The following is a 72,089-nucleotide window of genomic DNA, read 5'->3' as shown; positions in this document are numbered from 1 at the left end:
TTAAGACTTTCTTATTCGTGCAGGCTTTTCCCTGATTTTCTGGGACACCTGTGTTATCTTGATCGTTTTAGTATATATTTTCTGAGTATTGAGTGACCCTGGTCTCAAAAAGCGCTCTAAAAATATAAACTTACTTACTATTTTCATGAGTAGTAACAGCATTTATTATAGCAATACAACATAAACTAAGAAAACAAAAATAAAATAAATTCTTAAAGAAATCAAACGTGAAAAACAATGAAAGAAAAATTATGGACAAAAGGTAAACTAAGAATACGTTGGTTTTTTTTTAAATACATCAATTTCCTTCTTGATTATGTTTTTTTGTCCTGGTAAATTATAAATGTAAATTAAATTTAAAGTAAACTAAAGTAAATTTAGATAACATGACTAGATGTTAACACACACATTGTCTTGACCTTCAAAGTATCTCTTTTAGTGAGTATTATCTTGACCTTAAAAGTATATATTTTATTGAGTATTGTTTTGATTGTTTAAGCGCTTTGTGACCCTGGTCTAGAAAAGCGCTCTATAAATACAAATTACTTACTTACTTACTTACATTGACACTAATTGACTCCATAAATGCAACAAAATTGTATTAACCTGCCACTTTTATTATTATAAGAAAAACCAAGGCTAACATTGCACCAAAACAGAAATAACAAAAAGAAACTATATCAATACTTAAAGTAATAGAAAATACATTAAATTCAATCCCTTAAAAACAGGTTTGGAAAAAATGAGTAGATTAGCAATTATTTTTCTTTTTATTTTACTAAATCATTTTGCCCCATTGATTGATATAAATAAAGTATAAATAAAGTATAAATATCTGTTTGTCTGGATGAATTTGAAAAATAAATTGAAAATAAAAATGATCAGATGTTGACTCCATTAATACAACATAAACATATCAAACCTAAACTATTTCAATCATAAGCAAAGGCATACAAAAATACTATCATTACAAAAAATCCATGAAATACAATCACTAAAAATTACTTATTGTTTTTTTAATAAAACATTTTTTCACTCAGATTCAAATGAAGTAAACATCCATTGATCCATCTAAATCAACATTATTTATTTATCTAATGTTTAAATTCCGATCCCCGTAAATGATTGATCGAATAAAAAGCAGCAGGTCCTTCCACTCAATGGTCCGTGACTGTCTGTCTCTATTGTTTATTCAAGTGCACTCACCATGGAAACATCTCAGTTCATATTATTGATCAATGATGTGGAGGGTTGGTCATTTGGGCCTCCGCCGTGTCAATACACATTCATTTACAGAGGCATCCAGCAAACAGGAAGGGAATTCAATTTACCGGCATTCATTCAAAACTAGTTTGTTCTACGGGCCGAAGCTGACATCTACCATCAGGCAAAGCCAATGTGGTGGAACACACAGGCGGCTGCAGGCTGATGTTCTTCTCTCACTCCTTTGAAACATTTCTATCACTCCATAGGTTTGGAGTGAAGACGAGGCGCCATGTGATGCAAATGTCTTTGTTTTTTCTATCTTACATTGTGCTATCTTATGATGAGAAGTGTTTGATGTATTCTTTTAAAGTTAGTTATGTTATTTTGTAGTGTATTTCAAAGTATATGTTATATATATATATATATATATATATATATATATATGATTTATTTATGTAGAACCTTTTAGAGGATTAATTAAAAATAGCCCAGTACGTATGGAAAAACACAATATCATTGACAATATGAAAAAAAAATACAAATTCTGATCATGTAATGAAATAGCTTATAAGAGTAAAACACGATAGAATAATTACAAGAAAGTGAAAAGCCAATGATGAATACAGTTATATAAAGCAACATCACATAAAAGTCAGTCAATAAAAATGTTTTTTTAATGAATTAAAAAGAATAAGAAACAATTAAATGAGTTATTTTCTTAATTTCAAGTGATATAATATATCACAATTCATTTGCAAATGACTTCATTTAAATCTCTATTTTTGCTTCGTTATTTTTCCTTTTGAATTTCAAAAATGACATACTGGATATGCTTTTATATATTTTCAATGTTTATACATTAACTTTGATCTTCTAAGTGTCAGTCCTTGTAACGGATAAATAAACTTGTTCTTCTCATACTCTGGATAAATAAAAAATAAAAAATAAACGTATGTATTAAATATATCTCAATACACATTCATACCTGGGTATTTGTTTTTCTACAAAATAATAAAAATGAATATAATACATCTTGTACATTTAATTACAATATCTTTATTTAATACCAAATATTATATTTATAGCTTAAATTTGCCTGTAATACATTATGCCGTCTATTGGTGGCACTACATCATAAATAAATCAGATATGTAAAGACCACTACTTTTCTCTGTTAAATAAATTAAAAAATACACAATTTCACACACATTCTTAAACACCATATGAGGTCAAAATACTTAGTTTTCACCTTAAAAATGCTGATATTCCTCACTTCTGCTTCATCACTTAATTTAGAACCTCTAACGTTGGTCTCTGGTGAGTTTAAAAAAAAATCCATTAAGGCAGAAAAAGTGTTTATTTTAATGAAGCAGTTTTTATTAAAAAGTCAAGCAAACAGTAAAAAAAAAAAACATATAGGGTTTAATATTTAAAGTAATACATAGATTTCTGTTCAGAAAGTTTTTATTTAAGTTTTGTTATAGTATATATACAGTGTAAGAAAACTTTAAATATTTGAAAAATATAAACACGGATGGTTTTGAAAAAGAAAGACAACGAATGTATTCAGGGTATAGTGTTTAGTTGTGCTAATCTGGTTAGCACTGAAGACTAGTTAGCAGCCAGATAAACAACCATAACTATCTTAAAACCTTTGGACTTCTGCATAAAAAGACTCGAGCAGAGACTCGGGCTGTTTCAAGCTTTGGCGTCCTAGCGATCGGGGAATTGATTTTCGGCGGGTGAACTCCTGCCGGGGTCTTTGAAATCAACTCAACTTCTACTCACAAGTGATCAATCCCTAAATACAAACCTCTTGGGAGATGGATGACGACTTAAACATCCGACAAACATGTTGCGATTAATGCCACAAAGAATTCATAGAACAGTTTCTATGTGTTTAAAGTTTTATTAGACAATTGTTTAAAGCGTTAGACAATAAAGCAGGGATCGGTTTGTTCCTGGAGGTGACATTAAATCTATAATAAAAACATGAATCCAATTTTTAAAAGTACTTCTTGACACTTTTGGTGAACTCTAATATTAACAGCGTAAAAACTGGGAAGAAGACAATTAAAATCCGTCAGACGTTTAATTTTTTTCGAGGTCTTTGTTCTTGGCAGAGGCTATTGTTTCCGCCCACGAGAAAATTAAAGATTAACGTCCGACACCATCACATTGTCATCAGAGAATAGAATGATGATAGAAGGGGTCAGACTCAATGAGTCAAGCTGCCAAAAGGCTGGGATTCAAAACTCAGGTGGGCGGATTAAGTTTGGTTATTGTTGCTCCCCAAAAGTATGGCTAATAAGTTCTTATGGAAAAAAGAAAAATCCACAGATGGCGTCGCTTGGCATTTGTAACAGATCCTCCTGTTCAGGTTTGATTCCAGCCAATCAAAAACACCTCTTGAATCAGCAGGTTTGACCTTCTGCGATTGAAGTGACCGTGTGAAGAACCGAAATAATGACATGATAATTGTGCTAGAATAGATACATTAATGGTTATTTTCAGGTGTTGCTTTGTTGAAATAAGTAATAGTAGTGTGGCAATTTCCCCACATATTCAATGACACATGCCATTTGTATCTTTAATTTTTAATTTTTCTATTTCTATTTTATTCACAATTATTTCTTACTTTAAATTCTCCCAAATGTGTTGTTTTCCTTTTTTACCCTTAAAACGTTATCGTAATAAACTGGATACAAAGTTTATAACGATAACTTGTTAGGCTTTTTATAGAGATCTGGAGATAAGGGAGGAATTCAGAGTTTCTCCACTAAGGGGCTCCCTTGACAAGCTGTTGTATCACGTGCAAAACCAGTCCAGTCCTTTTAGTGGTATCTGATTTGAACTGGTACCTACGAAACTAACCACAATCGATTGAAAAGAAAATGAAGGTTTTTTTTAAATCTGGAATACACATTTTTATACTTTGTTTTCTATAAATAACGGTATTTTCCAGCAGAATTGTAACTTGATTACGACTATTTGTTTATTATTATCTATTATACAATTAAGAAATAATATCACAGTCGACAAAAATGTACATTACGAATACATATGTGTAAAAATACATGAAAAAACTGGTTAATAAAGATGAGTAAATGATCCAACAATGACTACTAGTTACATGTAAACCATTGTGGAACAATATTTATCTAAACTTTTTGATTTTGAATTATTTACTGATTTTGATATCCTTACTGATATGGGTAATCAATAATCAGTCAATATAAATACATTTAATTATTGCAGGTTTTTCCTTTTTCATATAAAACTCCTAACCATGTGCAACTTGTACTTTTAAAGGGGACACAGTGTATAAGTTAATTTAGACGGTGCGGTCGGTAAAGTTCGACAGAAGATTGTTTTTGTTGGAAAGCTACAGAAGTTCTGTAGTATACGGTATTCAAATATTCTTAATTAAAATAAAACAAAGCCACATTGTGTTGCATCCATGAGAGGTAAAAAGTCCAATTATACTCTGGTTTCAGACCATGAACTTATGATTTAATTTAGGTTAAATTTGCCTTTTTCTTTAATAAAAACACTAATAAATCAAATAGGGGGAAACATCCGAAGAAGGTTTTTGGTTCCATCTAATAGGGACCCTGATTTTTTTCAGGGTAGTCCAAACGTTTGCAGTAAAGGGCCATATTTGATGAGTTGAAAACAAATGAAGGGCCAAAAGGTTGAAAGATAAAAGCACAATTAAATTAATACAATTAAAAGGTGCATATTTTACATTTCCTGCTTCCTGTTTTTTTTTTAAACAAAAAAAAGGAAACTTGTCTAGTCTAGGGCCACAAATGGATTTTATTGATATACAGTAGTTATTTTAAGAATTATATTTTATGTTAATTGTTCCATATTTATTCTGATACGACAAGGAAGCCCAAAAAAAGTCCAAAAATTGGAAGTTGAGAATAAATATCAATATCTTTATTAAAAATAAATTAAACCAACAATTACTGACAAATGTTAAATGTTTTATTCTTTGGTGACTTGAGATCAACAGTGACTTAGATTAACATTATATGACAGGATTGGAAAAAGAATTTACTTCTGAAAAACATAGTGCTGAGATAATGAAGCTTCATGAACCATCATCAGTTTTATAAGAGACCACTAGGTTGCACTGTCTGATCTTTAGTTTATTTCTATGAACCTCTATTAAAATCATTTCTAATGATCAGCCCAAACTTTAAAAAAGACCAAGTAAAACTAGGATTATTACCTGGGGAATAAGAAAGTCACGAAAACCAAAAGACCAACTTCGATGCGAAGTCACAAAGTCACTTACAACATTGGTTCTTAAGTCTCATCTTAAAGCAATAAAGCTACGAAAGAAATATCAACATTAACATGGAATTCACGTCCAACGCTGACCTTTCCTGATTGAGAGTAATAGCATACAGAGAAAATGCAAAAAAAAAGAGAAAAGATAGAGGAGTAGAGACAGCACTGATGTTGTAATTGACACTTCCCCATGGAGACAGACTGGTAACAAGGTTCTATGCACTCGCTTCATATTTCCATATTCAGGATTTTATGTTTGCAGACATGTCATGTTCATGTCACAGTTCCGTGTTTGAAATGTTTTGTGGAGGTGACTCGCTGAATTATGATCCTGCCATAAAGTCGTAGCAATTATTTTGGGATATTTTAAATTGAAAGGGACTCAGCTTTAGTTTGCACAGGAGCAAAAACGTTATTATAATTTGGGTTTGGATGATGTTTTAGATACACACATTTAATAACTTAAGGTTCATTATTTTTTTGTAGCTGGGTCATAAGAGACTCAGAGTTTGCTGAAGCGACAAATTGTAAACAGAACAGCATAATTGAAATAGAATACCACAGTATATACTTTTTTGAGTATTGTTTTGATTGTTCAAGCGCTTTGTGACCCTGGTCTAGAAAAGCGCTATATAAATAAATATTACTTACTTACTTACTTACTTACACATAAAGAAATATACATAGTAATTAGACAATAAGATCATAATTCGATTCATAACACAGAAGCTTCCGGTTGAAACTAATATTAAATTAAAATACACTGTAACATTAAAGTGACCACATGACACATACAAATATGACATGACAAGCAGAGAACAGACATTTGTTTAATTATGTTTAATGCAACATAAATGCATTTAAATATGGGTAAAATAATAACAATAACAGCATTAATAAGATTATTTTTGACTCCTTTTCACTCCATACAAAAATTGAGTTTGATCAGTTGAGGATTGAACAATTGTACGTTTCATAGCAATGATTGGATGAAGTTTAATGAAGCAGTGTTATATTTTTTAAATTTGACGTCGCCTACTGATCTTTTTAAAATATGACGTGAAGCTTCACCAGTCAACCGGAGTGTAAGAAATATGAAATGTTCCCTTTCAGTTCGATTGTTTTTTCTCAGGATAGTTCCAAACTCTTCTTCCTTGTTTCCACACCGGATAAACAGGGGACTGGCGTCAGCTCGTACCTTAGTGCTACCTTGTATGACGTCGATTCTGTTTTTGAACCACTGGACCTATGGGTTCTTGGATAATTTGATGTCCTCCTGGTTCTATTTGTCAACACTTTAAGTTACTCGGTTCTTGACTATTTACTGTTTTCATTTTTTGTTTCCTTATTTGGTGGTGTGTTCTTCTGGTCCCTACTCTGTTCTGGTTTACTGCCCGTTTGTTTTTGTTTGGACTTATTGACTATTGGACATGGACTGAGAGAAAGGACCTTGAAATGAGTTGCTGCCAGTATCGCGTTTATGTCTGGACTCCATTGTGCGTTGTTTGTTTTTCTGAATTGAAATTGTTATTGATACTATGACCTCCTCATTCTTATATTGACTTCTGCTCCGGGGTGTCCTTGTAAATGCAGAACAGAAATTGTTTATGTTTTGAATTGTATACAAATCATATATATATTGTAAACTAATGTTTTAGTGTATGATGGGATTGAAAAACTGAACAAAGATACACATAAATCATATTTAAATAGTTTCTACGATAAGCCAATATCAGCAATTTTGATTCAAAAGAAATCCTTAAAAATACAGATATTACTTGGAAAAAAACTGAAATAGAACTAATAAATGATAATTGAGTCAGTTAAACAACCTAAATAAAACACAAAAACAGTTGTGAATCAGTCGCCCTCAAGCTGATGCATCATCCCTTCCAGCTTTTATCGTACAATACAGACGTGTGATCACTCCACACTCGTGAAAATAAATACATCAGCGAATCATCCATCCTCACTATAACATTCATCACTGAGACCAGACGTCCACACATTAATATAATCACAGAGACAGTTCAGTGATATGTTGAGCAAACCAGCAGAGGAAAGTTCAGAACTTCACAGCACCTTTGAAGACATATATATTTAAAAAACACAAGATAAAGTGTTACTCTGTCTTGTTGACGGTTTGCCACGCTCAGTCTCTGGTCACACTCTTCGCTCAAACTCTCCAGGTATTTGACAGCGTAATTCAAATTATAGATCCAAATCATATTTCCACATGACAAGTCCTTTCAGAATATCTAACTACTCAGCTCTCCTGGCAGCCCATTGTTAATGGAAACGTCTCGGGCTAAGAGTTGAGAACTATTAAGGCTCTTGAGAGCGCCTTTGTTCCATCTTTGACGAAATGATTGACTGTTGACCGGGCCAGTGAAATACTATGATCAAGGGAAAAAAAGGCAAAACATCTACAGAGATATAAATTTTGTTCAAAACTAAGGTTTATTTATTAAATTGTTTGTGCATGCACGTGTGTGTCTTGATATACCATGTTCTGGTTTGTCAATAAAGTTGCCTTTGATCATAACAGCAACAATAATGATGATAAAGCTTCATGATGTATTACTTTTACTTTAAGAACTCTCTGCTCTATTTCTTTGAATATGTATCCTATTGAATCCTCACATATGTTTTCAAATGATGGCACCACCTACTGGTCTCTGAAAGAATGTTGCTTTATGAAGCTTCACCTTCCCATCACTACCTCCTATAGTGGTGTGGGTTTACTCTGGTTTCCTCCCACAGTCAAAAGAAACATACAAAGATGTATTGAGTAGTAATTCAAGTTTCTGCACTCATTCCACTATAATAGTTTTAGTAGTAGATTTGTTTGTGTTGGTAGGTGTACCTGTAGTTGTAGTTGTAGTAGTACTAGTTGTAGTAGCATTGTGTTTTTAGTAGCAGTTATAGTTGTAGCATTTGTTTTAGTTTGTAATAGTAGAAGTAGTTGTTGGCATTTTTATTCGTAGTTCATCTGTAGCAGTTTTTGGTAGTTGTAGTAGTATTAGTTGTAAAATTAGTAGTCGCATACTATTTGATAGTCTCGGTAGTAGTTGTTGGTAGTTTTAGTTGTATTCCTAGTAGTAGTTTTTGTTTTAGCCGCAGTGGTTGTCGTCGTAATTGTCGTGATATTTGTCATTTGTAGTAGCTGTTGTTGTTTTTTGTTGTAGTAGTAAAAGTAGAAGTTGAAGTAGTAGTTTTAGTTTCTGTAGTACTGGTTTTACTTAAGTAGTCATAGTAGTCCTCAGTTGTAGTTGTATTGGTTGTTGAAGTTGTAGTATTAGTTGGTTTATTTTGTTGTAGTAAAAGTAGAAGTTGAAGTAGTAGTTGTAGTTGCTGTAGTACTGGTTTTATTTTAAGTTGTTTTAGTAGTTGTCAGTTGTAGTTGTATTGGTTGTTGTAGTAGTAGTTGTTGTTTTGGTTATAGTAATAAAAGTAGAAGTTCTAATAGTAGTTGTAGTTGCTGTAGTAATGATTTTATTTTTAGTAGTTTTATTAGTTGACAGTTGTAGTTTTGTTGTTTTTTGTAGTAGTAGTTTTAGTAATATTTGGTATTTGTAGTAGTTGTTTTGGTTGTATTAGTAAAAGTAGTAGTTGTGGTAGTTATTGTAGCTGCTGTAGTACTGGTTTTATTTTAAGTCGTTTTATTAGTTGTCAGTTGTAGTTTTATAGGTTGTTGTAGTTGAAGTAGTAGTACTTGAAGAAGTTGTCTGTAGTTCTAGTTGTACTTAAAGAAGAAGTTGTGGTTTGAGTTGCTGCAGTACTGGTGGTATTTGTAGTAGTTTAAGTAGTTATTGTAATAGTATTTTTAGTGGTATTTGTACTAGAAGTTGCTTTAGAATTGTTTAAACTTATGAAGTGTATCAGTGGCGTAACTGTAACTGCACCGTCATCAAAACACTTTGGTCGTATCAGTTTACCACACTATGGTCTGTCGGCCTGACAGCAAGTGTAGTAATTATTTTCACAGAAGCTTAATAATAGATTACGCTGGATGGTTTATTGGTTGCAGGGCGTGTAAATAAAGCTCTTGCTAATTAACGTCGTTGGGTAAACAGGACTAGATAATTGAGTAACAACACGGAGCGCTTGTGGGAGTTGCTTGATGGAAACGTTGCAATTAGGAATCGTATAGTGAAATTTTCACAACATATTGGTAGACATTTGAGATGCTATTTGAAAAGGTGGAACTATAGATGGTCATGTATTAATACCAATAGCGTTTCTCAACTTTTTACTGCTACTCTGTTTTTTTTAATGCAACAACCCCTATTATGACCAGTGCTGGTACTTTTGAAATGTGACGAAATACAATCTGCAAAATATTTTGTATAATTAAATTTTAAAAAATCTTTTAAAAAAACAGCATTTTCTTCACATGTTCAACAAATGGACGGACATGATGATATGGACTAGATGAATAAAGAAAAAGAAAAATAAAGGCCGTATTTTTAGTTGGTCGCTGTAGCTGTTTTGGGGGCTGATGAAGCTTCATGAAGCATCATCCATATTTTTGGCCTTTTGGTCTGTTGTTTACTGCGTTGAACAACCTTAGATCATTTTGAAACTGAGGGCGCCACCTACTGAGCTCTAGAAAATATGACACAGCTTCATAAAATTTTATCAGCCCATTACTATTGGTAGATGTATTAGTAGTTGTTGATCATTTTAGTTGTTATTTTAGTTAAAGTGTTAGTTGTAGAAGTAGTTGTACATGAATAAATAATGTTAGCCGTCAGTGACATGATCTTGATAGTATTTCTAAGGTTATCAAGAACCAATAGCGACCTCAGCTAGTAACCCTAAAACAATACTGAATGGACACATTTTGTCACCACAGTAACATACCTGAGGGCACAGGAAGCATTGGTTAGAAGCCATACAAGTGAATGATAAAACATAATCTTGAAAATAAGAAGCAACCATTTGCGGTATAATATGAGTGGCAGAGGTGAGAATTAGCAATGGGCTAATAAAGCTTCATGAAGCCTTATCGCTATCTTTCTTTCTTTTTATCTCAATACTCTTTAGCAACATTTCAAATCCAGGTCATGATGAAAACAAATCCACAAAAGGATGTAGATAGACGTCCAGCATCATAATCCGTCTGCAGGGACACGATTAAATATTCAAGAACACTTCGGAAAAATCAGGGCTCAGATGCATGTTGAACCGACCAATTCTTTCATGATTAAATCTATTAACGGCGTGATCCTCCTGAACACGCCTTGATTCACCAAACCTTGAAAAGGAAAGGGAAAAAAAAAAAATCTCATTGAGGAGATGTATTGCAGAGGGCGCTCTCCAGCAGACGTATAAATCATTCTTTAATCAGGGAGCGCCGGGAGTTGAGGTTAAGCTCTCCGACCACACATTAGCGCCGATGACTCTTTCCTGTGCTTCCACTTGTTCACTCTTCGTGTTTCCTCTAAAAGTCTCGGAATGATGCCGCTTGGCGGATTCCAAAATCCAACAAAACCGAGTAGTGGTTAGTAGATAATGTGGTTTTAAAAAGAATATAATGGGAAGTGACATTATGCACCTCTTTTAAAACAAGATAAATGTATTATACTTACAGTTTGGGCAACCCCTCTAAGGTTTCAAGATAGTAGAAGAGCAGAATTACATTTATTATTTTTGATAAAATTAAACCTAAAAAAAATGGTATGTGAAAAAGTTTGGGAACTTTTTAAATGAGATTCATTTCGAGAGCTTTAGTGACAGGTTGTCGAACAAAAAGGCTTTGATTAGCTTGTGAGACCTTCAATTACAAAGACTGGTGGAACCAATCATGAATAAAGGCTGTTTAACAAAGATCATTTCTGGCTGTGCTTGTCCTAGGTTCTTAGCAACATGGGGGGCATCTAAACGATTCTCCACCGACCTGAAAAATTAAGATAATTCATTATCATGAAGTAGAAGAAGTTCTTGTAAAGGGAAAGATGCGGAAGGTTAGACGAAATACAGGAAAGCCACAGGCTAAGGATGGTTAGAATGGACACAGACCACGTCCTACAAGAACATCTGGCTACTGATGGTGTAGTTGTTCATCGTTCCACAATCCACCAGGGAAAGCTCATTGGAAGGGTGATGCAATAGCACATCTGGACAATCAAGAAGCGTTTTGGAAAAAAAATACTGTGGTCCGATGAGGACTAAAGCCCTATTCGCACAGGATAAGCATTACCTGGGGTAAGATGTAAAAATAATCGCAATTACTGACAGATGAAGTTAGTGTAAACAAGTATTCTTCGTTTAGAGAAGATCAGGTGGACAAACGTTTGTTTTCTTTCGTTTCTCAACTTGTGCAGACGCTCAACAGCGAGAGCGCTGCCCTGCATATAAATTTGCCCCAATATTATTCTTACAGAAGAGACACAGTCTGTTACAGTAGTATAACCGAGTGTATTCGTGCGGGAAACAACGAGGCTGGAACTTAGTTTATAGCTGTGCAGCGCGCACGTCTTCTTTACTTTCGTCATGTGGAACACACCCCCAACAAAAACCATCTGCTTCCTTTTCAACCCCTTCAAAATAAAGCAGTGGAAGTAAATATTGACAATGGTGAGTGCCTAGAAGTCTGTTACAGTGGCATATATGTAGCATTCAGAATTACAAACACAGAAATTCGGATTCACACGGGATTAGTATTATCACCCGACGTCTGTGTTTAGTGATTTACAGTAGGTAATTTGCGGCGGAATTATTACATTACAAATCACAGACATGGCGCATTCTCACCGGATTAAAACTCGGACATTTTCCGTAATTATTAGAAATGACAAGAGGTCCCCAGGTAATACTTATCCCGTGTGAATAGGACTTAAGATAGAGTTTTTTTGGGGTTGAGAAAAAGAGGAGGTAAGCATTGCTAAAAAAATGAAAAAACCTCTGAATTCCATGAGAAGAACTTATTTTCTACTTTGAAATTTGGTGGCGGTACATCATGTTATGGGGCTCTGTGGCTAGCACATTGACTGATTCAGGGTCACATAAATTCCTGTCGGTATCAGCAGATTCTTGACATGAATGTTTAAGAATCAGTCACACAGTTGAAAATACGGCGGGGTTGGATTTTTCAACAGGACAATGATGCTAAGAACTGTTCAAAATCCACCAAGGAATTCATGCCGACAGTACAATCTTCTGGATTGGCCATCCCAGTCCTCAGACCTTACCATCATTGAAAATGTATGGATTGATTTGAAGCAGGCTGTCTGCGCACAGAAGCCAAGAACCCTGATGGAACTGGAGGTATTTTGTTTTGTATGGACAAATGGGCCAAAATACCACCTGCCAGACTTCAGGGACTTGTCTGTGGCTATAGGAGGCTCTACTTCATAATAATGGAATTACTTCTTTGGTGTGCCCAGATTTAAGCACAAGCCTATTTTTGCTTAAATGCACATATCAATGTTTCTGTTTGACCAATAAAAATGATTTCACTACCGATATATGTCTGTTTCCATGAGGTATAACATATGCTAAAATTAAGTTGCTGCTTCAAAACTGATGCAGGGATTTTACTAACTTTTGCATAGCACTGTAAGTATATACTTTATAATACTGCCAAAATAAAAAATACTTTAAAGCTACAACTTAGAGACAAAAACAAGTATTGATTTAAAAAAGAGAAAGATCAATTTGTACTTAAAATTTTACTGTAGTTCCACCAAAATTAAAATTTCACTTCATTTTCTACGCTCATGTCGACTAAGTGCTGGGAGAATCTTCAGAGTAATCTGTTCCTTTTTAGAGTTATAGACAGATATTTGTGTTCGTATAACGTCACAAACGCTGCTAATTTTCTTCATCCTCCTTGACCAAAAATAGACACATTGTTCCGAAATATGTCAAATAAGTCCACGCAGAGATTTACGCTGATATCCTCGGTGCAAACAGGCTTAAAATGTAGACGTCTTAAGTTCTTTCTTGAACCATTTCTCAGGTCTGGGCGTCAATACAATGAGGATATGACAGAAAAGCAGTATGTAGGAATTGGGATGTTTTCAAGTGTCTTTTTGTAAGAAAAGAAGAAGAAAAGTGAGCCCCATAGGGAACACTATTGGACATATATCTCTGCCTGAAACTCCAAAAAGGACTAAGTAAGTAAGTAAGTAAGTAAGTAATATTTATTTATATAGCGCTTTTCGAGACCAGGGTCACAAAGCGCTTAAACAATCAAAACAATACTCAAAAAAGTACATACTTTAAAGATCAAGATAATACTGAGAACAACACAGGAGTTCGAGAAATTCAAGGAAAAGCCTGAACAAATAGAAACGTCTTAAGATGTTTCTTAAAGGAGTCAGTAGACTCCATCAAGCGCAAAGAGAGAGGAAGATCATTCCAAAGCTTAGGAGCAACAGCCTGAAAAGATTTCTCTCCTCTGGTCCTGAGCCGTGTTCAGGAACCATAAGTAGATTATGATCCACAGACCTCAGAGCCCGAGCTGGGGTGTAAGGCTGGATCAGATCAGTGATGTAAGGAGGAGCCTGACCATGAATAGATCTGAAAGTAAGAACCAGAATTTTAAAGTTGATCCTGAAAGAAACTGGAAGCCAGTGAAGAGTTTTAAGGATCGGAGAAATGTGAGTTCTTCTACTTGAGCGGGTCAGAATTCTCGCTGCAGAGTTCTGAATCAACTGCAGACGAGACAGCTATAGACTGCAATACTATATAATATAATATGGCGGGAGCGACATCTACTGGCCCTGGAAATAAGGATACTGCTTCATGAAGCTTCATCATTGTAAACCACTGTTTTAATGATAAAAATGTACGTTTACTGACACTGACCATCTTTAACGACCATTGTTTAAATGAAAAAGTCCAAACAAAGTATATTTTTAAAGGTTAAACTGAATGGCAATTGTTTAAAACATAATTAAAAAATACAAATTAGAGCATTTTTAATCACAACCTAATGAGGGAGGACGGGCTCTTGCAGAACACAAAAAGCTATAAGTCAACTGGATATGTTTCTAATTACTTTGTTCCCCTGCTAATAATTATGCACCAAAAATGAGAGTTTGGGGACATTATGTATTCTACAACTTCCTCCCAAAATCGACATGACTTTGGAAAACTATTTAAGGGTGTTCAGAAAAGGCAAAGGGTATAAGTGAAACCAGGACAGGAAATAAATGGTTTCTCCAGTAAGAAATATTGTATTTGCTTTAACAACATTTTGAAGCATTTTCCCAAACAATTTAAATGAATGAAGGTACTAGATGTATTGGAATTATTTAAATAAGAATATGCCTGTAGATTATAGAGCAGGGAAGTTTATTTAGTGGGCTCTTTAAATTGGTAAACTTAGCTTCACCTGTCTACTAATACAAGATATTACCAAAAAAAAGGAGAGCGTCAAGACCAAAACAAGACAGACCAAGTGTAATGATCTCTTCCTAAGTCATTATAAAAAAGTTTCACTTTCTGTATTACCCTCTACTTTGTCAGTTTTTTTCTGACAAATGACAGGCACAGTTACTGATTGGTTGGGAACAGACGCGCGGCTGTCACCGATCAAACAATCAGCCCAGACCTATTCAAACGCCAGACGTCCAGCAGACCAGCGTGAGCTCGTTATTCAGTCCCACCTCGGTCTTCCTGACACCTCCGTGATCTTCTTGTTTGCTGAACCACCTACGTTACTTTGACCTACTTGCTTCCTAAAAGTTATTTTGTCACAGTGTTTGTTTTTTAGTTTTATTCCCTTTTCTTTGTAAGTCGGTTGTGCAACCTCCATCTCAGTTTCCCAATTTTTAGTTCACTGAACTTCATGTTGACGAAATGTGTGCTCTTTGTTTATATTGTTGAGAAAAGATTATTAGGATTGGATTGGTGATTTCACATCACTGCATGATTATGGTATTTGGTTTATGGGTCTCCTTCTTAAGTGTTCGTTGACACAAAGACTGAGACCACTGCAAAAAAAATAATTATCATTTTAGAATACGTGTATACTAATTAACCTTCAAAGGACTTTGTGACAATAATAAGGTTTAATTTCTTTGAAGCATGCAATGTGCTCCGATCTGTTTCTGTTCCTGCTGGACAAATTCCCTGGGACTGACTATGGGGTGTCTACCCTCTGTTCCTCTGATCCCCTGCCACTGTCCTCATTGACCGTTCATGATGCAGTGATTGCTGTAAGCCTGTAGATTGTACCTGCATGTTACCAACACTCTACGACCATCTGTCTGACTTTTTTTAAGTGCCTACAACGGGGTTCAGGAACTTTTTTTTTTTAAATTTATATTAAATATGTAGTGTATCACCATTTTAAAGTGTATTTAACACATCATTAACTATTCTCAAATTGCGTTGGGCATTAATTACTTTATGTTGAGTTAGAACATAAAGGAGTAGTTTTGGCTCTTTCTTTGGCGAGTTGGCGAGAAACGCTGCATTTATTAAAGTGATGAACATCCCTATTTTCTCGATCCAATCAGAATAATGAATGTGAAGTGGATGAAGATGTTTTGCATAAAATTGAGTTTGGATTTTCTCGGATAAATGCGGCACAGCCTTCATTGGGCGATCAATCCTGTTGATTTGGTGACAAATGATGTACTGCATCCAGTCTTCACTAGATTTAGGTTTCTTTCAAGTCACTTCAAAAGCAGATTCATACAAATATGAGACTCAGTTGTGAGACATCACAGACTGCACACGCATCCAAGTGCAGGCGGCGTCATTGCCATCAGCTCTAAATGCGGAGCAGTTGGGCTGAATGAGATGTGGAAATGGGCGAATTGCTGGTTTATTACTGCTTCACACACTATGAGGGTCGGACATTCACTTATATACACTTAAATTGATTGTCATTCATGAATGAAGGAGAGAAGAGCAGAAAGTGTACCTGGAAAATAAATAACAAAGGATGTCTAGGAGGAGCATTACTCCAAAAAAAAGCAAAGATTATAAATATTTTAATGGATTAATTCAATAGAAAGCAAATACTTCCTGATCAATTATGGTCAGCACATTGTTTTGGAATTAACGATGGATCATTGATTTCCTCATGGACTTACAAATGAGTTTCAGTACATTATTGTTTAATCCTAATTAAAGCCATTTCAACTGCTTTTCTTACAGTATTTCTATGAGCACATCACTTAGTCAGCGCCTCACGTTCTTTCGTTTTTTTTTTTTCTTCCTTCCCTGTTTTGTTTGGAGGTACACTGCCGAGCTAGAAGGCTTCCTGTCATGTCAATTTTGACCTTTTCCACAGTCAATGTGAAGCCCTTTTCCTATCGAAGCCCTTTTTGTTCAAGACATTTTGTTGGACCTAAAGGCTCAAAATGTGGAACTTGGAAAAAAAAAATAGGGGTGCAGGATGGGTCACATAACAAACCCTAGAAATGAAAAGTATGTCAGTAGAATCAACTATATCTGTCGAAACAAAAATATTAATTTCTTTAATGATTGTTTTTGTCTGTTTTGAGGGGTCAAAAACCCAACATCAGCCACTACCCACCTATGAAAACGAAAATCCAAATTAAAATAACCTTTCTCCCTCGGACATAAGGAGGTCGGCCCACAGAACAGGTTCATGGTACTACAGAACAACTGTCGCACCTATTCAGGAGAAGACAGTCGAGTTGAATTTAGTGTCTTGTCAAGATTACTAAGGACAAGCAGGAGGGATTATATAAACCCCCTAGCATAGATGAATCAGAATCAGAATACCTTTATTAGTCCCGCGAGGGGAAATTCGGTTTAACAACAGCAAGAGAAATAAAAACACCCAGAAATAAAAACGAGAAAGAAAATCTAAATAGAATAAAAGATAAATCTGCGCTATATAATATATACACAATCATATTTACATAAATAACAAGAGGTGCAGTTAAATAGTTATCTTGGTGTGTTCTTGTTGTGGAGTCTGATGGCAGCATGGAGGAAAGACCTGCGGTACCTCTCCCTCACACACCGGGGATGGAGCATCCTATCACTGATGGAGCTCCTCAATGCCCTCAGTGTGTGCTGGAGAGGGTGAGACAAGTTCCTCCTCATGGAGCCCAGCTTGCTCCGTATCCTCCCTCCAGTCACTTCCTCCACAGGATCCAGGGGGCGCCCTAGGACGTAACCGGCCTTCTTAATAAGGCTGTCCAGTTTAGCCCTATCCTTTGCTGTCATGCTGCTCCCCCAGCAGACCACACCGTTGAAGATGGCAGAGGCCACCACTGAGTCATAGAATGACTTCAGGAGTGGCCCCCGGACACCAAACGACCTCAACCTCCGGAGCAGGTAGATACTACTCCGCCCTTTTTTATAAAGAGCAGCAGTGTTATCCACCCAGTCCAGGCGGTTGTTGAGGTGAACACCCAGGAACTTGTAAGTCGTGACAATCTCAATGTCCTGTCCCTGGATGTTCAGTGGTGAGGGGGAGATGGAGGGACACCGCCGGAAATCCACAATCAACTCCTTAGTTTTGCTGGAGTTGATCTGAAGGTGGTTTTCCAGGCACCAGTCAACAAAGTCCTGGACAAGTCCCCGGTACGGCCCGTCATCCCCGTCCCTAATGAGGCCGACGATGGCGGAGTCGTCCGAGAACTTCTGCAGGTGACTGGTGGGAGACAGGTGTTGGAAGTCAAATGCAACTGCCGTCACTGACCCACTACTGTAAATTGGATTGGTGGTGGCGACCAGCAGGAAAATGTAGGTAGTGAATATTACTGTTAAAATAAAAACTAGGGACTGACGTTTTTTCAATTAACCCAAATACAAGATTTTCAGAAAGGCCAACTTTTCAGTTCCATATTTTTTTTATTTTATTTCAGAAAGTGGTGCCCTCAGTTAGTTACACATGATTTGAGTTTTCATTCAAATGAATGTGCGAAGCATTAGATTATACAGTAGAGAAGACCAGAGGAGAGAAATCCTTCCAGGCTGTTTCTCCTAAGCATTGGAACGATCTTCTTCTCCCTCCGTGTTTGATGATCTACTGACTCCTTAAAGAAACATCTTAAGACGTTTTTTTTTTGTGCAGGATTTTCCCTGATTTTATGGAACTCCTGTGTTTGTCATGTGTCTTGGCCTTTTGTAGTGTATATAGTTAACTTTGTATATAGCCCATCACGACTTAATTCAACCCACCTGTTGAAAATTTCAAACCAGTACTAATACAGATAAGGATTCATAAAACCATATCCTGGTTTCACAATCCTACTCTCTAACTGATCCTTGACTGTTAAAAAAATATTTTAACCTCACATCAATTTTAAATCAAGAGCACCCCTTCATGTAATATCTATAGCACTTCACTACTAAAAAAAAGACGTCCCCCTTAGTTTGCTGATTTAAAAGGTCCAAAATCATCCAGTTACATGTTTGTAAATATAAAAAGTTGTGCTTAAGATCCAACATTTCTAATCACATTTCATAGCCACAACCTCACAACATTGCTCTTATCTAAGGTGGTAGGGTCCGAGGTATAGGGGATGGTGGAGAATTTGCGAACTTGGTTCTTTGTATTCCGAATCCTTCCTCGAGTGACTTTGGTGCAGGGAGAAATGATGAATGATTGAAGTCCCCCTCCCCATTATTTCACTGCTCCATGTGCCATCAACACTATCTCCTCCGACAGACACTGGCTGTGTGGAGCAGGAGCTGGAATGGAAACAGAGTCAGCCCTCTGTGAAAAGACAAACAAGCCAGAAAATTGAAAGCTTTTATCGGTAATTTAAATTAGAAGACACATGTTCCAAGCTCGTACCTGATGAAGCCCTTGTTTGTATTTTTGAATGTCGCATGCTTAAATCTGTTCAACAGCAAACATTGCTTTTGTTCCAACCAAATTATCCCCGGACACTCAGGGTGTGTTTCCATGGACACTGCACACTTGCTACCTCTCCTATATTTGGTGAGAACATTAATTGATAGATTCCGGTAGGATTACGGCGGCCGGTCTGCGTGGATGACAGTAAATGAGATAGGAATATGTAGTCGGGAGCAAGGAGGATTTAAATATGAATTATGAATACGGAGGAAATTCAGAGTGCTCTAAAAATTCCCCATCATGCGTCAATAATAGATAAGCTTTAGTCCTCTGCCAATTCTCGAGAGGTTCTGATTTATAAACTGGTGTTGGCTAAATCGTTTGTTACTTTTGGAGTAGAGGTGGAAACATAAGATATTTATTTTGATGTTGAATCAAAAAAAAAGAGGGTTAATAGTTACACTTACCCGCAACTGTTGTATATCGCTGACATGTGAGGCATTTATTTTTGAAAGAAAATTCAACTATAATAGTTTCTTAATGATTTTTTAGGACATGCTTTTTTAACAATTTGTGTACCATAACCTGGCAAGAAAACAATTCACTGACTACATCAAGTGCATTTACACTACAAGATGAATGGCGACGTACTATGAAGGCGGCATTTGATGGACGTTGCTCTTTAATCCTGTCTTGCAGAAGCCTTTGGTTCTTGTTTATTTGTTTCTCCATTTGTTTTGTAATGTCTTGGTCCCTTGTTCAAGAAATGTTTTTATTTAGCCATTCTTAGTCTTGGTCATGTCTTGGTCTTGCCTTGATCTAGTCTTTTCTTGGTCTTGTAATGGTCTTGTTTGTGCTCGTCTAGTCTTTTTCTTGCCATGGTCCGTCTTGTCTTAGTATAGTCTTGGTCTAGTCTAGGTCTTGTCTTAGTATGGTCTTGGTCTTGCCTTGATCTAGTCTCTTTTGGTCTTGCCTTGGTCTGGTAATGGTCTTTTTTGTACTCGTCTAGTCTTGGTCTTGCCATGGTCAGTCTCGTCTTAGTATAGTCTTGGTCTAGTCTAGGTCTTGTCTTAGTATGGTCTTGGTCTTGCCTTGATCTAGTCTTTTCTTGGTCTTGCCTTGGTCTGGTAATGGTCTTTCTTGTACTCGTCTAGTCTTGGTCTTGCCATGGTCAGTCTTGTCTTAGTATAGTCTTGGTCTAGGTCTTGTCTTAGTCTTGACCCTCTCCTGTCTTGGAAGTATCTTGTAAAAATAGACTGATGGGCTTTGTAAATCTAACGTCACGAAAAACTGAGCGCACCACATACTGAGTTCTAAATAAATATACTACACATTCATTTCAGGTTCACCTTTTTCTAAATGTACATTTTACTCATTTTATAATTGACTTAAAAATCTAAAGTGTAGGAAAAAACAAAACTATTAAAGCTAAAATGTTTTTGAATATGTTTACTTTTTTTCAATATCCTTGGTGGAGAGATTCTTAAAGATTATTTTAGTGTATTAGCTTTTGATACTTTAAATTGGCATAGCAAGCCAATCCTTGACCTGCACGCTCACTTCACTGCTTACCACAAAAAAAGCCTGGCACTTGTATCCATAGCAATTGAGGATTTCATTAAAACAGTCTTTTTATTTTTTATTATTCAACCTTTTCCTAATCAATGTGCTCGAAGGCATCTGACTTTATTATTTGTTAAGCAATATCTAGTGTCCTATTCCGACATCTTCAACCCACACATAGAATCTGGCTCCATGAAAAGTTAGAAAATAATTCAAGATTCAAATGCTTCTCCTCCTCACAAATTCTTCTTCTACTTTTATATTTGCCTTGATTTCCATGTACACTTTGGTGCGTTCTGCTTCGTCTCCTTCCTCATGTTGATCAGATTGAGATGGGGGGGGGGGAAATGGCACAGATATTTCTAAATTAATCTCAGAGCACCGATAGAAGGCTGGTGCTTTATTTGCAACCACAGATCAAATGCACAGGTTCAGTAAATCTGCGTCACCGATTTTTGCCATTTTTAGAGCACACAATCAGTCGCACACCACCTGTCTGTATCGCCGCCTGCCAGGCCTCAGCGGCAGATTTAATACGCATAAGTTCATTTGCTATCCCAGAGGTAAAGGGAACATGGGTGCACCATAGAAGCCGATGATGGTACATTTCATAACGCACAACAAACTTTCTAAGGTTTTTACAGCCTTGTAATTAAGTCATTTTTATTTGTATAGCGCTTTCCCAGACCAGGGTCACAAAGCGCTTAAGCAATCAAAACAATATTCAATAAAGTATATACTTTAAAGGTCGAGATAAAACTGATAACACAACAGGAGTTCCAGAAAATCAAGGAAAAGCCTGAACAAATAAAAACGTCTTAAGATGTTTCTTAAAGGAGTCAGTAGATCCATCAAACACAGAGGAAGATCGTTCCAAAGCTTAGGAGCAACAGCCTAGAAGGATTTCTCTCCTCTGGTCCTGAACCGTGTGCGAGAAACCATAAGTAGATTCTGATCCACAGACCTCAGAGCCCGAGCTGGGGTGTAAGGCTGGATCAGATCAGTGATGTATGGAGGAGCCTGACCATGAATAGCCTTGGAAGCTGAACACACTTTATAGCTGATCTAACAATAGATCTTCAAATATAAAGTTCATTTTTTATTTAGACATTAAGCCACAGTCAGAATCATGCCTTTGAGACATACTGAAATTGGCCAAATTCACTAATTTTCTACTCGTCCTCATATCGACTAAGGGTTGGGACTTTTTAGTCATAGACAAAAAGGTATTTTCATTTTAACCTAGTGTCTTTGTCCACAAAAACACACTTAAAAACATCCAAATACCTCCGTTTTGCTCGTCTGTAACGTCTATCCTGTATTAAAGCCTCGACGTTATAAATTGTACTCGAATAAAAGGTAAATAAATCTCTATTTTAAGTTTGTTTGTAGCAGAAGTTATGAGTCTCTCCATTTCTGCCGGGCTTATTTCCTCATTCACACACATTGCAAGTGTCAGTGCACAAATTTAGGGTGCTAGCTTAGCAGCGTCCGCTTAAAATGAGCTTAAAATATCGACTTGTTTAATTTTTTTCAGGAACAATTTCTCATGTCTAGCCTTCAATACAAGATCGACATTAAAGACAAGCAGTATGGAGGTATTTGGATGTTTTTAAGTGTTATTTTTTGGACGACGATGAAGCTGGCTTAACAGCTAGCCTAGCAACATCCACTAAAACGAGCTTAAAATATAGACTTGATAAAATAAAAGTGAAACAATTCCTCTTGTCAAGGCTTTATTACAAGATGAACATTACAGACGAGCACCACAGACATCTTTGGATGTTTATAAGTCGGTCATTTTGAAGGAAGAGGAATCAGTCGCTACATTAATACGTGATATTGTTTTGACGTCCATGAGGAGAATGACAGCAGGAATGAGCCATCTTTTTCTTGACATTCTGCACCAGCGGGTGGCAATTCAGGACAAATTTTAAGTACAACAATCGATGCATGTGAAGGAAAGAATCGGTGGTATTACATGAAGAATTCACATCACAGCTATTAATCGACCCTGCAGCATTCAGGCAACCGTGGACAAAAACAAAAAAAAAATCAATCCCGCGATGAATCTACCTTTTGTCTGAGTAAAGAATTGAGGGTCCGACGCCTTCGTAGTCAAACCTGTCCACTGGTGATGGGTTGATGACGCTTCATGAAGCAGTGATGTATTTATAGAGGTTTCACTAGGATGGCTTTTAAAATAGATTATAGAAAAGAGGGTACGATTTAGTGGGCACTGACAATATTGATACTGCTTCATGAGCTCGTCAAATATTATCCACTTGAAATCCTTACCAGATCCATTAATCACCAAAGTTTATTTTTCTTTTTTTCCCCTTCGACCTTCTGTGTCTCCATCACCAGGCCTCAAACTAATTTAAACTGAGTGAATAGATATTATCCTTGAATAATTCAACATCCCAAACTTTTTCTCTAAACTTTTTATTATGAGCTGTTCCTGTTAAATAAATCATTTTGGATTGTCGACATGACAAAAACTCACATTTCTAGTGAATATCTAATTTCTCAAATGTCTTTCTACAATAAAACTTTATATTAAAAAGTTATATTTTAATGAGATACTTGAACTTTTTTTTTTTTGACTGTGCCTCCTGAATATCTTGTTGGTTATTAAGTTTTATTGCTATTTGTTGTGTGAAAAACAGGCAAAAAAGTTTGTGGTTCCTGGGCTGATGAAGCTTCATGAAGCCGTGCCATATTTATGAGAACGTAGTAGGTGGGGTTTAAAAATGATGCCGGGGTTTCAATAGTTTAGATGTGCAGAGTAATACATTAATAAATTAATTAATCTTACTTTCCAAAATGGCATTTTCTACACTTTAAATGCTTTAATGTTTAGATAAGATAAGTTTTGATTTTCTAAGTATAGTAAGTCTTCAATAATATCCTTAGAAAAACTACCTTTCCTTTTTTTTCTTTTTCCTTCAAATGCGTGCTTTAAGTGGAATTTTATCATTAAACGATTTTGAGGCAAAGGGATGCGCTTTAACGGAGAGAGAAAACAAATACACAGGCTGCCTCATCTTTTGTGAATACACAAAAGACGGCGATGTTCAATCTTGATCGAGACAACAGGGACAAAATGTCAGCGGCAATTAGCTAATGTTGTGGTTTACTAGAGAGCGGTGACCTGCTGTTCAATGGCCTTTTGCTGGAGCTCGTCTTTTTTTTTTTTTTTTTTACTTACACGAACCACTCGCACAAAATGATATTTTTGCTGTACAAGCAACATCCGTACTTCACTTGCGATTGTCTGTGAGAATAATTAAGAATTTATTTGATTCTTATCCAACATGAGACTGATTTTTGTATAACTATTTCATTCATTGAACATCTCTTTAAATTTCCAAATTCAAAGCTGTTTATCAAAGACTTTCAATTATTTTCACCCGTAGCGTATTTGGCTTTGACAACAACAGGTCGGGGCAACTATTTCTTAATTAAAACTCCCGGGGAAGTGATTTGATAAGAGGGGGGAATAGTTTTATCTAAATCCTGCTCTGCATTTTGTCTCGCTCCAGTGACATACTGAAGCAAAACACTTAAGTTCTTTCAAGCAAAACTGGTTTTCGTAGTATGAAACATGGAAAATGTCATGTTATTTTTTGAAAGTGAATTCACTTATAATGATCATACCCTTACTTTTGCTGAGTTATACTTTCACCAGGTGTTCACAAACTTTCCATCTATTCCATTTACCCAGTGGACTTTTCAGAGCCCACTAGGGGGCTCTCTCTGCTCCACAATCCATTCTAATGAAATCATTTTTAGGATGAAGGCACCACCTTCCGACCTCTTAAAAGTATGACACCGCTTCATAATGCTCTTTTAGTTAAATAAAAAGGACAATACCCGAAATCCAATCTTTTCACAGAACAAATGGACATTAAAGCAAAAACACGTAAGTTTAAAAAGATGGTTTTTGGCACCACCAAGTGTGAGAAAAGTGTAGCTTCAATGTCCATAAGGAAAATATCCACATGTATATTTGTTTCCAAAGAAAAATATAAGCTCTTTTTAATTCAGTTTACTGTTGTTTTCTAGTACCAGTGTCACATTTTTAAGAGCTCTGTAGGTAGCACCCTCATTAAAAAAATTACCTTCAGGTTTTATTAAGACTGTTGTTCAAAGCAGTAGACAATAGACCAGAGTGCCATCTAGTGGACTCCAAAAATATGGATGATGCTTCATAAGGTAAGGAAATAAGGTAAAACGTAGGTCTCCATCGGGAAATTGTTTTTTTTCCAATAACCAGCAATTTTTCATAAACAATAAAAAATAATAAATTAAAAATTAAATAATAAGAAGATCATAAAGAGAAAGAACAAGATGACACAATCTAAATCTAAAGATAAAGACAAAGAACATAGATCAAAGAAAAACAAAGATACTTTCGCTCCACTCCTGCCCCCGAACTCAGAATTGTACAATTTAATAGCCTGAGGAATGAGTCCCTGAGTCTATTTGTTTTGCACCTGGGTAGGAGCATTCGTGCACTCATTCTGCTCCTCTGCTCACTGATGACAGTGTTCAGAGGATGACTGTCATCAATCCATTACTAGTTTTTCTCATCCTGGTAACAAGAAGTATCTCAGTACTTCATATAAAAAAGAATGTCTTTGACTCACAGATGTAAAGCAGTATTGTCTGTCTTTTCGATTTTTGAACTAATATCCATGGACAACCCAGAGTTTAATTTAGTCTGGAAGAAGAGGGAGTAAAGTGCTAAATATTTAATAGCGTATACCTCATTTAGACAGATTTGGTCACAACCAAATTTTTTTTTTTTTTAAGTAGATGCATTTAGTAAAACATTTAGTACCGCAACGAATTTAGTAACACGCTGTGAGACTATAACAGTCAGCCTTTGTTTTTCCACTCACAGCATATTTTTCTGGGTTGATGGAAGATGAGAGGATGCTGAAGTGACTGAAGTCAATCTGATTTGCCATCTGAGTGACTAGTTTCTTCTTGGGGGGGAAAAAAAGGAAAAAGGGTGTTTAGCACAAATAAGGGTGACATACTAAACAATGCAGCCCATAAACTGTAACAGAAGAATGAAAGTTTTGGCCTCGGAAACTGGTGATGCGTTCAAGTGTTACATACGTCTGTGCGGATACAGTATAGATAAGAAAAGAAGATAAACCTGCAGGGGTCGTTTCCTTACTCTGCTTATTTAGCTTTTGATTTGTTACGCCACCTCCAGAAAGTGTAAAGGTGTTTGTTTTCGCAGCAAAGTATTGGCAAATTGGTTAGATTTGTGCGAGCAATTAAAAAAAAACAGGTGCAAATTGTTAGAGATTATGTGTTTTCTCGTTGGCAGCCTGAGGAGTTTCAGAGGCGCTCGAGTGGAAGGAGCCAGTAGAGTGAACCTCCCTGCCCGACACTACACAGCATTAGCCACCTTGGAGAGTGCTACACAATGATAGCCGAGTCATCAGCCCAACAGAAACATGTCAACAAATGAAGGAGATGATGTGATGAAAGTGCAGCACAGGGGCCACGCGGCGGCCCACGTGAGATCAAGATAATACTAGACGTGTTAATGATGGCTGTTGCTATTGGTTTTATATTATTCCTAGTGTTTTAACACAGTATTTTTAAATGAAATGTAGATACAATAAAATGTTAAATAGCTTATAACTGCTTTTATTTGCCTTTATTTTAAATTGTCAAATATATTAAATGTCAAGTTTTTTCTCCTTAATATCTTAAAATATATGTATATTTTTTTAATGAAATTACATCCATTGAAATTAAGATGAACTTTTTTTTCACAATTTTTTTTACATTTTTTTTATGTTCTTTCTTTGTCCCTTACTACTTTTGGCTTAAAGACCTCCTATAAATGATATAAAGTGGCCGTCGAGGAAATAATAATTATAATTGACTAACCCATTATGTAAGCTACTAACTCAAGATGAGTTCGCAAAGTCATTTTACGTGGTTTCGCCGGGTGGTTTTGTCAAAAGTACTTGTTGATATGGTGATGAAAAAGTGCTGGGCTAATGTTTATCAAACAAAATTAATAATATATCTGATTGTATTTCTTTTCACTGGTTGTGTGAGAAAAGAATGTGTCTCTGGAGGATTGAACGCCAGATTTGACCTTAACAATAACTCATCCAAGTTTCTTTTTGGTGGAAACCTTTGGAGTAAAATGATTAACGCCTTGTTAAACGGTGATGAATAGATAACTGGGAACTAACAGCTCTGTGCTTCAGGAAGATTTCAGACGGACAACAACTGTTGTACTTTCTCACTTGTAAACGAGTAAAATGTGTGAATTTAAACCAGATTGGATTTCTATTCTGCGTTTAACTATTAAAAGCGTCAAGTCAGATTCCTAACCTGACATGTGGTGTTTTTTAAAGATGTTGTTGATAAATATAATATAAGCAAATGAGCTATGTTTATACAGGGATGTCCTATAATATTACAATATTCAAATCCACTACTACTTTTTCTTATAAGTTTAATTAACCTTAGGTTTGATCAGAGACTTTTTCCATTAATTAATTCATTTTCTATGCCGCTTAATCCCTTATGGACATCACGGGGGGCTAGAGCCAATCCCAGTTTCTACGGGCGAGTGGCAGAGGACACCCTGGACAGGATGCCAGTCTGTGGCGGGCCACACAAAGATACACAACCATTCACTCACACACTCATACCTATGGACAAGTTCCCAATTAACCGCTGAATGTTTTGGGACTGTGGGAGGAAACCGGAGTGCCCGGATTAAACCCATACAACACAGGGAGAACATACAAACTCAACACTAAAAGTTCACAAGTTGCATTCCTCCCGACCTGAAGGCAAACCGGCAACCGTCTTGCTGTAAGGCGATTGATGCTTACGACTGTGGTAACGCACTCCGTAGTTCAGAGACTTATACTAATATTATATAATCCTTATATTAATGTTTTAGCCTCTAGTGTGTTTGGGTTTGACATCCTTTATCATTTATAATTTGTAATTTTGGTGATTGTTACAGGTTTGGATGTGATGGAACCTCTGTTGCCAAATACTGCATAAATATTAGTTTAGAACTGAGATAAAGGCTATACCTTTAAAATAAAAGCAATCATTAGAGACTGTTTTTGTTGTTTTTTTAAGCTGCAACTTGTCACGAAATATTCTATACAAAGCAAACTATGACTTAATGTCTGACTGTATGAATGTTCAACCTTGTTGAAGAAAAGAAAAAGAACAAAAAGCCCCTTGCACTTGTGAAAAGCAAATAAAAAAAAAGAAAATTGCCTTTATAATAACGACCCCTGAACACATGGGATGTTGTGTTTTCAGAGTGAAAATACAAGTTTCCCCGGCATCAAACCGAGTGAACCAGCAGTGCGGGCCGACTCGCTCTCGTCTCCTACATGAGGCATTAATATTTCAGCGGCGAGATGGCATGTCATCATTAACTACACAAGGCATGAAGCCGAAGATGATACACAGTGTGATGTTGAAACCAACACATGAATTAAGGACAACCTCGTGGAGAAAAAGCCTCAAGAAGAAAGTAAGCCCTTTTCTTTTCATGCCATAGTGGAGGAGAAGTACGTTGCTCTAAAGTCTCTGCTGGGGTAAATACGACGGGTGTTATTAAGACTTTCATCACATTGTGAGTTGATAGTGTCGCTCACACACAGTTTTAAGTCAATTATTTCAATTCTGCAAAAAAAATTTGAGTGACAGGAACTGCAAAATAAAAAGCATGATTTATTAATGTTGAATTTCTCACACAACAGCATGTAGTAAAAAAAGCTTCATATGAAACAAGTGAGCTCATGTCAGACAATAAAAAAACAAAACAAGACGGTGAGCAGATGAAGGGTAGTGTTAGCCCCGGTGATCTCTGACATGCTGTATCAGCATTTGTCCTGCCTTTGAGCTTTTTTCTCAAGAAACATGTATACATTGAACCAAAATACCAGACAAGCTCTTCAGCTCTCTTCTCTTTCGCTGCTAAATAACACCCTTAAAATATCCATTAAATCCCTGGACAATGTTCTCAGAGGGTTCATGTTCTGCCAGCATCTTTTTCTATAGCAAACACAGCAAGATTGTTATGATGATGGCAAACGCCAGCAGACAATGCTGTTAGATTGTTTGAAGCTAGTGATTTGTTAAGCAGTTTTCCCTCGTTTTTAGTACTTTTAAGTTGAAAATGAATGGAAGGTTTCCTCAATATTTGCTTAAAACCAAAGATTATAGAAAATAAAGCGTCGTCTTGTGTGTTCTGGAAATCTGGACGATGCTTCGTGAAGCTTCATCTGCTTATCGTCAATGAAGAGTATAGCCCAGGGTGGTGGAATTTAAAGTATATTTTTTGGCAGAACACACAAACCGGCAAACCCAGAGTTTCTGCAATCAGGAATCGACCTGGCAACCTTGTTGCTTTAACACTATAAGGCCAGTAACACCAGTAACTGTCAGGGATTTTCACCCCAACAATCGGCATGAAAGCGGAGACAAAGTCAATAACCTTATAGTACCAGCAAGGAGTGGAGGCGCTTCTTACGGCTCGTCCCAAACCACTGAATGCACACTTTAATACAAACAGTTTGTTCATTTGTTGCTGGACACAGACAGCAAAAAACAGTTTTCTGTATGAGTCGGTGAGCGCGGCATAACAGCCTGCAAGGGGAGACCAGCTCGAATATCTTGGTGAGGTCACTGTATCTTAATGCACGAAACTGTAATTTCTCGAAACGAAACTCTAAATGGGTCGTTCCTTCCAGCTCATTGTGAGCTGCAGCAAGCATGATTACAGGTTTAAGACTATAAAAGCAACATAAATTCATTAAAAGTAACCCACCATGGAGCCACGTATGAATGTGTATATACAAAATGGATGGATGGATGGATGAGCACAAATAACAAAGAGCAAATAAAAAGAGCAAAGTGCAAAGAGATAACAAAGTGAAAGTATAAAGAGATTTTCAAAGGGCAACTGATGTGAAAACCCAGCTCTCTTGACTCAAAAGTCTGAAGTACGGTCCGTGAGACAATTGTTAACTGGCTCCATTAGATTTATTATTGCTGCCTAAAAGGTGTTTAATCTAGAAAAAAAAGTAATTTGATTTTCTCTGAAATAACCTCAGAATGTGAATCTTGATGAGTGAAAATGAGACGCACTCACACTCTGAAAACGACACTTCTGTTTCACAGGTTTACAGGTAATCGTCATGAAAAAGATACAAGACGCACACGCAGAACACCATCTTCGGCATACAATCAAATGTACATAGATTGAACCAGTAAAAATCTCTTGCTGATCCAGTGTTATCGTGAGATGTTTCTATCATGCACTTTATGGTAGTTTCTTTTCTGGTTATGCCATTTTAGTTTTAGTTTTTACTATCTCAACGTCGGTCCAAAAAATATAATTCTGACATTTAACTGGTCCGCAGTGCAAAAAAAGCTTGGGAACACCTGCTACACAAGATGCAGTAAATCATCATGACAATGTTTTAAAGTTATTACTTTAGAAAGTTCTCCCCTGTCTGAAATCTCGGCGGTTACGAGAGTGTAGTCTATTATGACGTAATGATGGGTTCACTCTTCCTCCAGCCGGCTGTAATCACACCCCCGCATTGTTTATACAACAAGTATCTTGAAGGTGGAGACTTCCGGGATTGACGATGGGCGGTGGCAAACCTCGATGCTTGACCAATCACCGCCGAGTGGGAGTGGTTATGGTAAAGGAGGTTTAATCTCCAGTGCTGTGTCTCAAATCGCATACTTCTCTTAGTATACTAGAAGTTAGTATGCATCAGTTTAGTGTACGTACTAACTAGTAGGCAAATTCTCAACAGATAGTGAGTCTCAAATTAAACACTGCCGCTACACACTAACCGGAAATGACGTGACAGCTTCTTCTTCTACTTCTATTAAACGATGTTTGCAACCAGCTGTGGGAACGCTATCGCCACCTGCTGGCAGCACGTTTTGCAAGTTTGGAAGAAGAAATAAAGAAAAAATATGAGAATCGAAATATTCGTGAGATATTTAAGCTGGTATCAGCAGCGAAGACGTGTTTATCCTCCTACTGCTGCTGAAAATTCAGACGCAAATATCCTGTAAGTATATGCATATATATGCATTTATATATGGCGTAACTTCCGTTTACAACGTCAGTAAGATGGCGGCCGTTTAGGGTAGATAGTGTCCATGGAACCATACTCTGTTTTGTGGGCGTTTTAGTACGCCAATTTAGTGTGCATGGCGCACTACATTTCGCATACTAAGAATTGAGATGCACTTACGCACTAAAAATACTAACTTTGAGTACGCAAGTATGCGATTTGAGACACAGGACGGGAAAATTATGCTTTGTGGGCGGGGCTTAAGCACATTCTCCAATGTAATTATGTTAGTTAAAAAAGTTTTGTACAAACAGACACAAACTGATGAGTACAACAGTAAGTAAGTAATTTTTATTTGTATAGCGCTTTTCCAGACCAGGGTCACAAAGCGCTTAAACAATCAAAACAATACTCAATAAAGTATATACTGAGGGATCAATAAAGTTTTACCTTCCCTTACTTTAAAGGTCAAGATAACACTGATAACACAACAGGAGTTCCAGAAAATCAAGGAAAAGCCTGAACAAATAAGAACGTCTTAAGATGTTTCTTGAAGGAGTCAGTAGATCATCAAACACAGAGGGAGATCATTAAAAAACTTAGGTTTAATTAACACTTTAATTACCCTTTAATTAATATGTGATAAAGTTGCAACGCATAACCTCTTTGAAAATAAAAATCTTCAGAGGTATTGTTCTTGCACAACTGAGGAAAGTTTTTTTTGTCGGTTTGTTTTTCATAAACGCAAGAATAATCAAAATAAATAAACCTTTCTTCTCAAAGTGTGGTGTCTCTTTAAACAAAACAAAAAAACACGCATCCAGAATGTTGATATGTTCGCCACATAACGATGTAGATATTTCTCAACTTCACAGAAGAGAGAGAGAGAGAGAGAGAGGGATGGAGATAGAGAGAGAGAAGAGATGAGGAGCATCAGAAGCCAGAAGAACAATCGCTCCTAGTGAGACTTTCAGGGAGGACGCGTCGGACTTTTTTTTTTATTTCGGGCGTCTCTCCCGCGGGTGTTTGGAATCAAGGGGCGCCTCAAAAAAAAAAAAAGTAATGGGGGTCCCCAACTTGCCTCGATGACTTTGGACTCCGGCGCTGACTTGTGCGCGCGGGACCCTCATGATGGAACGCCATGCGGCGGCTTGAACCCATGGAGACATGGCCCAGAGGTTCCTCTCATCCACCCGCAGAGCCATCTTCATCTTCACCGTGTCTCTCTCCTGCACCTACCTGTGCTACAGCATCATGTTCTGCCGCAACACGGTCATGACGCGCCGGGGTCACGAGGGGAGACGGTGCGCGTCCGCCAAGACCGCGGGAGGAGGGAAGAAACTTCTGGGGAAGCCGGAGGAGAACTGCGCGCCCCCGGACCCCCGGGACCACGGCGCCGGGAGGACCACGAGGTCACCCGGGGAGGGTCGAGGGTCCGAGGGGAAGGCGAGGAACGTGACGCAGAGGTTTGGGAATAAAAAGCTGCCCGGCGCGCTGATCGTCGGGGTGAAGAAAGGGGGGACCAGGGCGGTGCTGGAGTTCATCCGGATCCATCCTGACGTCAGGGCTCTGGGGACGGAACCCCACTTTTTTGACAGACACTACGACAGGGGGCTGGAGTGGTACAGGTGGGGAAGAAAGTCTCTCATTTTTAACCGTGAAGTTCGAATGTGTTCACTGTTTTATTATTTATATTAACTGCCATTTTATGAAACAATATCAACTTGTTTAATTATATATATACTATTTCCAATTTAATTTTCATCTGATCCATGATACTGTCAAATGTAACATTTGTAATTGTGTTTTCAAAATCTTCTTTAAGTAAGTCATTTTTATTTATATAGTGCTTTTCCAGACCAGGGTCACAAAGTGCTTAATCAATCAAAACAATATTCAATAAAGGATATACTTTAAAGATCAAGATAGAACTGATAACACAACAGGAGTTCCAGAAAACCAAGGAAAAGCCTGAACAAATAAAAAGATGTTTCTTGAAGGAGTCAGTAGATCCATCAAGCGCAAAGAGAAAGGAAGGTGATGGTTCACCCAAAATTCAAACTTCACTTATTATCATGTCGACTAAGGGTTGGGATTATTTTCATACTAATCCCTTCATTTTTAAAGTTATACTCAAGAATATGTATCATTATAATGTAGCGACTAGTGCTGTCCAAAAACAAAAATCCAAATACCTCTATGATGCTTATCTGTAATGTTCCTCTTGTTGTCACATCTCGACATTAGGAATTGGTCCCGAAAAATGTATGTATTATCTATATTTTAAGCGTACATTGAGAGAATAACATCCTATGTAGACAGGAAGTACTCCAGGTAAATATCAAGAGCCATTTCTTGTGTACTGACAGGTGATTTTGAGCAACAGTTGATGCATTAAAATGGATGTTTTGTTTTTGCCTTTAATTCCAAAAATGACTAGATTACTCCAATTTAATTTTCATCTGATCCATGATACTGTCAAATGTAATATTTGTAATTGTGTTTTCAAAATCTTCTTAAAGTGATGGTTCACCCAAAATTCAAACTTCACTTATTTATAATCATGTCGACTAAGGGTTGGGATTATTTTCATACTAATCCCTTCACTTTTAAAGTTATAGTCAAGAATATGTATCATTATAATGTAGCTCCTAGTGCTGTCCAAAAAAAACATCCAAATAGCTATTTTATGCTCATCTGTAATGTTCCTCTTGTTGTCACATCTCGACATTAGGAACTGTTCCCGAAAAATGTATGTATTATCTATATTTTAAGCGTATATTTAGAGAATAACATCCTATGTAGACAGGAAGTACTCCAGGTAAATATCAAGAGCGCTTCCAGTGTACCGAAAGGTGATTTTGAGCAACAGTTTGCACTGTATGCATTAAAATGGATGTTTTGTTTTTGACTAAAACTCCAAAAATGACTAGATTACTCTGACAATAATCCCAATCCTTATTGGACATGGGGGTGAGTAGAAAATGAGTGAAATTTTAATTTTGGGTATATTCCTTCACTTAAAGTCTTGGTCAATGATAACTTTAATTTCACTCCATTATTTCCCTAAAACGCCTGACAAGGAGGTTTTGGGATCACCTGCATCTGTTTTCCCCCTTATTGCAAAATGACTACAAAACCTTGATTTAAAAAAATATATATATGAAGCTTCATGAAGCATTCTACCTATTTTTAGAGGTCAATAGGTGGCGCACTCAGTTTAAAAATGATGTGAGGTTTCACTGGATAGTAGTGATGTGTTGATGAAGCTTCATGAATCATATTCTTTGGAGCCCCCTAGAGGCCACTCTGGTTTATTGTCTACTGCTAACTGCCCTAATAAAACCTCAGACTTTATTATTTTTAACTCAAGGCGCCCCCTAGTGAGCTCCTTAAAATATGACAACGCTTCAGCCTGTCACTACTGGGTAGCTGTACAAAGCAAATTATTATAAATCAGTGAGTGCCATCTAGTGGGCTCTGAAAACGATGACACTTAACCAGTAAATACAATTTTTGTGGTCTTCTGTGTTACCATCTGGCTCCCCAAACATTTTGAAGGATAGTGGATGCAACACTTTGTTCTTTGGATGTGTTTTGTCTTACGTTTCAGTGAGTTTCAGAATAATCCACATTTATTGAAAATCTAGCAATTATATTTGCTCAAGACTGTTTTCAATTTCAAACTAGTACCAACAAAAATATGGGTGAGCTGCTTGAAGGAGGTCTGCGCTGCGCTTTTGTTTGTCTCGGTCGCTTCTTAGATTCCATATCTGAGGGTATGACCCAAAGACCTCAGAGCCCGAGCTGGGGTGTAAGGCTGGATCAGATCACTGTTGTAAGGAGGAGTCTGACCATGAATAGATCTGAAAGTAAGAACCAGATTTTTTTATAATTGATCCTGAAAGAACTGGCAGCCAGTGAAGAGTTTTAAGGATCGGGGAAATGTGAGTTCTTCTACTAGAGCGGGTCAGAATTCTCGCTGCACAGTTAACTTGAGGAGTAAATGGAAAATAATGAACAGATGGGTAGATGATATTTGAAGGACAGTAAATCCAAAATAAGTAGCAGAAAAACCTGCACACAGAAAAAGTTTTCATAAGACGTGTCAGCACCACAAAATCTTCTTTCCATCAAAATATTATTTTGGAGATAAAGCTTTACTGAAATTCTGACACATCACAAACACCCAAATCATCCAGAATTAAAAACTGTCAAAACATGTGAGGACAGAAGAAGATATTGATCTGTCTGCCGCGTCTCTTTCTGCTCGGTTTGAGACGATGTTTTTTGAAGAAAGTGACGTTTCCTGTCATGCCGAGTGCAGAATGTGCGTCGGAATGATGATCCAGATCATCATTGTAAACTGAGGGGAAAACATCGAAGCTTCGTTTCTTTTTACATGAGCATCTGACGATCGTCTTTATTGACGTGACCAACATTTGTCATTTTGACGACTAATGAACGTTTTTTTCAAATTAAACTTCAGCGAATCTTGTGGAAAAGTATTAATACAAAAATAGGTTCAAAAGTTTTATTTTAGGACATTCTCTTAATAATCGAAACATCAACATGGAACCAAGTCCAGCAAATGGACTCTGTACCAGACTTTTTGTCTGCATCACGGCTTTGTTACTCTAGTAATCTCTTATTTTGAATTGTTACTTTTTTCCTTAATATAGGTTAAATTCCTATAAGGCAAATCCACCAACCGTAGAACCCGGCATTGCTCAGATCTAAAAAATACATTTGAAAACCAAATAAATAAATAAAACTCTAAAGATAAAAGCTAGATAGAGTAAAGAAACGTGAAAATCCTGGTGAATTATTGGAGACAATCAGCAAAAAGGAGCTGAAATTGTGTAAATCTTACAGATTTAATATGGTTTTAATTTCATTGATATTGTAGCAATTTTAATTTTTCATGGGGCGGCTTCAGCCTCCATTCTACCCCTACATTATACACTTAAAAAAAGGGTAATTCAGAAAAAAATCTCCGTTAGCATATATTATAAATGGTTTAAATGTTTATTTTTTGATTTACTTCCTCGCACCTTCTTTCTTTTGACCTGATTGAGAAAAGGGATTAAAAAAGAAGTCAGTAGAATACACCTTAATTTTCCTGGTTTATGATTCTATAAGAAAATATAGGATCATAACCTTGAGATTATAAAAAAAAAAATCATAAAACACAATCCATATTCTCACAGTTGACTAACCAAAGAAATAGTTTCCCACAAATGCCCCTTTTTAACATACATTTCTTCACTTTAAAAAGGGTTGAATTTAAAATACATATGTGTCTTAATATATTGTTTAAAAATTCTGGATGAAATGCAGGAGAAAAATAACAATGAAAAAAAAACAACTGAGTATTATATTCACATTCCACAGGTGCTCATGAGCAAGGGTCCTCAACATGTTTTTGTACCCTGGACCAGTTAAATGTCATGTTATATTCACGGGCTGACATTCAGAAAGAAGAAAGTAAAAATACAATAGCATGAGCCTGCAGAAAAAAAATAAAAATAACGCTGAATCGGCACGAGTTCAGGACTGGTAACAACTAGAGGTATGATTGTATGCTGATGATGGTGTCATGTATGTGTGTGTCTTCTAGCTTTTACAGACGTTGTGCTAATTTGTGAGTTTCTGCTATATCATAAATTATGGAATGAGGACTCTGAGGGACAGAAGATTTGTTTCTTAAAAGTTGGATTTTTAGTCGTTTTCACTAGTCAAGAGTCCAATACTAAAGCTTTCTAAGAGAAATGTTGGTCCTTTTTGATAATGCAACACTTTAAAGCTAGTTATTATCTGCGCAACCAAGTAAAAAAATGTCTCATGGACTGATCCTGGTCCCCGGACCAGGGGTTGGAAAGACAAGACAAAGAGTTTAAAGTGTAAGAACAGAAGGAGAAGAACGTTTTTTGGGGGTTAAATGAAGGATTTAATATGGTTTTAATTTCATTGATATTGTAGCAATTTTAATTTTTCATGGGGCGGCTTCAGCCTCCATTCTACCCCTACATTATACACTTAAAAAAAGAGTAATTCAGAAAAAAATCTCCGTTAGCATATATTATAAATGGTTTAAATGTCATCAAAATTGCATATTTTATTTTTTGATTTACTTCCTCGCACCTTCTTTCTTTTGACCTGATTGAGAAAAGGGATTAAAAAAGAAGTCAGTAGAATACACCTTAATTTTCCTGGTTTATGATTCTATAAGAAAATATAGGATCATAACCTTGAGATTATTAAAAAAAAATCATAAAACACAATCCATATTCTCACAGTTGACTAACCAAAAAAATTGTTTCCCAAACGTGCCCATTTTTAACATACATTTCTTCACTTAAAAAGGGTTGAATTTAAAATACATATGTGTCTTAATATATCGTATAATAATTGTGGATGAAATGCAGGAGAAAAAAAAAAAACTGAGCATTATATTCACACAGGTGCTCATGAGCAAGGGTCCTGAACATTTTTTTGTACCCTGGACCAGATAAATGTCATGTTATATTCACGGGCTGACATTCAGAAAGAAGAGAGTAAAAATACAATAGCATGAGCTGCAGAAAAAGTAAAAATAAGGGCATGAAAAAAAATTACAATAACGCTGAATCGGCACGAGTTCAGGACTGGTAACAACTAGAGGTATGATTGTATGCTGATGATAGTGTCATGTATGTGTGTGTCTTCTAGCTTTTACAGACGTTGTGCTAATTTGTGAGTTTCTGTTATATCATACATTATGGAATGAGGACTCCGAGGGACAGAAGATTTGTTTCTTAAAAGTTGGATTTTTAGTCGTTTTCACTAGTCAAGAGTCCAAAACTAAAGCTTTCTAAGAGAAATGTTGGTCCTTTTTGATAATGCAACACCTTAAAGCTAGTTATTATCTGCGCAACCAAGTAAAAAAATGTCTCATGGACTGATCCTGGTCTCCGAACCAGGGGTTGGAAAGACAAGACAAAGAGTTTCAAGTGTGAGAACAGAAGAAGTTTTTTGGGGGTTAAATGAAGGTGTCCTTTTACTAAAACCTCTCACCATGATCCAGTTGAAGCAAAAAAATATAATTATTCCAGCTTTTATTTTTTTCCTTTTTATTTTTTTTTTAGGGCAGTGGGTTTGCATAAATTAGTTACCCTTGTTTATTTTGGATCCTTTTGTCGTCTTGTTTATGTGACTCAGGGGCTCTAGTGAATCTAGGTCTGGGAAAAAAAAAAGTGGAAGCTCAGCATGAATATAAATGTCAGTTTATTATCTCTGCATATGTTGTGTTGGAGTGGAACCACCCGAGAACCGGCTGCTCTTTAGATTATGGATCACAGTTCTCGCACATCAGGAGAGGGAATAGATGATAGTGACGCTTGCCTCCAGTTCAAAATGGGCTCTAAATCTGTTTATTTGTGTTAAAATAATTGCTCAAATGATCCTAAAAGTCGGGGGGGAAATAATGTTTATTAATCAACTCTGAAGATAATGAATCAAAGCCGTTTTAGCTGCTAATAACGTCACAAATTCACAACAAAAGTTTGCGCTTTCTGCATCTGGGTTGCCGCTTTCTCTTCAAAACGATGAAACATTAAACATCTCTCCTTGTTTTCGCCTTCATTTCGAGCCAAATCATTTCCATAAAAGCTCAACAAGCTGACGCTATCAGCTCTCCGCCGGGGTCTGAGGGAAAGGTTGGCATCTGCATGAGAAGAAGGATGTTTCTCTTTCTTTTTAAAAAAAAAAAAAAAACCCTCAGGTTTCAACAATATGACGATTGAAAATGGAACATTTCTTATTGTTTTTTTGTGGATAAAGGAGAGTGAAATCTAATTAGAAGAGTGGAGGCGTTGAGTCCTGATCGAACTTCATGATAAATAACGTTGTTGTGTTTACAAGGATTTAGCTGTGTTTGTCTTTCGTGGACAAATGGCTTTAATTGCGGATACTTGGTGTCATTAATATTCCTCGCTGACTTGATGCCACTTGTGGGGAATTAGGCAGCTGCTGTGCACAGTTGTCGCGAACATAAATACCTGCTCCACTCTGTTTCGGGGGGATTTTTAATTGCATTTTGTTGCATCAGAGAGTTTCCGGGAATTGAGGAAGTTTTACTCTGTGGTCTTAAGTTCTGAACCTTAAACCCTTAAACGATATATTTGTATTTAACCGTTGTGTTATCTCAGGGGTCAAGGTGACCCGGTGGCCTAAAAACAAATATGTTTGAGGTATCCCTTTTATTATCTCTGGGTCAAGACACAAGGGATACCACAAACACAAGGGGTTAAAACAAATGTACAAACACTGAAACACATTTACAAACTCTGATACACATTTACAAGCTTTTTAAACAAATTTACTTACTCTCAAATAAAAATGCAAAAGTGTGAAAGAACATTTGCAAAATCTGTTCGCAAATTTGCAAAATGACAGCAAAATTTAACTTGATGTTGTTACTAGTTATTTAACTATGAATCACATTTACAAAATGTCGAATACATTAACAAGCTCTTGAAACAAATAAGAAAAAAAAGTACAAAATGATTGCACACTCTTATCTCCTCTTGAAACAACTTTACAAAAATTGTGGAAGAAATTCAAGAACTGTTTAAACAAACTTACATTATGGAAAAGAGGAACACATTTAACAACGCTGCAACAAACGTACAAAGTGAAAAGAAAATCGTGGCATGGTTTTAACCCCTGTGTTCGAAGGCTCTGAGATAAAACAATGAACAAACACTTGAACACATTTACAAACCCTGATACACATTTACCAACTTTTAAAAACAAATTAACAAACTCTTAAATAAAAATACAGAAATGTGGTACGAATTTACAAAATCTAAAAAATATATAAATTTATGGCACATATTAAGAAACTATTGAAATTACATTACAAACTCTGAATTAAATGTACAAAATTAAGTTTTTGAACAGATTGATCAACTCTTAAAAAATGTGTAAAATGTTGGAACACATTAACAAACTAGTTTGGAAATTGTAATACACATTTACCACTTCTGAAAAAAACACACAATCTTGAAACACATTTACAAAATCTAAATCAAATTGACAAAATTGTGGAAAACAATTATACAGTCGTGGAGCACATTTACAAACTCTTGAAACAAATCTACAAATTCTAAAACGGATTTACAAACTGTGACTCAATTAAAAAAAAGATTATGGACTATACAACTCTCTCTCTTTACAAACTCTTGATAGACATTTTCAAACTCAAAGTAAAGAATTGTGGAACACCTTTACAAACTCTGAAACAGATTTATACAATGTTGGAACATATTCACAAACTCTCAATCATGTACAAACTCTAAAACAGTTTTCCAAATGGCTTCATAATTTTACAAAGTCTGAATTAAATTGACATCATTCATAAAAATATGTGTTGATATATATTTACCAACTTAAAGTACATAATTGTGGAACTCTTTTGCAAACTCTGAAAAAAATTGACAACATTTTTGAACAAATCAAATCTACAAAATCTGAAACAAATTTACAAAATGGAGGCACAATTATAAAAACTCTAAATCAAATTTCAAATATTTTTAAACAAATGTATAAACTCGTGAAAGAAATTTTAAAAACTATTTTACAAAAACGTTTATAAACTGTTGAAAAATATTTACAAATTCAAAATACAAATTGTGGAACACCTTTACAAACTATGAAACATGAATACACAATTTTGGAAAATATTTAGAAAATCTCAAAACAAATCGACAGACTCTAAAAAAAAAAAGGTATAAAATCATAGCACAAATAAATCAATTGGGAATTAAAAAATCAAAAAAAACAATTTTTTTTAAAATCTTACAGAATGCAGGATTTTTGTTCTCCACGATTTTGAAAATTAGTTTCACGTTTTCTTTTGTTCCGCAATTCTGTAAATTGGTTTTAATAGCTACTGAATTTGTATAGATTACGGTAGATTGTGTTACCCAACCAATATCTTTCTAGTTATTTTACTTCTTAAATGCGCTAAATAAATACCTAAAGTATTTTCTTTCAACATGTTGAAGTCAACCTCTGCACACTGTTGCATAAGTCTGTGTTAAAGAAAAACCCGCCAGAGCCACATTATGATGAATGGCAGAGATAATCAAAGCGCACACTCCTCATGGATTATTGGCTCTTCGTTCGATGCTCAATTTGTTTCAATGTGGGACGTTCTAATTGGCCTTGAGACCAATTATTTGGGCGAAACACAAACCAACGTGAGAAGGTTTTACTTTCAGCAATGGGATGCCATAACATTATGACCACCCGTGACTTCGCTATACAGTCCCTTAAGGTATACTGTATCAGTGAAGCCTTACGAAGCAGTAGGGGGCGCCCCCCGGTCAAAGATCACGAGAGATGAGATAGTTTAGAGCACAGCGAGGCTTTAAAACGTATTAAAATATGGTTAAATGTGGACAAAACTGAAACTCTGGTGATTGCTCCTGATGATAAGATTCCAGGGTTGAGTCAGTACTTGGGTGACTTAGGTCAGTCTGTCAAACTGAGCCTGAGAAACCTGGGTGTTGTATTTGATAAAGACATGTCTCTTGTTCAACACTGCAGAAAACTGACCAGAAACTGTTTCCTTCAACTGAGAAAAATCTCTAAACTTAGGAAAATGTTGTCACAACATGATCTGGAGCTTATAATCCATGCGTTTGTTTCTTCTCGTCTGGACTATTGTAACAGTTTGTTTTCATGTCTTAACAAGAAGGATCTGTCTCGTCTGCAGTTGATTCAAAACTCTGCAGCGAGAATTCTGACCCACTCAAGTAGAAGAACTCACATTTCTCCGATCCTTAAAACTCTTCACTGGCTTCCAGTTTCTTTCAGGATCAACTTTAAAATTCTGGTTCTTACTTTCAGATCTATTCATGGTCAGGCTCCTCCTTACATCACTGATCTGATCCAGCCTTACACCCCAGCTCAGGCTCTGAGGTCTGTGGATCAGAATCTACTTATGGTTCCACGCACACGGCTCAGGACCAGAGGAGAGAAATCTTTTCAGGCTGTTGCTCCTAAGCTTTGGAACGATCTTCCTCTCTCTCTGCGCTTGATGGAGTCTACTGACTCCTTTAAGAAACATCTTAAGACGTTTCTATTTGTTCAGGCTTTTCCTTGAATTTCTCGAACTCCTGTGTTGTTTTCGGTATTATCTTGATCTTTGAAGTATGTACTGTTTTGAGTATTGTTTTGATTGTTAAAGCGCTTTGTGACCCTGGTCTCGAAAAGCGCTATATAAATAAATATTACTTACTTACTTACTTAAATCTTTTTCTTTTTCCCCTTCTACTTCGCTCCAATTTCCCCCTGAATCAGGAAGATCAAAACTGAACACGTAGCCGTGCACCATCGAGACTTAAAAGGGCATCTCAGCTTCATTGATTTTTGTCCAAAAGGCCTCCAGTAGATCCCGCCAACTTGTCGAACGCGTGTGCTCTGGCAAACCTCCTCCAGATCCACATTAATTGGCCCGAGGAGTCGGGGAGCTGTGGAAAGACAATCATCAGAAAAAGCTTGATGAGGACAGGAAGTGAGATGGTTCTCATTTAACACCGAAAACTGCACATTACCCAGCGAGAACAGTCGGGCGGAACTGAATTATTAATGAGGACTGTCTCCGATAGGGCACGGCTCAGACATAAACCCGAGTGCTACGTGTAATTAGCAAGTTTGGTGGAAAAAGTTGTGAAGTTAATATTTCATTCCGACTTCAAAGTGAATCGATGCCATTAAAGAATCATGTATTGTCGGTGTTTCTGGCTGTCGAACAATACAACTACAGTCGTGCTACAAATTATTGAGTAAAATCAACATATATTTGACTCTAATATTTATGGTTTTTTTTGTAATATCTGTATTGTTTTCAGTGAGAATTCCAGACGACTGAGTTGTCGTTTATTCTTATTCTCTTTACTATATAAAGTAAAGAATTGTTTTTCTTTTTTTAACTACATGCATTATATTATAATTATATTTATTATTAAACACATTGTTTTCAATACATATTAATAAATAAAATATAAATTCATCAATGAACATTAAACAATTTAGATTTAATTAATTAATTTTAAAACTATTATCTGCTTTTCATTTACTTAAAATATATATATATATATATATATATATATATATATATATATATATATATATATATATATATATACAGTATATACCAAAACAAAACTTATATTTTTTATTATCCTTGGAAAAATGAACATAATAGTTTATCAATTGTTATTATTTGTTATTATGATTTTCTATATATTTTCCTTTCCTTTTCAACAATAATGATTTTATAAATATATAAATATAATTATATATTTGAATTATTGTCGTCATTTTTCACATGTCATTTAAAATATGTTATTTATTTTTGTAATTTATGTACATTTAGGATTTAATCAAATTATCAGAAATAAATTTGAACTTCTGATTAAAATGATTAAAAGACGTGTTGAAAAATGCTTGATAATAAAATAAAAGGAAGATGCTTTTTTTTTTTTCAATACCGATGAAGTAGATAATAAAAACACGGAAATCTAATTCAATATGGAGCAATTTTTTAAGTGCCTCAAGATCTCTGAGACTTCACAATAGTTCTCTCTTTCATCTCTTCCGTCTCTTTCTTCTCTTCCGTCTCATCTCTCGTTGCAACAAACTGTACTGTGTGCGATAATAATAAAATAAAAAATCGACTGGAGTTTTTTCCTGCTGTTTGACATCAGACGTCTGATAATTGTTCTTTGAAAACATTGTCGGGATCTTGTTTTTTTTATGTGCTTCTCTGACTGGGGTCAGATGATAACCTCAAAGTATTTTCTAAACAGATTTAAAATCCGCTGTGACAATTACTTTTAGAACTAATTAAATAACTGTTCATTTGAGCAGCAGTTCACACTTAGTTGCTTTGGGTGTTTTGTAGCACAGCAGTATCTTTAATAACATGACTTCTCTTGCAAATATAAGCATTAAATCAAAGATATTTTATCACAGACAAGATAAAAAATATTATTTTATTCAGCTGGGGAAACCATTTTGAATTTGAGTTCAGAATGAATGTATCTGGGAAGGTTATACAATGTAATAAAGTAGTTATAGTAGTATTTTATTCAAATTTAATTTGCTAATAATGTGAGTTATTATTAGTTTGATGAATAATTTTCTTAATTCCGTTTTTAATTGTATTATTTAATTAATTATATGACTTGTTTTGGGTTTTTTCTGTTGATTTGTTTCATTATTATCGTAGGTTTTCTATTCTTCTTATCTGACAGTAACTACTAAATAACATATATGCATCAAAACCTATATCCAATTTGCACTCAAGGTATGAGTTATTTTCTCTAACTTATCTAACTTGTATCTGTAAAAAGTTATCAAACTTTGAATCAAGTTTTAAGTAAAAAATCAAACATGTTTTATTTTGTAATTAAAAGTCCTTAATATAAAAATCGAGCAAGTTTTAATGAGATTTTCTCAAGTGGACTCAAGGTATTTCAAATTTTAATTTGCCAATATTTTATCTAATTACAGACATGTTTGGAAAATAAATAATTCCTCCCAAAATAATAATCTATTTTAAAGCTTAGAAAGAAATAATTGATCTTTGGGGAAAGATTTTGAGATGGTGTTTTAATTTAACTGGCGCTGAATCAAAAAAAAAATGCGGACATGTTGTTCTAAAACCCACGAATGCTGAGTTCTGTTTACTGACGATGAATTATTAAAAAGCTGAATTCCGCTTTTGAAGTGGAATCTATCAGTCGCTGATCACGTTTAGAGCTCGTCAGCTGTTTTTTTTTTTACCTCCGTCTGAACCTGCCGTTGCTCCCTTCAGGCCAGAATCAGAATCAGAATCAGTTGGAGCTTTACTTTCTTTTTTTTTTCTCCTCCACCTTCTTTTGAAGCATCTTTTTTGAAGAGACACCGGAGTGAAGTGTTTGCTTGAAGCATCCTTGACGGTCATGTGGCTCGAGGCTGTAGGAAAAGATGTGAATAACAAAAATCTCATTATCCATGTTTTTGTCGTTGCATAATACCATTTAATATTAAGTGGAAACATCTTAAAACCAATGATTTAATTTAATCTGTCTTTGTTCCTTTTAAAGCTATTCAAAAGTGATGTTCTGGTGAAGCTTCATGAAACACTTTCTAACACCATTCATAACATGGTTTGGATAATTTCTTAAAAAACTTTTTTTTTTTTTTTATGAAAAAAATGTCCAATAGATAAAGTTTAAAAGGGGGGTAGGTGATAAAAGGTGATACAAAATAAAGAACTACAAGCCAAACCCTTGTTCCACTAACTAGTTTTTCTCATAGTACCTAAATGGTTAATATTTCATTAAAGCATATGTAAAATAAAACAATTAGACTTTTTTATTTGTATTATTATTTACAATTAACATTTATAACAAATTTATAACACCATTCATAAAATGTTTTGGATAATTTCTTAAAAAACATATATATTTTTTTATGAAAAAAATGTCCAATAGATAAAGTTTAAAAGGGGGGTAGGTGAAAAAAGGTGATACAAAATAAAAATTTACAAGGCAAACCCTTGTTCCGCTAACTAGTTTTTCTCATAGTACCTAAATAGTTAATATTTCATTAAAGCATATGTAAAATAAAACAATTAGACTTTTTTATTTTTATTATTACTTACAATCAACATTTATAACACATTTCTAACACCATTCATAACATGGTTTTGATAATTTCTGAAAAAAACTTTTTTTTTTATGAAAAAAATGTCCAATAGATAAAGTTTAAAAGGGGGGTAGGTGATAAAAGGTGATACAAAATAAAAATTTACAAGGCAAACCCTTGTTCCACTAACTAGTTTTTCTCATAGTACCTAAATGGTTAATATTTCATTAAAGTATATGTAAAATAAAACAATTAGACTTTTTTATTTTTATTATTACTTACGATCAACATTTATAACAAATTTCTAACACCATTCATAACATGGTTTTGGATAATTTCTTAAAAAACATATCTATTTTTTAATGAAAAAAATGTCCAATAGATAAAGTTTAAAAGGGGGGTAGGTGAAAAAAGGTGATACAAAATAAAAATGTACAAGCCAAACCCTTGTTCCACTAACTAGTTTTTCTCATAGTACCTAAATGGTTAATATTTCATTAAAGAATATGTAAAATAAAACAATTTGACTTTTTTATTTTTATTATTACTTACAATCAACATTTATAACAAATTTCTAACACCATTCATAAAATGTTTTGGATAATTTCTTAAAAAACATATATATTTTTTAATGAAAAAAATGTCCAATAGATAAAGTTTAAATGGGGGTAGGTGATAAAAGGTGATACAAAATAAAAATGTACAAGGCAAACCCTTGTTCCACTAACTAGTTTTTCTCATAGTACCTAAATGGTTAATATTTCAATAAAGAATATGTAAAATAAAAAAATTCGACTTTTTTATTTTTATTATTACTTACAATCAACATTTATAACAAATTTCTAAAACCATTCATAAAATGTTTTGGATAATTTCTTAAAACACTTATTTTTTTTATGAAAAAAATGTCCAATAGATAAAGTTTAAAAGGGGGGTAGGTGATAAAAGGAGATACAAAATAAAAATGTACAAGCCAAACCCTTGTTCCACTAACTAGTTTTTCTCATAGTACCTAAATGGTTAATATTTTATTAAAGTATATGTAAAATAAAACAATTCGACTTTTTTATTTTTATTATTACTTACAATCAACATTTATAACAAATTTCTAAAACCATTCATAAAATGTTTTGGATAATTTCTTAAAACACTTCTTTTTTTTATGAAAAAAATGTCCAATAGATAAAGTTTAAAAGGGGGGTAGGTGATAAAAGGTGATACAAAATAAAAATGTACAAGCCAAACCCTTGTTCCACTAACTAGTTTTTCTCATAGTACCTAAATGGTTAATATTTCATTAAAGCATGTGTAAAATAAAACAATTCGACTTTTTTATTTTTATTATTACTTACAATCAACATTTATAACACATTTCTAACACCATTCATAAAATGTTTTGGATAATTTCTTAAAAAACATATACATTTTTTAATAAAAAAAAATGTCCAATAGATAAAGTTTAAAAGGGGGGTAGGTGATAAAAGGTGATACAAAATAAAAAATTACAAGCCAAACCCTTGTTCCGCTAACTAGTTTTTCTCATAGTACCTTAATGGTTAATATTTCATTAAAGCATATGTAAAATAAAACAATTGGACTTTTTTATTTTTATTATTACTTACAATCAACATTTATAACAAATTTCTAACACCATTCATAAAATGTTTTGGATAATTTCTTAAAAAACATATTTTTTTATGAAAAAAATGTCCAATAGATAAAGTTTAAAAGGGGGGTAGGTGATAAAAGGTGATACAAAATAAAAAATTACAAGCCAAACCCTTGTTCCACTAACTAGTTTTTCTCATAGTACCTAAATGGTTAATATTTCATTAAAGCATATGTAAAATAAAACAATTCGAGTTTTTTATTTTTATTATTACTTACAATCAACATTTATAACAAATTTCTAACACCATTCATAACATGGTTTTGATAATTTCTGAAAAAAACTTCTTTTTTTTTTTATGAAAAAAATGTCCAATAGATAAAGTTTAAAAGGGGGGTAGGTGATAAAAGGTGATACAAAATAAAAATGTACAAGCCAAACCCTTGTTCCACTAACTAGTTTTTCTCATAGTACCTTAATGGTTAATATTTCATTAAAGCATATGTAAAATAAAACAATTCGACTTTTTTATTTTTATTATTACTTACAATCAACATTTATAACAAATTTCTAACACCATTCATAAAATGTTTTGGATAATTTCTTAAAAAACTTCTTTTTTTTATGAAAAAAATGTCCAATAGATAAAGTTTAAAAGGGGGGTAGGTGATAAAAGGTGATACAAAATAAAAAATTACAAGACAAACCCTTGTTCCACTAACTAGTTTTTCTCATAGTACCTAAATGGTTAATATTCCATTAAAGCATATGTAAAATAAAACAATTTGACTTTTTTATTTTTATTATTACTTACAATCAACATGTATAACACATTTCTAACACCATTCATAAAATGTTTTGGATAATTTCTTAAAAAACATATATATTTTTTAATGAAAAAAATGTCCAATAGATAAAGTTTAAAAGGGGGGTAGGTGATAAAAGGTGATACAAAATAAAAAATTACAAGACAAACCCTTGTTCCACTAACTAGTTTTTCTCATAGTACCTAAATGGTTAATATTCCATTAAAGCATATGTAAAATAAAACAATTTGACTTTTTTATTTTTATTATTACTTACAATCAACATTTATAACACATTTCTAACACCATTCATAAAATGTTTTGGATAATTTCTTAAAAAACATATATATTTTTTAATGAAAAAAATGTCCAATAGATAAAGTTTAAAAGGGGGGTAGGTGATAAAAGGTGATACAAAATAAAAAAAATTACAAGCCAAACCCTTGTTCCACTAACTAGTTTTTCTCATAGTACCTAAATGGTTAATATTTCATTAAAGCATATGTAAAATAAAACAATTTGACTTTTTTATTTTTCTTATTGCTTACAATCAACATTTATAACAAATTTCTAACACCATTCATAAAATGTTTTGGATAATTTCTTAAAACACTTCTTTTTTTTATGAAAAAAATGTCCAATAGATAAAGTTTAAAAGGGGGGTAGGTGATAAAAGGTGATACAAAATAAAAATGTACAAGCCAAACCCTTGTTCCACTAACTAGTTTTTCTCATAGTACCTAAATGGTTAATATTTCATTAAAGCATATGTAAAATAAAACAATTTGACTTTTTTATTTTTATTATTATTTACAAATAACATTTATAACAAATATTAACAGTGTTTGGTAATTTTTGTGTTGCAATTTAAACATCCGACCACTAGATGGCAGCAGTCATTACCTTCCCCACACCCGAAAAAACAATTTAATTCCACAGGATCCGGGCAATGACTGAGGACGAGAGGATACAGTGACTCCAGCAGCTTTTAAAGCTGATGTTTCGACATATTTTGGTTTCAAAGCAAATGAAAGCAGTTAAGACTTTGTGAAGAGTCACGTGGTCTGTAAACACCAGAGTCAAGTACACGGACAATACTACAAATATATCCTTGTTCCTACAGTATCACAATATGTCGTATTGGCTAACTTCATTGGCCGAACAATATCAAGTTTATCGATTGCATCTTGAAGGGGGAGCTGCATGTCAATCATTTTTCTCTTCCGTGTAAACTACAAACTATTGTAACCCAAAGTTGTAATGACAGACGTTAATAAGTTTTTTCCTGCCAAACTAAAGCTCATTATGACTTATGAAGGCATCGTGAAAGTCTACCGAGTCACAACCTGTTCGCCACCAATTAGACGAGCGAACCGGCGAAGTCGCTGTTGACTCGTGGCGTCGCACGGTTCTCCGGATTCCGTCGGAACAGCTCGTGATCAATGGCGAGACATGTGATCACTCTATTTTGAGTGATGCTTCAATAATGGAGCGGCCTACGCTGCCGAGATCTTCGCTGTCACGCCGGGAATGAGGGAGCCGCTATTTTTAGCCACAAAATGAGACCAGCTTCATTTTCGTGCGGCGGAACAGACCGTTTTTTTTATTCAGGAAGTTTTTAAAAAATGCATTAGAAACTATAATAATCTGCCCCTCTCTCATAGAATAGATATATTCTGCATTAAATTAACCATTAATTCTGCAATTTACACTGAGCTCCCTAACCTCTTGAGACTCAAGCTTTTGTGTGATGTGTAGTTTTTAATTTCCCCTGGGTTTCTGGGACGTGAAGGACTTTATAAGTATTAACTCAACTTCGCCTTGTGCAGAAAATAGTTTTTCCAAAACATCCCAACATTACTACAATTACTACTGTAAATATATTAAATTCATTTCAAGTAAATGTTCAGTTGAAATGTTTTGTTGTGTGTTTTGCTGGTGTTTTTGTAATTGTGTTTTCAATGTGTGTTTGTGTTTTGTGGATAATAAGCAAAAGGCAAAGTTGTTAAATTAGAAATTTGTTTTAACATCATTGATATTGGATTACAACAACATTTATTAATGCATTGTTCATTGGAGTGTATTGGTGCATCATTAAAGCCCAAGTAGGTGTTTTGAAAAACAACGTGTATGGCTCCCCCTGGTGTTGAAAAAGTGTTTTAGGTAATGTCAAACTATATTCAGTTTTTGCTAATTGCTTATGTATACATTTTGGTTTGGAGAAAGGATCTTGTTTTGACAGTATTTTCATGGTAACTTTAAAAAGTCCTGTCAGTACTAAAGCCATATGAAGTAGTTGTATCTTTACACACAATGTTGTATATTGTTTCTTAAACCTCTTCACAGTCGTCTCTACTTCAATTTAATAGTGAGACGGGGAATCCTGGGACGAGACAAATTATCAATATGAATTATTTATTCGCTCTTATTTTTCTTCTAAGGCGTTTCCCACTGCAGTCTAGCCTCATATATATATTTTTTCATTTCTTCACTCAACGCTTGTGTTATCACTGGGTCAAGGTGACCCAGAGGCATGAAAACAAATATGTTTGTGGTGTCCATTGTGTTGTCTCTGGGTCAAGATGAACGACCGCCACCACTGCATATGTATTTATGGAAGCCAGGGGGGGTCACATTTGTTTTCGGGCCTTCGGGTCACCTTGACCCAGAGATAACACAAGGGTTAACACTAGCCAATTGAATGTATCTTCTTTAATCCAACTTTATTGTGTTTCATTCTATACCTTCAAGCATCTTTAAAATATATCTCCTGCCAAGGTAGTCATGAGTTGCTAGAGCATTATTTTAGTGTCCACTAGGTGTCACTTTCTAATTTATTTGTATTGAAAACTAGTGATGGGCTGATGAAGCTTCATGAAGCAGTGTCATATTTGTAGGAGTTCAGTAGGGGGCGCCCTCAGATTAAAAATGAAGTTAGGTTTTATTAAGAAAGTGGTTCAAAGCAGTACAATAGACCAGAGAGTGCCATCTAGTGGGCTTTGAGGGCGCCACCTGCTGAGCTACATGAATATGACAGTCCTATTTATGGATCTACCCTCAAAAGTAAGATAAGCAGAATATGTTCCCATGGTTACGTGATGTTTTGGGCAGCGTTTTACAGGGGTCCCTCGTTTATCGCGTTCTAAATATAACCCGCAATAGACGAAATCCGCAAAGTAATCAATTTTATTTTTTACAATTATTAAACATACTTTAAGGCCTTAAAACCACCAACCACACACTTTTATACGCTTTTCTCAGACATGCATTAACCTTTTCTCACAGTTCCTCTTTTATTTACACACTCTCAGAGTTATGTACTCCCTGTACTGTACTTCTGTACTCCCTTATGTTACCTTGACCAGCCTTTCTGGCGTCTTCACCGTACTTAGTTCTTAAAAAAACTCAGGAGGTCTAAGTTCCCAAACTTAGCCGGCTCGTTCCTAGACGTCGGTAACGTATAGTTTTATATGAAACCGCTCACAGGAGTCTTCTGAGTAATAACAACTACTTTCTTTTGGCTTAACTGGTTTATTTTTTGGAAGCACCGGACTTCTCAAACACACATTGATTCTACTATTATTATTAGTATTGAGTCTACTGACTGCTTTAAGAAACATCTTGAGACATTTTTATTTGTTCAGGCTTTTCCTTGATTTTCTGTTGTGTTATCAGTTTTATCTTGACCTTTAAAATATATATTTTATTGAATATTGTTTTGATTATTTAAGCGCTTTGTGCCCCTGGTCTGGAAAAGCGCTATACAAATAAAAATTACTTACTTACTTACTTACACCCACGACTATGCTACATCCACCACTCACAATACCACCTTATTAAGGAGGAACATTGGCTGGTAACACTTAGCCAATCAGAACCAGGAACACATATGCGGTTCTCCCTGTTTCATACTGTACGCTGCAAAATTACACTAATATTTTAGTGCGTTATAGCGAGGCACCACTCTATCTGTCTGGCCCATTGTTAGGAGACATCTCGGTCTTTTCTAGCATCTTGGAGACACACTAGGGGCCCATATGAACGGATGATATGCATGATTAAAAACCGACATTAGTACATTTTTTTAAAGACAAAAAAAGGACTTTCTTTCATTAAAATAAAACCCCTCTAGGTCAAAGCTCTTGAATCATGAAAAGCCGCGGCTCAGGACATTTGTACCGAGAAGGTAAATAACAATAACAGCGATTACCTGAGAAACTGCTGCGACTTTCTCTCTGGAAAGTGTGCAAGAGCCATTTAATGAGCTCACTGTTAGCAGGAACGTAATGTTAAGCAGGTAAATGGCTCCACTTGTTTGCCTGAGTGTGTTCCATGTTACTTTCTGGCTCCAGTATTATAACAATTGTGTTGTTTATCCTGTGGACCATGATGCTCTGCATGCGTGTTACCACTTTGTTGTTTACAGTGTGTACCGGTAAACAGCCTCTGAGACTACAACGGTTACGATAAAAACAGTTTTGTTTATAATGAGCCCTCATTTTCAGAGGTGGTTTAAGGCATCATTAGCTGTCGTTGTAATGACAAATGTTCCCAGTTGAGAAAGGACTCGCGACCCACCACTGGTGGAAGATGTAGTTGTAAGGAAATAACCTTTAAATTAAATTAAATGGAGGTTAATATGAAATTACAGATGTACTGCGCGATATATTACTATAGAAGATGACAAGACTAGGTATGAATGAAATTGTTTTACTTATTATTATTATTAATGGTAGTATTAGTGAAGTTTATTAGTTGTTTTAAGGAGAACCAAAAATTAAAGAAATTAAACATATAAATCGAAATAGAAAAAATAATAAAATGACTATGTTTAAGGGAAATTATTGTTGCTGTTGTCATAAGGAGAACCACAAATACAAAAATAAAATATAAAATATTTTTAAATATTGTGTAATAATAATAATAATAATAATAATAATATATAATAAAACGTAATTATTGTAATTTTAAATAATTTTGGAATATTGGATGTGTATTAATCATGTACAGGAAGTGTATCAGTTAATAAAGCACTTTTTTTAAATTAAAAAAAACAAGAATTTTGTTAATTATTTGAGCCATTTTCATAATCATTACTCTGTAGTTCGTAGCAGTGTTTTACTTACTCGATGCAAGACTGAAATACTACATTGAAAACAAAGGAGAAAAGTAAGTAAGTAAGTAAGTAAGTAATATTTATTTATATAGCGCTTTTCCAGACCAGGGTCACAAAGCGCTTAAACAATCAAAACAATACTCAAAAAAGTATAAACACTTTAAAGGTCAAGATAATACTGAGAACAACACAGGAGTTCCAGAAAATCAAGCAAAGCCTGAACAAATAGAAACGTCTTAAGATGTTTCTTAAAGGAGTCAGTAGATCCATCAAGCGCAAAGAGAGAGGAAGAAGTACTGTATATTGTGTAATACAGGGGTACACTGTTTCGGTTTGCAAGCTACTTTTATAATGATCAAGTCCACAAGATCTACCTTCATCAAATTTTCTCAACATAAGTACAAACTTTACTCAAATGACTTGAACTGAATGAAGTGAATGGACTGATAATCAGTCATGATGGAAAGAATGTGTGGATTTAATCATCTTCATGGAAATGCTGACTTGCATAAATAACTATAAATAGTGCAGTCAGTTTCCTCCTAAGCAGGTACTTTTCCTCTGAGAGTAACTTCCAAAAATGTCCATGAGACCTGGTCTTAAGTGTCAGCCTGTAGTGTTAAATCTCATCCTGCACTGCAGACAAGTTCAGACTCGTATGCACTAAGACTTGCATTGATTTCCAACTAAAAATGGTCATTCATTCGAACCCAAATGGTGCAAAAAAATATTCAGATGTAAGAATCTGTGCTTGACACGAATTCAAGCCTTTTTCCTTTGTTCATCAAAATCAACAAAGAATTCAGACGGGTTCATCCCTTTCCATGCCTCGGATTTCAATATGTTGATCATATTTAAATGAAGCACAAGACTTAAATTTCTACTTTCTGTGATCATGAAAAAAAAATAAATAAATAAAAGCATGAATTCAAACCAACAGTTTATATTTGTTAATTTTAAACATGTCTGACATGAATCACACTATTGTAAATGAGTTCAGATGTGCTTCGGTGTAAATGTTTAAATTTTACATACATGGTTATTAACAAGAATACTGCATTTACAGAGGCGAGCAGTGGATTATTTAACTTTTAAAACATCTTCAGATGAATACAACTGTTAATCAGAAACTCTGAGCGTCATTAGAATGTGTGGCTCACCTGAACAACTGTTTAACGTGTTTGGGTTTCAGCGTATTCTTATTATATTCGTGAGATAAAGGTAATTTACAAATAGTCATCATTTGATGAATTAATACAAGTGTGTTTTAAGGATGTATCTTCGATCACGTGATCACATGAGGAAAACCGGTATTTATTGCACTTTCATTGGAACTTGCAGCTTCACTTTGATGGAACTGAAGTGATCAAAAGCGCATTATTTTGTTTGATATATTTTTGATTGACATGCACATCAGTCAATCTAAGCTCTCTTCACTATTTTCTTATATCATATTTTATTTAATCACGCGATCTACTCACAACAGCTTCGCGATCGACCGGTAGATGTTTAGGTCAATTTTTATGTAGTCGTTATTGTTTGATGTTATAGGGAAAAAAAAGTATTGTTTATCTGAGTTTAATATTTTAAATCACAGCCTGGTGAGTAAAAAACTGTATTTCAGAACCTTGGACAGCAACACTCACCGCTGTATTGCTGAGCCAAAAAAAAAAACGACCCTTAAATAATATTCTAAAACATTGGTTTAACCTCTTGTGATGTTTCGTTTTGAGCAGAACATACAAAGTCAGTGTGTGGAGCCAGCGCCGTGCTTGGCTCTGATTAAAGTTTCTAAGTTGCAGAGGATCGCCAGCAATAAATTCTGAGGCCATTGATTTTTCACAAGGAGAGTATTCAACATTGACCTTTCGATGCCGGGGCCGTCTGCATGCCAGATGATTCCGTGTTGGTCTTTTTAAAAAGCTGCTCAATGAGACAGTCTGAAGGTGAACAGTTCACATTTCCACCGACACTCACGCCCTTGTCTTCGCTCATGGTGACTTATGTGCTCGGACGATCGTTGTAGCATCGCTGGGATTTTTGTCTTGCCACCAAGTAGTAGTTGGTAGTTGGGAGTCAGTGGATGATGTATCTGAAGTTTTTTTCCCTAATAAATGATCTGTATTTTTGTGTGTACCACAATAACTAATGTTATGATGTGCCGATGAAGCTTCATGAAGCAGTGCAGTATTTTTAAAAGCTCATTGGGTGGCGCCCTCGGTTTAAAAATGATCTAAGGTTTTTATTAGGACAGTTGTTCAAAGCAGTAGACATTAGTGTCATCTAGTGTGCTCCAAAAATATACATGATGCTTCATGAAGCCTCATCGAATCATCAGTGTGAAAATGAAAAAAAAAGACTCTTAGATCCTACTTAAAGGAATCTTATGTATTGCTTTAATTGCTTTAATATCTGAAGAATATTAAAAACCTAATCCTTAGAATTTAAATTAGAGGCGATGTGCCAATGAAGCTTCATGAAGCAGTGCAGTATTTTTAAAAGTTCATTGGGTGGCACCCTCGGTTTAAAAATGATCTAAGGTTTGTATTAGGAAAGTTGTTCAAAGCAGTAGACAATAGTGTCATCTAGTGGGCTCCAAAAATATACATGATACTTCATGAAGCCTCATCGAACCATCAGTGTGAAAATGAAAAAAAAAAGACTCTTAGATCCTACTTAAAGGAACCTTATGTATTGCTTGAATTGCTTTAATATCTGAAGAATATTAAAAACCTAATCCTTTGAATTTAAATTAGAGGCGATGTGCCGATGAAGCTTCATGAAGCAGTGTAATATTTTTAAAAGCTCATTGGGTGGCACCCTCGGTTTAAAAATGATCTAAGGTGTTTATTAGGACAGTTGTTCAAAGCAGTAGACAATAGTGCCATCTAGTGGGCTACAAAAATATACATGATGCTTCATGAAGCCTCATCGAATCATCAGTGTGAAAATGAAAAAAACGACTCTTAGATCCTACTTAAAGGAATCTTATGTATTGCTTTAATTGCTTTAATATCTGAAGAATATTAAAAACCTAATCCTTAGAATTTAAATTAGAGGCGATGTGCCGATGAAGCTTCATGAAGCAGTGTAATATTTTTAAAAGCTCATTGGGTGGCGCCCTTGGTTTAAAAATGATCTAAGGTTTTTATTAGGACAGTTTTTCAAAGCAGTAGACAATAGTGTCATCTAGTGGGCTCAAAAAAAATATACATGATGCTTCATGAAGCCTCATCGAACCATCAGTGTGAAAATGAAAAAAAAAAACGACTCTTAGATCCTACTTAAAGGAATCTTATGTATTGCTTTAATTGCTTTAATATCTGAAGAATATTAAAAACCTAATCCTTACAATTTAAATTAGAGGCGATGTGCCGATGAAGCTTCATGAAGCAGTGTAATATTTTTAAAAGCTCATTGGGTGGCGCCCTTGGTTTAAAAATGATCTAAGGTTTTTATTAGGACAGTTTTTCAAAGCAGTAGACAATAGTGTCATCTAGTGGGCTCAAAAAAAATATACATGATGCTTCATGAAGCCTCATCGAACCATCAGTGTGAAAATGAAAAAAAAAAACGACTCTTAGATCCTACTTAAAGGAATCTTATGTATTGCTTTAATTGCTTTAATATCTGAAGAATATTAAAAACCTAATCCTTACAATTTAAATTAGAGGCGATGTGCCGATGAAGCTTCATGAAGCAGTGTAATATTTTTAAAAGCTCATTGGGTGGCGCCCTCGGTTTAAAAATGATCTAAGGTTTTTATTAGGAAAGTTGTTCAAAGCAGTAGACTATAGTGCCATCTAGTGGGCTACACAAATATTCATGATGCTTCATGAAGCCTCATCGAATCATCAGTGTGAAAATGAAAAAAGAAAAGACTCTTAGATTCTACTTAAAGGAATCTTATGTATTGCTTTAAATGCTTTAATATCTAAAGAATATTAAAAATCGAATCCTTAGAATTTAAATTAGTAGCGATGTGTCGATGAAGCTTCATGAAGCAGTGCAGTATTTTTTAAAAGCTCATTGGGTGGCGCCCTCTGTTTGAAAAGGATTAAGGTTTTTATTAGGAAAGTTTTTCAAAGCAGTAGACAATAGTGCCATCTAGTGGGCTCCAAAAATATACATGATGCTTCATGAAGCCTCGTTAACCCATCACTACAAATGAGTGATTCTGGCTCCGGCCTAGGGTCATTATAGTGTAGTAGCAACCTCATACACTTTCGGTATTGCCGTCGCAGATTTTCCCAAAATTAAACCAATAATTACAGAAAAGTAAAAAATGTTAAGTATTGTTGCCTCTTTAAAATTACACTCAACCGTGTTTGTGGAACTTTTTCCCGGCGTAATGACTCTGTGGAGTCCAGAGGCGAGAGTGAACTCCAGACCTCCCGCCACCATCACACCAACAGAGATAAATCGAGCGAGACAGCCCGCAGGCTGTTTAAGAAGCACTATGATATGCAGACAAGTTTCTCCAGCGCTGCTTCGCTAATGAGTGGCACCGACCACGCACACGGCCACCGCTGACCCCCACTACCTGTAGATAAGAGCCGCGGAGGGAAGTGAGTTTAGGGGCCCCCGGCTGTAGGCGGTGCTGCTCGGCGGCGACATCATTAACATCCAGAGCTGCCACTTTAAATTGGTGATTAATTTAATAACTGACATTATTCAGTTAGAGGACGAGTAGCCACATCATGCTGATGCATTTTTATACGTTTAAAATAAATAAAGAGCAGATAGAAGACAAGCTGAAATGATATGACATAGAGGAAAAATGATCTTTTAGAAAATGAGAAGAAATATATAAAAAATGTGACATATTGATAAAAAAAAGTTCAAGTAAACATGAATACAACAATTATTTTACATTTTATTTTTTATAATGCTTATGTTTGTTTAAAATAATAGCCTAAAAACTGAATTTTGTAAAAGAAAAATGCTACTTTAGTAATCTGGCCAAAAATGAGAGGGAATATCAAGGTAAAGTAAAACATTCCAAATTTTAATCTTGGATTTAAAAAAAAGTGTATTAATTATTATTTTTATTGAAATTAATGGTAACATACATGTGTTTTTTATAATAATAATAATGTATATTTTGCATATGATACCAATTTAGCATATGATTATATATTACACTATATTATGTTATAGTGTTTATATATATTAATATATATGGATTTTTGTATGGATATCTGTGAAAAAATATGTGCCAAAAAGAATTTATAATTAAAAAGGGGTAGGAAAATACAGGGTTTTGTTATGTTTTTTTATTCTGCCTTTTTGTTTAATTTGTGTTTTTTAATTTTGTATGTACAAATAATTTACATATTTTCTGAAACATTTGGAAATAAATAAGTAAATTCATTCATTCTTATGTATATGTGTGTTTTGAGATCTTGCTCATGGACTCCAGTCAGGAGCTCTGAAAACATCCCAAGTTTAATATGTATTCTATATAATATTTCTAGTGTAAAGTGTAATAGAGTCAAAGCAAACTGAAAGTAGACACTTTACTTCCACTTCCTTTTTCTTTATTTTCGAAGAGTTATCTGTTAGTATTTCAATGACTCTTACATTAACAAAATATTAAATACTTTCACTATATTGTTGCTGCTGATATGATCCAATGAACCACGGACAAATATAACAAAACAATTATTTAACATTTTAAACTTTTAAAGTTTGCTAAACTTTTCAATTTTTCAAATAAATGGCCAGATACGGAGCTAATACCACTGATGTCAAATCATTGATACGATGTCGCCATTGAATCATAAATAATCTTTATCTTAGATTTAGATCACAGTGACTTGATTTTGGTGCAACAAAATACATCAAAAAATTGACGAGGACACATTTTAATTGATGCAGATGGTGATCTTAAATTCCAAAGTGATAAATGACTCCATCTATCAGAGTTAGTGCCCCCCCCCCGCGACAAATTAGCTCTAAACCGCTTTTTTTCCCCCCCTCATCGCAGCGAGAGCCTCGCGTCTGGTTTACAGTCCCGGAGACATCGTCCTCGCTTTAGTCCCGACTTTGGCTTGATTGATTAAAATGTCACCTAAATGCATCCTGACTTCAAGTCCCAGCAAGAATCTGGCGGGGGCCCGGGGATGACAACAATTTGGAGTTGAGGCTGACTGGAGGTAATCACTCACGGCACTTTCGCTCAAATGTCACTTAATCAAGGTGTGAGCGTGTCTGTGTGTGATTGCTTTGGTCTTTTCACGAATCCTAATTCCTCTCTTCAAAAAGCTCCCTGTTGTACTTCCCCGGATAAGTCATGATCTGAAGTGATGCGGAGGGTCCGGCCCGTCAAAGATCAATATTAAATAATGACGCTTGTGTGAAGATGAAGGACACCAAAAAAAAAAAGAGAACATGAATCCCTCTCTTCAAGAAAGGACATTTGAAATTTCGGTGGTTCGCTCGACATGAAAGCGGCTCTTATTAATATCCCGGGTTTTTAGATGAAAAACACAGACAACGATGCTTTGATCGCACTCTGGCTGGAGTTGAAACAGGTTAAACAATCTGTCAAACGGACGAGACCGGATCAAGAGTCCCGCAGGTACCGGGGCTAATGAGCCTCTCTGCGATCGCGGCCCCCCAGGACCGGGACAAGACCTCGGTCCACCTCGGAAAAAAAAGTCCTTAAAGTTAAAAAAAAAAAAAATGACCCTCGTGCTGCTCACGCTCAGTTGCCTTTGATTAAAGAGCGCGAAAAAGATAAGATATAAAAACGGATTAGCAGTTTGAGGAAACGCGGAGAGCAAAAGCAGACGAAAACTAGATTTGTTGATAAGATTCTATCATCAAATGTACTCAAAACGTGCTCATAAAAAAAAAAATAATAATGTGTATACATCGACAAATCTGTCTGCTGCAAGAGTAACATTATTTAGAAATAAAATTAAACTATTTTTTTACCTTATTAAGTAAAAGTACAAAAGTAAATCCTTGTGATTTACCAGAAATACCTTCTATTGAGCCTGACGTCCTGCTCGCTTTAATCGTTTTCAACAAAAACATGATTTAAGAAAATGGTTAACCAAACATTTTATTACAGTTTTTTAGTAAGTTATTAAGTAATTTAAATTTATATAGCGCTTTTCCAGACCAGGGTCACAAAGCGCTTAAACAATCAAAACAATATTCAATAAAGTATATACTTTAAAGGTCAAGATAACACTGAGACAAACACAAGAGAATCAGAAATACGGGGAAAAACCTGCAAAAACAAAAATGTCTTAAGATGTTTCTTAAAGGAGTCAGTAGATCCATCAAGCGCAAAGAGAGAAGAAGATCGTTCCAAAGCTTAGGAGCAACAGCATGGAAGGATTTCTCTCCTCTGGTCCTGAACCGTGTTCAGGAACCATCAGTAGATTCTGATCCACAGACCTCAGAGCCCGAGCTGGGGTGTAAGGCTGGATCAGATCAGTGATGTAAGGAGGAGTCTGACCATGAATAGATCTGAAAGTAAGAAACAGAATTTTAAAGTTGATCCTGAAAGAAGTTTTAAGGATCGGAGAAATGTGAGTTCTTCTACTAGAGCGGGTCAGAATTCTCGCTGCAGGGTTCTTCTCACCTTAATTTCGACTTTAAGAGTTGGGATTATTTTCCGAGTGACATTAAAATGAATATTTGACTATAACTCTAAAACAGAACAGATTACTCTGAAAAGAATCCCAACTCTTAAAGTCGACATTAAGGTGAAAATGGGTTAAGTTTGATCTACAGTCAAGGAAAAAAGAATGTTAGAATATCTTTGTTTTGTTCATAAAACTACCTCCTGTGTTTATCATACGACTTAGAAAAAGAAACATAGAATGCCAAACTACCGCTTCAATCTTATAACCTTTTTAATAGTAATGTGCTGATGAAGCTTCATGAAACAGTGTCATGTTGTTTAGAGGTCAGTAGGTGGCGCCATCATTTTAAAAATGATGTGATTTTTCATAAGATCTAGTGTTCAAGTTAAAAGAAAATAGCGCCATCTATTGGGCTCTGAAAATAATGACACTGCTTCATGAAGCTTCATCAGATCTTCACTACTTTTTACTTTGGTTTTTATTCAGAAAAAAATGCAAAATGTCAAGTTATCAGCTCTTAAATGAGATATTATTGTCCTTATCATCATATTTTGTTCAAACAAATGTGTCTTTATTGGTTCCGATCATCAAAATCTACCAATACATTGAAATTAAAAAGACTCCTTATCTCCAGACCACTTTAATAGTGTGTAAAAGTCTTAAAAAAGCTACTTATGCGATGAGTCAAAACGCATTTTTCACTTCACTAACTTTCAAATAATTTAGAGAAAATGGACAAAATGATCATTATGCAACCATATTACCATTTTAGATTATGCTCTGAAACTAAAGCTTTTGTTTAAAACAATGAATGAGACACAACCTTTGAGGTCACTTTGACATTTACATCAATAAAAAGAAGCTTAATTTCAATTCCTTAGATCACGCTCATGGTTGAGGGAGGACGGATATTACATAAGAAATATTTTCCCAAGGAATCGAGAGACAAAAAGAGGAGTATATATAAAATATGTATCGGTGTGACACTGAACTGATCAGACAGGTGAGTCAAATCTATGACTCACAAGGACGTCCTGCTGAACAACCCTGGGAGAAGTCAAAAAAACAAGGAAGTCTGTCGAGGAGGCGAACAGAAAAAAAAAAATAGAGCGCGAGACAAAGCTGAACGTCAAAGACATGCAAGACGGTTATATAAGGATTTAATAAAATAATAATGTGTTTGGAAAAACTTCTAGGGTGATGTGATGATGCAAATGACAGCACGATGTGGTAAGTAAGTAAGTAAATAAGTAATTTATATTTATATAGAGCTTTTCTAGACCACGGTTACAAAGCCCTTAAACAATCATAACAATACTGAATAAAATATATACTTAAAAGATCAAGAAAAGTCTGCATAAATAAAAATGTCTTAAGATGTTTCTTAAAGGAGTCAGTAGATCATCAAACACAGAGAAAGAGGAAGATTGTTCCAAAGCTTAGGAGCAACAGTCTGGAAGGATTTCTCTCCTCTGGTCCTGAATCGTGTTCAGGAACCATCAGTAGATTCTGATCCACAGACCTCAGAGCCCGAGCTGGGGTGTAAGGCTGGATCAGATCAGTGATGTACGGAGAAGTCTGACCATGAATAGATCTGGAAGTAAGAACCAGAATTTTAAAGTTGATCCTGAAAGAAACTGGAAGCCAGTGAAGAGTTTTAAGGATCGGAGAAATGTGAGTTCTTCTACTAGAGCGGGTCAGAATTCTCGCTGCAGAGTTCTGTATCAACTGTAGACGAGTCAACTCCTTCTTGTTTAGACATGAAAACAAACTGTTGCAATAGTCTAAATGAGAAGACACAAACGCATGAATTAAACATGGTAAACATACACAGTAAATGTTCATTAATGTGAATTTAAATTTTACTTTGAAAGATTTTCAACACACAAACTATTAATAAGCTACTTATTTATATGTGTATCAACAGCAAATTAGCCGCTTATTATAATGTACTAACTCACACCCTGTTCATTGTGAATATATTTCCCTGTATATTAACAGGAAATACAGAAGTAATTCAAGATTAACTATTAATTCAAGATAATTAGCTTGTATATATTATTTACCCCTTAATATGTATATTTACCATAAAAGGAGTCGTTGACTGTTATGCATTCTATTTCAAAAGGGAAACAACAAAAAATATGCCAGTTGTAATAGCATCATAATTACCTAAAGAATAAGTCATTGTAATTGTGAAAATGTTGGAATAAGGATTCTGTTAATACTGTTAAAAAAAACTGTAAATTGTAAAAAAGATAGATAGATAGATAGATAGATAGATAGATAGATAGATAGATAGATAGATAGATAGATAGATAGATAGATAGATAGATAGATAGATAGATAGATAGATAGATAGATAGATAGATAGATAGATAGATAGATAGATAGATAGATAGATAGATAGATAGATAGATAGATAGATAGATAGATAGATAGATAGATAGATAGATAGATGGATGGATAGTATTTTTAAGCTGAGAGTACCACCAAGTAAGTTCTACAAAATACTACACTGCTTCCTGAAGCCTCATCAGCAGATCAATTTTGATAACTCTTAACCGTCCACCTGTTCAGTTTTTTCAACATTAAATGATGGTAAAAACATACATTTTTATTTTGTGCATTAGAAAACATTTAGTTTGTCAAACTCACTCCAATTTCGGTTTAAGTTCAGTGCATTTGCAATCTGGCTATGTTTTATCCTTCATTAATCTTTTTCATTTTCTATTTTTTTATTGTTTTTCATTTAAAAAAATATCCATCAACAGCGATGATTGTGTTTGTGTTTGTTCTGTTTGGAATTTTGATTCGTGTCTATCTCCAATTAACATTGTTGGAAATGTAACCGAAAACACTGTCATCGCTGACTATGATTTCCAGGCGCTGGAAATAGTGTCCTTGGTAATAGCAAGTCAGAAAAGTTGCACGATCATAAAGGTCACTAACTCGGTTGGCAAACAGCGTTTTTGAAATTCGAGTCAGCATGTTTCGCCAGTTTGATCCTCATCTTCTGCATTTTGTTTTATATTTTATGTTTATTTGTTTTGCTGTGTCCTTGTGTGGGTTATTGATGAGTGTCTCTGTTGTCCCGGTGCAGAAGACAGGTTATCAATATGGACTTTTTAAACAATTTGGTTGATTGTGTATGATGTATTTTATAGTATGAATAAATGTGTTTCACTTTCTGTCTGAACTAGGAGCAAAATTACGTATTCATTGTTATTCATCATTATCTGTCAAAGTGTTGATTTCTACATCAAATTAACATTATCTAAATGTAGAACCACTTGTTTCTCCTGTTTATTTAACCATTTTGGTGTTCACCTTGACCCAGAGGCTACACAAGGGATACTGCAAACACATTTGTTTTCAGGCCTTTGGGTCATCTTGACCCTGAGATAGCGGTTAACATTTAGTAGCAAGATAAACCGACACAAAAATAATGTTCCTACCAGCCACTATTAGTCCAGTCCAGTGTTTTTTTTTGTTTTTTTTTCCAGGCAGTAAATAGGGGGAATTCATATTAACGATTGGACTCAAACCAAGCCCGGATATTTAAAGTATTCACGAAGCTTCATGAAGACATTTTTAGTCCCTGTTTTTTTTAACTCAGCATGTGACTCCATTTTAGTTGTTAATTTACTTTCATTGTGTCAAGTTAGTGTTTTTTATCTTTCCCTGTATTTTCTTTTCTTTGTGCAAACTGCTCTTGTTTAAAAGTACTATATAAATAAATTTGAGTTGAGCTAAATGAATCCATATTTTTGGTACCATTTGCTCTGTAATCTATGTTTACGAGTGAAAACATGACACTGCTTCTCCAGTCACTCCAGTCACTGCTTTAAAGCCCCCAAATGTGATACTTAAATGCAATAATGTTTAAATATTTTTACAATCTGAAAGATGGATATAATCCTAAAATATTTTGATTCATTGTTTTTGTGGGTGCAAACTTTTGAGAAGATGTGATTTGTTTCGTGAACAATGCAATATTTATTGATGTCGCATACAGTCTATACACTGTTGTAGCGTCGAAGTAGAACTAAAAATGACCTCTCACTCACTTCAACACTGCTTTTTTTATGTTCTCAAAATCTACACACACACACAATAACACACCCGAACTCGTGTCTCTCATCTCAACAACCCTACTCTCTCTGGAAGTTTGGAATTGACAGTTTCCTTCCAGCACAACAGCCAAACTCATGTTCCGACTCTGCAACTGTTGGGGAAAAAAAAAAAAAAAAAACTGCTGCGAGTGTGTTCCGATGTTGTCTGGATGAAAAGGTGCTGTTCTCATAAAAGATTAATAGTAGCTTAGCCGCCGGGAGGCTGCCAACAACTGGAGATCCATAAATAAGGCTAAATGGATCAATATTTCCTCGACTTAAAAGAAAAACCTATGGCCGCCCGTGCCTTCGGAGAGCGCTGGGAGAAAGGTTAGCTTTTAATCAAAGGTATAATAAGAAAGAAATGTTGCCGTTTTATCGTCTGAATGGGTGGTCGCACACTCGGCATCTGTGTTGTTGTAGCGAACCGATTTATTGTTCATGACTTCATACTTTTTCCTGGTATTCCGGAAGATGGATCCATCTGAGAGAAAACTTTCAAGACAGATTTGACAAAGATTATAGAGCAAAGACTTTTAGCCCCAAAATATTGTTGTGACAACATCATGACACAGTTTAAGTTCTAAATAAAGAAGATAAAGGCTCAAAAGCACAAGCTTCGTTTTCTTTGATAACATGCCTTTGTTCGACTTTCTCACACCATCCTGGAAATATTAATCTCAATAAATAAAGTTAAAGGTTATTGAAAAGGGTGATTAGAAAGTTCAATTTACAAGAAAGAAACGTTGGTTACTGATGGTAGAGTTCAGTAGGTGGCGTTTTCACTAATGATACTGCAGGGTGTGCCCTCCAGTGGACACTGAAAATGATGACGCTGTTTCATGAAGCTTCAGTAAAAGGGCTCAGAGAGGTGCGTGTATGACATGTTGAACGCACGTGTATGACTGGTTGACCACGCAGCACAGTGATTTTGTGCAAAAAAACAGACACACCCGCTCAAACCGATGGCAGTAATCTCACTCCATAGCCGTCCGCCATGATGTGACGTGCGTCGTAAATCCCACCCCGTGATGAATCAATGACGTAATTCCGCCCACGGCGTGTCGGCTCAGTCGGCGCAGAGTCATGAAAGTGTCTGTAAACAAGTCACCCACCAGGTAATGTTCATATATAAGGCGCTCCGGATTACAAGGCGCACTGTCGTTTTTTGAGAAAATTAAAGGCTATAAAGTGCGCCTTATAGTGTGTGAATGTTTCAAATGTTGACGTCTTCCTCTCCAGCAGATGCAGTAAATCCTTCATCATGACCATGTTTTGAACTAATTACTTTATAAAGTCTCCCCCGTATGAAATTTCGGCAAATGAGAGGCTACGAGAGCGGAGTCCATGATGGTGTATTATAAAATGTAAGTAAGTTCTCTGTCTTCTCACCCTCACAGGAGCCTGATGCCTCGTACTCTAAACAGCCAGGTGACGTTGGAAAAGACCCCAAGCTACTTCGTCACCAGAGAAGCCCCGAGACGGATCGCCAGCATGTCCCACGAGACCAAGCTGATCGTGGTGGTGCGTAACCCGGTCACTAGGGCTATCTCCGACTACACCCAGACTCTCTCCAAGAAGCCCGACATCCCGACATTCGAAGAGCTGGCGTTCAAGAACCGAAGCCTGGGCCTGGTCGACGCCTCCTGGAACGCCATCCGGATCGGGATGTACATCATCCACCTGGAGAACTGGCTCCAGTATTTCCGACTCTCCCAGATCCACTTCGTGAGCGGCGAGAGGCTGATCACGGACCCGGCGGGAGAGATGGGTCGGGTGCAGGACTTCTTAGGACTGAAAAGAATAATCACTGACAAGCACTTCTACTTCAATCGAACCAAAGGTTTCCCGTGTCTGAAGAAGCCGGAGAGCAGCAGCCAGCCGCGCTGCCTCGGCAAATCAAAAGGTCGGACGCACGTCCAGATCGAACGGGAGGTCATAGAGCAGCTGCAGGAGTTTTATAGGCCATTTAATATCAAATTCTTTGAAACTGTGGGACAAGACTTCAAGTGGGACTGAGGGCAAACTCTCAGAAATGTTTATTAGGATTTATTGTACAGTAAATATACATTTAAAAATATATCTCTAAAGTGCCATTTCTGTAAAGTAAATAAAATATATGAATCTTTATCAAAATATACCCTTTTTTTCTACTTTACAGATGCAGAGTTCGTTAATAAATTATCATTTTAATTTCAAAATAAAAGTTGCTCAGACATGTATACTTTGACTCCGTTATTACTCCAAAGGTAAAACATTTTCATAAATTAAATTATACTGTTTTAAACTATTTTTGTTGTGTTTTAAAAATAAATAAAAAATAAAACACATATGTTTGCATCTAAATGTGTGTTTATGCTGTGTTTTTCTAGGATTTTTGGGAGGGAAAAATCACGATATAAGTAATTTTAAAGGTGGGGTAACCTTCCTTCACATTCTATGCCGAGGGGGTTGCAATGTCAGGTTAAAGAAGAAGATTTAAACAAACTTATGAGGTCCATGGATGCACCAGAGGAGGATATAAATAGATGGATTAAGGTGGAGGAGGTTAGTGATGGAAAACTAAGAGGAGGAGACTAAAAAGTTGGAGAGTACTTTGTGAAGCTTTGACAGCCCATCAATAGTCTCACTTTACCTTGAAGGTAGATTCCAGTCAACATCTGGAGAACATTTTTTATAATACATTATTTGTATTATAAAAATACAAATAATTTATTATTTTTTGTGTTGTTTTTCTCTTTGTAAGGAACAATTACACAATATATACAATATTTATCATGCAAATCTAATCAAACAAACAACTAAATGAATCTGAAATTAAACTAAACTACTACTACTTCTTTATTCAGCATTATTTTAGTGTATCGCTTTTTCATTCTCCAAAAGAGACATTTTTTTCTAAAAATTATTCTTATTTTCTCATCAACCTTGTTGATTTGCACCAGTGTCACATGTACGACCGTGGAACGAGCATCTATCGACAAATCCTTCGTTGCGGTATCTGAAAACCACCTGAACCCACAGAGCAAATACCAAACAAGGTCTTGTAAATGTCATGAACTTTAAAGAGATTCAGCCAATAAATCAAGACTGTCTCGCATTCGGATGCACATTTAACAAACAGGTCGTTTCAAGAATACTTTTTTTTTAATGACATCATTCAGGATTGATGCAGTTGCTGCCAACAGCTTTTAACGGAAAAACACAGAGAGAAATTAATAAAGATGTTCCAAGATATTTAATCTGAGAGAAGAAAGTTCATTTGTTTTGTTTATAGTTAGTTTATAGTTTTTAAAACTATGCTAAATGTTCCTAAATATTACATTTGGAGAAGAAAGTGTATTAAATGTTTTAGTTTAGAGCTAGTTTAAAACTATGCTAAATGTTGAATCATAGAGAATAAAGTTTGTTTAATTTCATAGATTATAGGTAGTTTCTAGTTTTTCAACTACGCTAAATGTTCCTAGATATTGAATTTTAAATAATAAAGTTAGGTTTTTTAGTTTATAGTTAGTTTATAGCTTTGAAATGATTTCAAATGTTCCCATATATTGAATTGTAAAGAAGAAAGGTGAGTTTTTAATAATGACTATGCTAAATGCAGTTCCTCATTGCAATAAGTCTTTTCTATGTTTTAACAGTTTTAATAGTACTTTCTTTTTTGTTCTTCTTTAAAATCAGGCACAAGGCTTGTAACTCCTGCATGACCAGACTGTCTGAGAAGCATCTGTCGCCTACAAAGACCTGCATGTTGCTCACAAATAACAAATAGCTTCAGGTGGAAAAAAAACCCTCTCTGCCTTGCACTCTCTTCCATCGATACGAAAAAAAACAACCTTTTTTCACCTCTCCTCATTTGGGCTGCTCTGTTGAACAGTTACTTCTCGCCTTTACCTTCCGAAAGGTCAAGTGCAGAGCGTCACTCCAGGCGCACCTAATTAAAGAGTAGCGGTGGAAGACGCCCACCGACTCCTGGGACACTGGTTGAGTGGTCTACCTCCAGGGCGACTGAGAAATGTTGCCTCTCATGCAAATGACACATTGATTTGCGTAAAACACTGTCCTCGTGCGGAATTTTCAACGTATGAAAGAACTTGTAACAAAATCATTGTTTTTTATATTTTTATAGTCTTGGTAAAATGCCCTGAGACAACTCTCCGACCTTCACATTAGGATACACGACATTGTGGAATTGTTAGTCACATCATTTCAAGATAAATTCAAGATGGATACAAATCCTTTTTGCTCCTGAAAATATCTGTTTTCTATAGAGTTTTGTTTATGGAGGAGCTGCAACAACAGGCAAGCATGTGGCCTCACTCTGCTCTGCGATTGGTCGGCCCCTGATTTTTAATTTATTGTATTTGTTTTTACAACTGTTAGATCCACAGTTGATCGAATAAATCAAGTCTTTATATAATAGTCAACATGTGTCAAACTTAACTCAAATCTGGCATGCCAAGTTATTTTACGTGGCCCGGTGGATGGTTAGCTTAAACAATAAAATACTGTTTGTATTAATATGGTCGCCAATGAATCCATCCATCCATCTATATTTTGGCCCTTTTGTGATTGACACCCCAGTCATACACTTGTGGATATTGTATCTCGATTGTCATCCATTCCTTTTGTAACCTAGGTAAGTAAGTAAGTAAGTAAGTAATATTTATTTATATAGCGCTTTTCTAGACCAGGGTCACAAAGCGCTTAAACAATCAAAACAATACTCAAAAAAGTATATACTTTAAAGATCAAGATAATACTGAGAACAACACAGGAGTTCCAGAAAATCAAGGGAAAGCCTGAACAAATAGAAACGTCTTAAGATGTTTCTTAAAGGAGTCAGTAGATCCATCAAGCGCAAAGTGAGAGGAAGATCGTTCCAAAGCTAAGGAGCAACAGCCTGAAAAGATTTCTCTCCTCTGGTCCTGAACCGTGTGCGAGGAACCATAAGTAGATTCTGATCCACAGACCTCAGAGCCCAAGCTGGGGTGTAAGGCTGGATCAGATCAGTGATGTAAGGAGGAGCCTGGTGGAACTCTGTCCATTTCCAGCTACGCCCGGTGCGATGGCGTCACTCATTGTTTCGCGGTCACGTGACAGAGCACGTCCAATAATCGTGCATATATAAATCCGGTAGTGTCGAGCTTTCACTTTTAGAACGATCGAGGGGAAACGCTGCAGAAAAAGCCTCCAGGAGTCGACTGCCAATATGCTGATGGTCCAGAATCGGCCAGGTGATGGCGAGCTAGAGTCGGCCACATGTAAAATACATGACTGGACAACAGTTTTGAAGCCAATTTCTCGGTTGCAACCATGTTGGAAATGTAATCTTCTGGTTTCTCTGGTCAAGAGGCGAAGTTCGGACAGTCCGAATTATGATTGGGTGATGCCAATTTAGTTGAGGCTATCGCGGCTAAGCGTGCTACTTTGCCATTATGAAGCAAATTCACCAAAACAGATAAAAAGAAATACAAAGAAAAGGAAAATGAACCCCCAATTATAGATCGTAGAAATCAGGGTTTAAGACAAAATGTTTGGATCAAGGCTGTAAATGTGTTTTAAACGCTGTGAAAGTCTGTTTTTCTCTTGGCTGGGTCTGAACTTTTTCTTTTGTTCACTCTAGCTTTTGCACTTCTGCATTGACTAAACTTTAAAAAAAAAAAAAGGTTGTTTTCCCCTTTCTTTGTATTCATTTTTGACCGATTGGCCACAGTGAAAGATGTTATCATAGACGGTTCCTAGAATATATTTTCATGGTGTTCCAGGAAGAAAAGGATTACAGAAATGGCTGCTTCCCAGACAACCGCGGCAAAACTGATGCAGAACCTGCATTGTTGAAGAAAAGTGCCTTTTAAACAGTCGACCCAGAATCCCGTTCGGCAATAATTACGCGACAATTCATTATAGTCAAATAAGAAATACCATAAAGACTGCATTAGCGCGGTGTTACCCGCACAACAGAAGCATAAAGCTGCCGTGATGTTATCAGCGCTGGCAAGCATGCTGATAAAAGACTTCCCCGACCATTAGTGTGAAGGCATTTGGGGAACATGGTCTCTGAGATTACATGTACCGGCAGAAAATAGATTCAAAGAGAGAGATTATCAAGACATGTTGCCATCCAGCTCTGTTAGCAGGTCCATTATCCCGTCACGTACATCATTTCTGAGGAAATGGCGAATTTCTTGCGCCTCGCCTGGAAAACACATCAGAGATCTACCGAAGATTCTCTTAAAAAGAAGAAGACAAAAACATACCTTTTTATAACACAGATATAAGTTTCTTTTTTGGCTGTTGTCTGGTTTGCTACCTGAAAAACAACCCACACTCTTCTGTCACCGGCATCAGTGGCAGGTTCTAATCCCACCTGACAAGAAATATTAGCGCCTCACTCCCTCGCAGTGCTTTGCTACATTAAGGACATTTTGCAAATATGGAACAAACATGTCCCACATTCAAATATTGCGGGAGAGAGATGGCGTTAGATTTATTGAATTGTCAAAATGAGGAAAGGAGATTAGAGAACATCCGGTTGAAAGTTTTTGTTCGATGCCCTGGAGAGTAAGGTTGGCCAAAATTCCTGCACATATTTCACGCTCACTGCAATATATGCTTTTTTTCCGTTTGAAGTGCATCATATCTAATTCGGTGGCTTAAAAGACGGAGAATAACATGGCTTTTTTGAAGAACAGGGTCAGTATAGAAGGAACCTACTCTCCATTAGAAGTGTTGGCTCAGCTGGGATGATGTTTAAACCAGGGTTTTTTTTGCGTTGAGGTGTGAAATTGTGAATAGTGTCACCTTCACCCACCGTCAAATCTCAATCCACTCTGAGGCTGGTCTCTCACTTTCATCTCCTCTTCATAAAGGGAGTCTTAGGCTCAAATCACTTCTCGAAGTTCACTGCTTTACAGTACACTATAAGATAAGTGCTCAAATTTCGAGAGGGTAGTACTGTCTCAAATCAAACACTGCCGCTACACACTTGACAGCTTCTTCTTCTACTACTTTTTGACGCCGAATGCAACCGGCCGTTGAAACACTATCGCTGACACAGTGACAGTGGTTTTCGCCAAACAAAACAAGTTATAAAGTTGTGTTTCATCGTGTTATAATTGATGTTTTCTGGTAAAATTTGTGTTTTCTTGAGTGACGTCGCTTCTGTTTAGCGGTCATCTATGTCGCTAAGATGGCGGCCATTAAGGGTGGAAAGTG

The 72,089-nt window shown here is 35.5% G+C and overlaps 1 protein-coding gene across 1 annotated transcript; it reads left to right on the top strand.

Moving 5' to 3' along the window:
* Positions 1–31,938: 31,938 nt before the first annotated feature.
* On the top strand, positions 31,939–66,982 carry hs3st2 (heparan sulfate (glucosamine) 3-O-sulfotransferase 2). The gene is made up of 2 exons (XM_087809798.1): positions 31,939–32,564; positions 66,272–66,982. Exons 1-2 carry the CDS (start codon positions 32,104–32,106, stop codon positions 66,888–66,890), a joined length of 1,080 nt encoding a protein of 359 aa, XP_087665924.1. The 5' UTR covers positions 31,939–32,103; the 3' UTR covers positions 66,891–66,982.
* The last annotated feature ends 5,107 nt before the right edge of the window (positions 66,983–72,089 follow it).

This window comes from Callionymus lyra, chromosome 15, assembly GCF_982586985.1.
Source record: "Callionymus lyra chromosome 15, fCalLyr1.hap1.1, whole genome shotgun sequence".
NCBI classification, from domain to species: Eukaryota; Metazoa; Chordata; class Actinopteri; order Syngnathiformes; family Callionymidae; genus Callionymus; species Callionymus lyra.
The sequence above is the reverse complement of the archived record's forward strand: the minus strand, read 5'-3'. Positions and strand labels throughout refer to the sequence as shown.

Coding starts and splice junctions, on each gene's coding strand:
- hs3st2 (XM_087809798.1), top strand. CDS start 32,104: ATGGCCCAGAGGTTCCTCTCATCCACCCGCAGAGCCATCTTCATCTTC. Junction 32,565..66,271: donor AGGGGGCTGGAGTGGTACAG/GTGGGGAAGAAA, acceptor TCACCCTCACAG/GAGCCTGATGCCTCGTACTC.